Source organism: Miniopterus natalensis, chromosome 7 (assembly GCF_054644295.1).
Source record: "Miniopterus natalensis isolate mMinNat1 chromosome 7, mMinNat1.hap1, whole genome shotgun sequence".
Lineage (NCBI taxonomy): Eukaryota > Metazoa > Chordata > Mammalia > Chiroptera > Miniopteridae > Miniopterus > Miniopterus natalensis.
The window spans coordinates 12173592-12242936 of record NC_142087.1 but is presented as its reverse complement, the minus strand read 5'-3'; the positions used below and the strand labels follow the sequence as shown (position 1 = coordinate 12242936).

At 50.9% G+C, this 69345-nt stretch overlaps 4 protein-coding genes across 5 annotated transcripts; 1 reads left to right on the top strand and 3 right to left on the bottom strand.

Annotated features, from left to right (window-relative positions):
- The first annotated feature begins 19755 nt into the window (after positions 1–19755).
- Positions 19756–43338, top strand: MMP24 (matrix metallopeptidase 24). The gene is made up of 8 exons (XM_016213180.2): positions 19756–19886; positions 24068–24184; positions 25340–25644; positions 32759–32920; positions 35219–35433; positions 37418–37556; positions 38865–39131; positions 41011–43338. The coding sequence occupies exons 1-8, from the start codon at positions 19831–19833 to the stop codon at positions 41346–41348; spliced, it is 1599 nt and encodes a 532-aa protein (XP_016068666.1). The 5' UTR covers positions 19756–19830; the 3' UTR covers positions 41349–43338.
- On the bottom strand, positions 37798–44607 carry MMP24OS (MMP24 opposite strand). Of its 2 annotated transcripts, XR_001603212.2 has the most exons (3): positions 44071–44607; positions 39275–39399; positions 37798–37913 (listed from the first exon to the last, which is right to left on the bottom strand). XR_001603212.2 is itself a non-coding variant. In XM_087818768.1 (1 exon), exon 1 carries the CDS (start codon positions 44605–44607, stop codon positions 44431–44433), a length of 177 nt encoding a protein of 58 aa, XP_087674894.1. In that variant the 3' UTR covers positions 43043–44430. The 2 variants fall into 2 exon arrangements, 1 of the variants encoding a protein (XP_087674894.1); XM_087818768.1 differs by lacking the exons at positions 37798–37913; positions 39275–39399 and having other exon boundaries at positions 43043–44607.
- Positions 44608–45652: 1045 nt separating this feature from the next.
- EIF6 (eukaryotic translation initiation factor 6) lies at positions 45653–52633 on the bottom strand. The gene is made up of 7 exons (XM_016213193.2): positions 52527–52633; positions 52196–52307; positions 51986–52071; positions 49632–49807; positions 48933–49109; positions 48567–48748; positions 45653–45905 (listed from the first exon to the last, which is right to left on the bottom strand). Exons 2-7 carry the CDS (start codon positions 52300–52302, stop codon positions 45896–45898), a joined length of 738 nt encoding a protein of 245 aa, XP_016068679.1. The 5' UTR covers positions 52303–52307; positions 52527–52633; the 3' UTR covers positions 45653–45895.
- Positions 52634–54839: 2206 nt separating this feature from the next.
- SACK1C (scaffolding CK1 anchoring protein C) lies at positions 54840–59974 on the bottom strand. The gene is made up of 4 exons (XM_016213135.2): positions 59444–59974; positions 57245–57412; positions 56918–57042; positions 54840–56418 (listed from the first exon to the last, which is right to left on the bottom strand). The coding sequence occupies exons 1-4, from the start codon at positions 59954–59956 to the stop codon at positions 54993–54995; spliced, it is 2232 nt and encodes a 743-aa protein (XP_016068621.1). The 5' UTR covers positions 59957–59974; the 3' UTR covers positions 54840–54992.
- Between the last annotated feature and the right edge of the window lie 9371 nt (positions 59975–69345).

Sequence of the window (69345 nt, the reverse complement as noted above, 5' to 3'; positions counted from 1 at the left end):
AGGGGTTATGAGTTTTATTTTACAAATGGGAAAACCAAAGCTCAAAGAGATGAAACAACTTGCCCGAAGGTGCACTATGAAGCAGTGACAGTGAATACCTGAACCCAGGTATCTGAGTCTAAGTCCAGTGCTTTTCCATGAAGAAAAGGGGAAGGAGAAGTCAGAGTTCTGGTGATTCCATCTTAGGGTGTTGCTCCGAGGCCTTAGAGCCCCTCTTCGGCTGGTTTCACAACGGACACTGAACCTTCCTGACTAGGAATTTTCCTTTTCCTAGGGGTACATTTTATAAGCATTCATTTGCCTTATACCAACCTCTTTCTTCTTGGTCATGTATTACCTACTGCCACTTATGTCCACCATCCTTGGCAGTCAGCTCATGGGCCACTTTAGCCCTACCCCATCATTAGCAGTTCAAAGGGCACTTGGCATTGGGAGTAAGGACATGAGTAAGACAGATCATGTCCTTAAGAAGCTCAGCCCAGCCTGTTCCCTTCCACTCCTTGAATGTACCATTTCTTCCTCCTGGAATATACCCTCTCCGAAATCTCGCAACTTTGGGCAGTTCATTGCTCTTTCCTCAGTGTTTCCAGAATACTTTGTTCCCATCTCTGTCATAATTTACCATGTAACCACAATGGCTTGTGTATGCCTCTATCTCCTGAGCAGAATGCGAGTTGTTCAATTCAATGGTGTGCACGCGGCCTTCAGTCTCTGAGCTCCCTGGCACTGCCAACCCTCCGTGGGCTTTGAAGTGCTCCTCCCCTCTCCCATGATGCACCATAACCGATTGCTCAACATTCTGACCGTTCTTTAGACTCAGTTTTGGCTCAACTTCTTTCAGGCTCTGAGTATATAGGTGTCTTAAGATGGGGCTCTTAGCCTACATCGCTCTTTTCTGCTCTGGTCTTTCAGTTTCAACTATCACATTGACTGGAGGGTTCCAAAATATTCATTCTCCACCTTCTTCTGAACTCATTTCTACATGCATCTCAGGTATCTTGTGGTCATTTCAATCTCAGAAAATCTGAAATCAAACTCCTGTCACCTCCCTCAAGCCAGTTCCACCTATGATGGCTCCATTTCTGTGAAGATGCCACCATCCATCTTCCTGGACTTGCCGCTACTCCAAACTCCTTTCTCTCTTCTTCTTTGCCCAGTGTCCCTTAAATCTGCCACACACACTCACACTCACACACACACTCACACACACACACACTCTCACACACACTCACACACACTCTCACACTCACACTCACACACACTCACACACACACGCACCATTCTAGAGAAAGAAAGTGTTCTGAGATGAGATTGCTCCAGCTCATCTATTTCACAGGGTTTATCTATATGAATTAAATGAGCTATAACACAGTGAAAGGCTTAGTCCTGATACACAGCAGGCATCCAACAAATGTTAATTATTTTGTTATCATTAGTTCTTATACCTAGACTATTGCAGTCGTCTCCCAACTAATCCGTCTGCCTCCTCTGGTCATTGTTCTGTACACTGGGAGGGGAATTAATGTGGAACATCTATTAACTGCTAAGCACTTCATCCTTACAGCTACCTTATGCAGTAATATCAGTATCATTTTATAAAAACGGAACAAAGAGCCCAGCTGGCGCAGCTCAGCAGTTGAGCATCAACCTATGAACCAGGAGGTCAGGGTTTCATCCTGGTCAGGGCACATGCCCGGATTGCGGGCTGGATCCCAGCAGGGAGTGTGCAGCAGGCAGCCGATCAATGACTCTTATCATTGATGTTTCTCTCGATCTCCTTGTCCCTTCCTCTCTCTGAAATCAATAAAAACATTAAAAAAAAATAAATTTTAAGAAAAGGAACAGAGCCGAGATCTGAACATAGGTCTGTCCTAAAGCGCATTCCCTTTCTACACTTCCAAATTACCAGGTAACCATAAACCACCATTTCCCACACTTCATCCTGCTCAAAACCAAAAATCAGAAAAGCCTCCAATCGCCACCACTCCCGTTTCCCTTCAGAGCATAACCCAAATTCATTCCTAGGAAGTAAGGTCTTAGTCTCCCTCACTTCCAGCGCTTTCCCACAGAAACCCTGAGCTCCAGACACCGGCCTGGGCCCGGGGACAGCCCGCGCGCCCCGCGCCGCCCGACACGCCCTCTCCGCCGCGCCGTCCGAGCCCGCCCTCCGCGGGGCCCAGCTGGAGTCCGGCCGGCGGCACAGCCCTTCGCGGACTCCCCCGGCCCCTCCAGCCGCCCCTGACCCCCAGGCACCCGCCAGCGCCCGTCCTGACGCCTGGTGTTTGCGTGGACACGTTCTCCCCAGGCTGAACCCCCCGCCCCCGCAGCCCCCGCTCGCGCCCAAGGCCCGGCCTCGCGCAGGCAGAGCGCGCTCGGTGCTCGGGGTGTCTCGGACGCAGACGGTCCGGGCCGGCGGTCTCCGTCCCTCTAAGGGTGAGGGCATGAGCTTCGCCTTCGTCCCACCTCCAGCCGCGGGCTCTGTCCCCGAAGCCCCCTCCGCTCCTTCCCGGGGTCTCGGCCTCGCAGCGCCGGGCAGACCCTCGCCCTCTCCCTGGGGCCAGTCCTTCGGCTCCGGACCCGCCCCCCGGGGCCGCCACGCGGTCCCACCTCTGGGACGGTTTGCGTAGCCTCCGCCCCCCGCTCCGCGCTGCCCTCAGGCCCCCTCCTCCAGCCCCACCCCTTGGGCCCGGCCTCCCGAGCCGTTCTCTGCCCCTGCGACCCCCTCCCCAGCCCCCCCGGACCAGGGCCCCAGGGCTGGCCCCGAGCCGCCGCCCCGCGCTCCCGCGGGTGCTGCCCCCGCGCCCCGGCCGCGCCCCAGCCGCCCCCCAGCCGGGGCGGGGCGCGCGGAGGCGGGGGCGCGCCGGCGGCCGAGGCGGCGGTGGCGGCGGAGACGGGCGGGCCGGGCGCGTGTCCGCAGCGCCGTGACTCGGCGGCTCCGCAGCGGCTGCAGCGGGAGGACCCGGCCGGAGCCGCCGCCGCCGCCATCGCAGCCGGGCGGCCGGGCCCCGCCGCGGGGATGCCGAGGAGCCGGGGCGGCCGCGCCGCGCCGGGGCCGCCGCCGGGCCGGGCCCCGCGCTGGAGCCGCTGGAGCCGCTGGCGGGCCCCCGGGAGGCTGCTGCTGCTGCTGCCCGCGCTCTGCTGCCTCCCGGGCGCCGCGCGGGCGGCGGGGGCGGCGGGGGCCGGGGCCCGGGCGGCCGAGGCGGAGGCGCCCTTCGCCGGGCAGGTGGGGCTGGCGCGCGGGGCCGGGCGCGGGCTCGGGGCCTCCGGGCAGGGCGGGGGGCGGCGCCGGGGCCGGGCCGCGCCGGGGGCGTAGCGGTGGCTCCGGGCTCGGGGTCGGCGCCTGGGGTCCGGGCGGGGTCCCGGGCGGGGCCGGAAGGGCCGTGCGGAGGCCGCGCCCCGGGCCGCTTCAGCACCGCGGACAGGGGCGCGGGCGCGGGCGCCCGGGAGGGTCGCGCGGCGGGCGCGTGGCTGCGCGGCTGTGCGCGGGGGACCCGCGCGGCGCTCGGAGGAAGCCGTCGGCGCAGCCCGGCCGCTGCGCGCTGGAGGAGCCCGAGGTCGGCCGGGCTGGAGGAGAGGCGGCGGGGCGAGGGGCCCGGGAAGGGCGCGATCGCCGACCTCGGAGCCCAGGGCCGTCTGCGGGAGCCGGGCAGCCTTGGCCGCTCGCCCCGAGGGGCAGACCTGGGGCCGTCCGGGGGGGGGCAGGCGTTGCGAGAAGGCACATCTCGGCCGCACGAGGAAGAAGTTTGCGGGCAGCGGGGCCGCTCGGCCGGCTCAGCAGGCGGTGGCGGCTGCCCCTGGCCTGTGCGAGCCCGCGCCCGGGAGGGACTCGCGGGCCGCCTGAGCCCCGCACAGAGGCTGCATCGCTGCAGCCACGCAGCGGGCACACGCCAGGCCCGGCGCAGCGCTCTACAGAAGGGGCATTTTATTCAGTCCCTCTAACTACTCCGGGAACTAGCTGCGATTATCACCCCCATTTCACAGGCCCACCTGTCCTTCCTTCAGGGGAAGCAGAACTTCAGTAACTTGCCCAAGGTCATATGGCTGGTGAGCGATGGAGCGGGGATTCCCACCCAGTCTCCGCGTATGGAACCCTGACTTTACTCTGTCCCATGGGGGCCAGGGCACGGACTAGGTCATTTGTTTGGTCTCTTCCAGCCTGGAGGCCTGCAATTCTAGTCAGCGACGTTGGTTGGGACAGTGGTTTTCTGGCTGAGGAAACTCAGAGCGATCGCCTTGGTAAATCCTGAGAGGGAGTGTGCGTGTTGAACGCAGTTTATTTGTTCAGAAGAATTTGCCAGAATGGGGATTGGGCATGGAGCTCAGGGGGTCATAAACTGAAATTTTGTGCAAAATTGTGTTTGTATGTGCAAATGTGTTTTTCTAGGAGAGAACCCACAGCTTTCTGCAGACTCTCAACAGGGTACATGATCCAAAAAATTAGGGTGGGTAGCCCATAGACCAGCCAGATGGCTCAGTTGGCTGAGCATACACCAAAAACAAACAAACAAAAAAAAGGGTGGCGGGTTCGATTCCCAGTCAGGGCACATGCCTAGGCTGTGGGTTCAGTCCTCTGTTGGAGCACATACGGGAGGCAACCAATCTGTTTCGGAGGCTATGTGCTTGACTATATCAGGATTTGGAGAGACGGTTATGTGCATCCATTCCTTATCCTTAGTTTTATAGGCGTTGGTTGCTCCACCTCTCTGAGCCTTTGTCTTTGCACACTTAAGTTTCCCCCTAGGACAGTCCATTCCTAGACTAGCCTCCTTCATTCTCCGGGGCATTTTTGTTGCCTTTCCTAGTTATCCTTGGGCCCTAACTTTCTTTTTTATTTAATCTTGCATGGGGGCCATGCTAATCTCTGTATCGTTCCGATTTAGTGTACGTGCTGCCGACGAAAGCACCCTTTCAGTAGAGGTAAACCCAACCACTGTCCCCAGCTGTGGGACCCTGCAGTCTTGCACAAAAGAAGGATGATTTCCTCTTTGGTTTCCAGGTCCCTTCCGGCTTCGGCCTATCCCTTTGTCAGCCTTCCTGATCCAGCGCGTTAGGCCACTGCCACTGCCTTTAGGAGACAATCTAGCTCTGGGTCAAAACTGATAGCCTGGAACCCAGCACCGGTACGTGGGTTATTTTTATCGGAGTGCATTACCTTACGCTTCCCCACACTGACGTGTCTCTGCCATTTTGCATCCCACTCAATACCTTCCCTTCAGCTCTTACTTTCTCCTTCGGCAAAGCATTTTCCTGCCCGAAAGGGCTTAATATGATCTGCAGTCCTGAAGTTTTCACTTTGCTCTACTTCTTCTGGATCACTTATAAAAAATTTAAATCAGACAAGTCCTAGCATAGTCTCTTGGGGCCCCCTGCACTCTTAACCTCCTTTCAGTCAGTGAAGTGACCGTTTATTTCCATGTGTTATTGTCTTTAAGTGAGTTCCGAGGGCCCTGATAAAAAACACCACCCTTAATTCCATGATGTCTCCATTTTTAATGCCTAATATATTGTCCAAAACTTTCTGATAGGTGAATTATATCCACTCCTTCTCTCAACATTTTGCGCCTAATTATCTCTTTATTGAGTTCTAGTAGATCACACGATTGAAACCTTATAGAGATATTATTGTTTTTCAGCCAGCAGATAATGTCGCTACTCCTCTTTCTGTCTTTTGGTGCCTCTGGAGTCTGACCCCACCCTACCTCCTTATTAGAAAGCTGCCTTTCCCACCACTCATTGGTACACATTCCTACTCCAGGAAGGCTTGTCTCTCTACCTTAAGAAAAGTTACCCGGTTTCTCTGGACATCTACACATGCCGTTTATGTCTGCACCTCCACTCATCCATCTGCAACCTTTCCTTAAAGTTCCAGCCCAAGCTTTGCTTCTCCAGGAAACTTTCCTTGACTTCTAGTCATTTCTTTATTTCTTCTCAGGGGAACAATTTGAAGCAGCCTTAGCCAGTGTGCCATTGAAATTTTCTAAATACTTAAACAGTATTTGGGGGAGGGGGCTTGTGGTTCTTAGGCAGGGCCTTCCCCAACCAAAACGCTTTATGTTTTTAGATCTAACAGAGTCCCCAAGTCTCAGTGCTCATCATTAAGTACTCAAGCATTCAGTGATTCTACACTTAATCCTTGATGCCAAAAGATTACATGGATCTGAAATAGATGCTCATGGGCACATGTATCTCCAGGTCCTTTCTAAAACCCTTCTTAAGGATGGGACTTACTGCCCACCTGTCCTTCCTTCAGTGGAAATAGAGGTTATTCCTTTTAGCAGTGGTTCTGCAATTTCACCCTTGAGTTCTTTCATAACCCATTAGGTTGGTTGTGATCTGGTGGCAGTGATATACATAGAGAGGAATTGAGAGAGAGGTGGCCATGATCTTAGAGACCACCAAGTAAGCTCACAGGAGTACTTAGTAGATATTTCTTGAATTGCATTAGTGAATTGCCCCAAGTACATGAAACCTGACAGTAGGTGATCAGAACTAGAACTTTACCCTGGTCTCCTGCCTTCTTAGTTGAAAGCACTTTCACTACTTTTGGCTTTTGGTCCCATATCTCTCATCTTTCATGACTAGAAAACAAAGCTAAAAAAAAATTTCACTTTGTTTTCTCCTTTGCTTTTGTGAGTCTTTCTTTTGTATTTCGCACATCAGGGAGGGGGGTTCCCACCGATTCTGTAATTGGCTTCCTGTGTTTGGTTTATTTTAAGCATTTCTTTCTCTTATTAGCTGAGTAAAATGCCCCATGAATATTTTTTTGGCCCTCCAGTTTTCCCTTTTGATTCTGAGGATGATCAGTACAGGCAGAAAGACCCAGGCTAATCAAAACAGGCCATATAAGTAACAGTATGATGCCTGGTCCAAGGGCATAATGGATTCCTGCCCTCTAGACCAGTTTGAGGGATCTGCTCTGGACAGATGGAGAATGTTCTTCGGTTTGTATCTGTTTTGTTTTTTCTTATTTTTTCCCCCCTTGTTTGTTTGTTTGTTTTTTTCAATCCTCACCTGAGGATATTTTTTCCATTGCCTTTTAGAGAGAGTGGAAGGGGGAGAGAGAAACATCAAGGTGAGAGAGACACATCGATTGGTTGCCTCCCACATGTGCCCCGATGGGCCCGGGATCGATCCTGCAACCGAGGTACATGCCCTTGGCTGCAATTGAACCCAGGACCCTTCAGTCCACAGACCGATGCTCTAACCACCGAGCCAAACTGGCCAGGGCCGGTTTGTATCTTAAGTCAAGCAAAGTTAGAGCCCTGAATCAGTCTAGGGGTGGAGTAGGCCTATTAAGAAGCACTATCTGATTCCCAAGCCAAAAATTTATTTCAATGTTATCATGGCCTCCAGCATATCTTCACTGTTGTCCAAAAAAAAGAAATTCTCACACTTAGGAAGTTCTTCCTTGTACCTAACCTGAATATAGTCACTGTGTTTTTAATTCATTTTATCTTACTATTACTGTGGTTTTCTTACTATTACAGGGTGCCTTGTATTTCCACATGCATGGCCCCTCCTGATCCTGGCAACAGTGCCATGAGGTAGATAGGGAAGGTATTGTCCTCATTTGATAGAAGAGTGAACAGAGATACAGAAAGATGATGTGACTAGTCTATATCTTGTCCAAGGACCCATGTGTAGCTAATAAACAGTAAAGAGAGGATCAGAATTAGATTTTCTGTCCTTGGTCTGAGTGCTTTTCCCTCCACACCAAACTGTCCTGTTCTCGATTCCTGTGATAGTCTTTTAGCCAATGTTTTCCATTTTCAGGTATGTCCCACTCCAGTCCTTGAAGAAGTTTTAGAGCAAATAGAAGTAAATTATAATTGTATCAAAGAAATTAATCTTAGGAAATGCTTAGCCTTATGATATGCTATAGTTTGAACTCAAAATGAGAGGAACTGAATTCTTAATAGACTGCAGCCAATGTCTCCTCAGTACCTAGCATGTGCCTGGCACATTCTAGACAGTTGATAAACACTTTTCATTTCATTGTCTGTGTCCCCCACCTACTCCTTTGAATAATGCTTGGTACATTAAAAAACCAGCGCCTTTTTAGAAGAGTAAGTGAATGCACGCTAGAGGTATAGACAAGGTCTGGAGAAATACTGAAAGGGGAGGAGACGAGGCTCCCAGCTGAGGTTGGGGAAGTCAGGGAATGTTTTAGGAAGAGGCTGATATTGAAGATGAGCCTGTGAGGGAACAGAAAGTCAGAGAATGGAGAGGGGACAGTCCAGACAGAAGGAAAGCCGTGAACCAAGGCTCCACGAAAGTGTGTGGCATGTTTAGTTAACAGTAAACAATTTGCTGCGCCTGAAGCGTCGAGTTACTTGCTATTTCCAGTAAGAGTGTATGAGAAGACACTGGAAAGGGAGGCTGGGAGCAGATTGTGAAACTGGCTTTCTTCCAAAGGCTGAGGGGAGTCATTAAAGGTTTCTGAGCACAGAAGCAGCCTGTTCAGAGCCGCACTGAGGAGGTGGAGGGACGTGGGCCTGTTCCGAAGCTGCTCTGGGTGCTGGCCCCTGCCCTGGATACATTCAACTTTCTTAGCACAACTTAGGACTGTGTATCTGTTTTAGGGATACAACTGTGGATTAGAGCAGTGAATGCCAGCTCTGGCCCTCTCCAGCTGAGAGATTTAGGAACAAATCATCTGGGTCCTCCGGACTTCAGTACTGATTCTCTTCAAGTCCTTCACTAGTTCTGCATCATTACTCCATGCATTCATTTTAAAAGCCAACTTTCAACTAGGCCTTGATAATTAGAACAACAGCAAAGCCATCTATAAAAAAGATAATAGTTTCTCAAAGATCATACCACGTTGTTATAACAAAGTAGGTGAAAAAGAAAACGTTGTTATTAACAACTTCTGTTAGCAACAATCATTAAAAAACTCAGTTCTATGCCATAAACGCTCCTGTGCACGGTTCTCTGTGTCCCGGAAACGTGAGGCCAGAAGGATGGAAGTCATCCTCACCTCTTGCTCTCCTCACCTGCTTCAACAGAATCAGTGGCCAAGCCCCAGCAACCACACCTCCTGCGTGGATCTTCCCTGTGTCCATTCTCTCCACCTCCGCTGCCTCCACCCTGGTCTCAGCCTCTAGCATGTCTCACCTGGACTTCAGAAACTTCCCATCTGGTCAGCCTCTTTTTCCCACCTCCAATCTTTCAAACAGCAGCCAGAGCGACCTTTTAAAAATAAATCTACAAGGGGTCAGTTATATCTGAAGCAAATATGGCAAAAGCTAAAATTTAACAAAGCTGGTTGGTGGTTATCCAACATTTGTTTTATCATTTTGTATGCTTTTGGATGCTTGAAATATTTAATTAAATTAAAAATAGCCCTGGCTAGTGTGGCTCAGTAGCTAGAGCATTGGTCTGTGCACTAAAAGGGTTGTGAGTTCAATTCCTGACCAAGGGCACATACCTCGGTTGCAGGTTTAATCCCCAGCCCCAGTCAGGGTGCATGCGGGAGGCAGCCAATCAATGTGTCTCTCTCACATTGATGTTTCTATCTCTCCCTCTTTCCCTCCCTCCCTTCCACTCTCTCTAAAAATCAATGGAGAAAATGTCCTGAAGTAAGGATAAATAAATAATTACAAACAAAAAATCTGATCATGTGGCTCCCACCCTCACCTTGCTTAAAATTGCGTTTACGATAAAGGCTAAAACTACTGTTACTGAACTACTACTTCTCCCTTTTAGTTCTTCTTATGGAAAAATTTCAGAGACACACGAAAGTAGAGTGAGTACTACAACCCCCCTGTGGCGCCCGCACCAGGCTGCCTGACGGCCTGAGCCCTGCCCCGCAGCTGCCTTTCAGCGCCTTCTCCGTGAGCGCCAGCCGCCCGGGCCTGCCCCCTCCGCTGCCAGTCCACAGGCGCCTGCCCATCTCGGGAATTCGGCAAGATGGTCTTTTTCCTGGGAGGCTCATCACCCACCTTCACCTCCTTCACCCACATCCAAGGCTCAGCTGAGATGTCACACCCCCAGGGAGGCCACCCCTGACATCACAGCCGCATCTCCTGTCCTCACGCCACTTTCCACACCTGTGAGGAAGCAGCCAGTCTTCCCACGCCCACCTCCCCCGCCAGGCTGTAAGCTGGGTGTGGAAGGGCTCGGTGGGGGCGGCAGGCACGGAAACCGCTATTTGTAATGTACCGCGACATGCCGTTAGTGGGGGTGCATGTAACGCCATTGGGAGCACAGATGAGGTGCATGTGACCGCGGAGAGTCCTCCCAGGTGAAGTGGCATTTGGGTTGCATTCTGTAGGATATTTAATCGTTTATCAGGGAAAGGCCGGGATACATGTGGGAAGACATTTGAGGGGAGGGAATGAAAAGGGTACAAAGGAAGGAAACTGCGGGATGTGTTCGGGCAACACAAGAAGGTCTGTAGCTAGAATAGGGGGTCCTTGGGGTGGCAATAAAAGGGTCGAACATAAAGACAGAATTTAAGGCTCAGATTGTGAAGCCTGTTGAGTGCCATGCTAAGGAGCTGGGACTTTCAGACTGGCAGTGAGGAACCAGAAGGTCGGCCCCACACTGAATCCAATTAAACTAAAATAATAGAACTTTATGTAATTACTTAGAGGTTATCTAGTTCAGCCATCTGCCTGTTAGAGTTGAGAAATAAGGCCTGACCACGGTCTTTGTCTTTCCTCTTCTAACTCATCAATAAGTCAAGCCCCAGGGGACAGAAAACTGGCAGGTTTGCAGGAAGGCACTGGGAAGGGCAAGGAAGACTACGGCTCCTCGCTTCTCAGAGAGTAAATGAGGGCACTGCCACACTCCTGGCCTTGGGAGGAGGCTGCCCCAGAACTGGAAAACTCGGACATCCAGAACTGACACAAAATCCCAAATGTGCCACCTCCCTGATGGTGGATGTCTGGCTCGTGGCAGCCGCCTGGGAGTGGGCCAAGGACGTGTGCAGAACGCCGGGGAATTCCCGCCAGTGCACTTACCACCCACTCAAGAGCTGGTGGCAGCCAAGAGGCAACACCGCGCCATTAAGGTGTTTGTCAAGAAGCTAAGTTGGGTGTTGTGGGCGATCCTGAGGGCCCTTTTTAGATTGGCTGTAACTGGAAGAAAAAAAAAAATACACAGCCTTTGGAGCAAAGCAGAGCTAGTATGGAGGGTGTAGCATGGCAGAGAACCCTCCCTAGGAGGCAGGACGCGAGGCTCCATTTTCAGTCCCTCTACCAACTTCCTCTGTGATTTTGGAGACATCTCCCTCTCTTAGTTTTTTTTTCTCTTCTCCAAAACGAGCATGTTGAATTAGATGCTCTCTAAGTATTGTTGACCAGTGCATTTTCTAGATACCTGAATGGTTAAGCCTTCAAGTTTGAAGTATCCAAAAATTAGTTACAGCTCAGGTGGGCTCAGTGTCAAGGCCGGGACCTCAGTGATATGGGTAGAGGAGGAAGCAGGGTTTTGGTGGGACAGGAGCTGGAGGGTAATGACACAGTGATAGGGCTGATCTCTGAGTAGTCACCAAGGAGACGCAGTGACTTGTTCTGGCAGCAGTGGCCTAAGGTGGTCCATCTATTGCTGGAGAGGGCGGGAGCAGGAACATAGATGATACCGTTGTAAGAATGTCCACTGTGTGCCAAGGTCTGCTCAGTGCTTTATGTGCATCTTACTTCCCTATTGCTGCTGACACGAATGACCACACACAAATGTATTATTTTACAGTCTGGACTTCGGAAATTCAAAATGGGACTTAGGCAAAAACCCAGTTGTAAGGACTGAGCTAATGTGGCAGTGGAGGGGAAGGATGATCATGGGCCACTCTTGATGCTAGCACGCAATGACACAATGGAAGCCCGAGGTTGGGGTACTGATGAGCTGTTTGCTGAAGTTAGGACTGACCAAGGAGATGGGCAGGTGAGAGAAGAGCCGAGGCACAGAGGGCAGGTGCTGGCTTTTCTAAGTGGGTAACATACTTTCTGCCTTGGTAGCTTAGAGGTGATACATTCATGGCACAGGGTCATCACTCCCAAAGGCCCTTACTGCAGTGTTTCTTCATGGCACAGGGTCATCACTCCCAAAGGCCCTTACTGCAGTGTTTCTCAGACTTTAGTAGGCAACCAAGTCACCTTGGGTTCGGATTCCCAGTTCCCAACCTCAGAGAGTCTGATTTAGTAGGTCTAGGCTCAGGTTTGGGAATATGCATCTCGTTTTTAAAATATTTTTTTATTGATTTCAGAGAGAGGAAGGGAGAGGGAGAGATAGAAACATCAATAACGAGAGAATCATTGATCGGCTGCCTCCTGCACCCCCCTACTGGGGATTGAGCCTGCAACCTGGGCATGTGCCCTGACCGGGAATTGAACCGAGACCTCCTGGTTCATGGGTCGATGCCCAACTGCTGAGACACACCGGCTGGATGGGCATATGCACTTTAACAAGCTCCCCAGGTGATGCAATGCTGACAACCCATGATGCACAGGATTGCACTCTGAGGAACACGTCCTTAGTGTTTGGGGCTACAGTACAGTGAGGTGTTTAGAGTTGTTTATCACCTCTCAGGAAAATGAGAGTCATTATTATTGCTATCTTTTGCTGAGTACTTAATACCACATATTATGATATTTAATTTCACAACCACTCCATGAAGCACATGCTAATGACATGGTGTGGGTGAGGGAAGTGAGCAGTAGAGAGGCTGGGTAATTTGCCTAAGGTCAAGTAACAAGTAAATGGAAGAATCAGGATTTGAACTCAGCACAGCTTGTCTCCAGAGTGTAAACTCTTAACCCCGCTCCTCACTGCTCTCCACACCCCACATCAAGCCTGCTCAGGGCCGCTTGCCCAAATAAGAAAACCAGCTCTCACTCTTAGCCTCACCACAGGAGGCTATTGACTGAATGCCTAGTGCTTTCCCTAAAACAGAATTTAGGGTGGAAAGAACTCTTAGAGAATATTCAAGGCAGCCCTATTTGGGAATCCCTTTATAGTAGTGGTTCTCAACTGGGGGCAATTTTGCCCACCTCAGGGGAACTTTCAGCAATGTCTGGAGACATCTGGCACCTAGTGGGTAGAGGCCAAGGGCGCTGCTAAACATCCTACAGTGCACAGGACGCCCCTCCCCCCCACTGTAACACAGAATTATCTGGCCCAAAATATCAACAGTGCTGAGGTTGAGAAACCCTGCTCTATAGCAAGTTCTGACCAGCCATCACTCACCTTGAGCATGCCAACTCACCTTCATTCAGTATCTGTGACAGCCCTGGGCTGGGTGTGTGGGCACAGTGGTGAAGACAGACCGCGGCCCTGCCGTCAGGCGCTGTGCAGTCGAGAAGAGACCCGAGACTCCACACACGGTTACGGTAGAGTGATGAGAATTGTGCTAGGAAGGAAGGAATGCCTGGTTTCAGATGTATCTCGGTTTGAATCCTGCTGCTTATTAGCTTTGTGGCTCTGGGTGATTACTTAACCTCTCTGAACCTCGGTTTCCTCATCTGAAATTTGGGGATCATAATTCCTGCCTCATGGGGTTGTCACATTCCAGAGAGCCTAGCACAATGCCAGGTATATCGCAGGTGTTCTAAGAATAGTAGCTATTATCATCGTTGTTATAATTAGGACCTCTCGGTTAAAAAGCTGTTTCTTATCATGAGTCAAGATCTATATCCTGTAGTCTCCATGCTGGTCTTGGTTTTGTGCTCTGTGCCAACCAGAATATAAACCTCCTTCATCCATAGCCATTTGGCTTTTTAAAGACTGTCATGTCCCCTGTAGCCCTCCCTTCTCCAGCCTACCAACCCCACATCTTTCCTCACAGGACATGGTTCCCGGTTCCCTGTGCCTTCCTGGCCACTCTCCCTTAGTCATGCTCTAGTGTGTCACTGTCCCTATAACAGCAGAGGCTACATATACAGCCTCTAGAACTGGACATGGATGTCCTGTGCGAGTCGAGACCAACGCCTTGTTCCTGTCCTTCACGTAATCACCCTAGGCTAGGACCTTGGTTGCCCAAACTCTTTGATCAAGTTCCTTTATTTTTTCTCCCTTGTTCTAGCCCATGCTTTCAAGTTGGACACCTTCCTGCCTGGTCCTTCTTAACAGACTTCGCCGCTGGCCTTTTTGATAACACCTACACCACTGCACTTGTGATCAAACACCTGGTCCCGACCCTCCTTCCGCTCCTCCAAGCCCTATAGGCTGGCCTGGGCTCACACCCAGCCGGTGCGATGCTCCTGCACACCTCCAGGAGCTCACGCAATTTTAACGGACCCATCTTTCTCCCCCGCCCATGGCCATGTCTGCTTTCCAAGAGCAAACAGCAGCACCGCCGGTCCATCTGCTTCTTGCTGCCTCCATCTCCACTTCTAACACTGCCACCATCTCTGCTGTCTGCCGCTTTCTCCCCTCTTGGGGCCACATTTGTTCTCCTCGTTAGTCTCTGCTCTCCCTTTGCCCACCACTAATCCTGAATGTCTCAGCTTTGGTGCCTCAGGAACCAAAATCCTGCCTCCTGGCCAGAAGACCAGTCACACCGTGTCTGTGACCGCTACATCTGTGGCTCAGCCCAGCTATTCTGGTCCCTGCTCTGCAGTCTGAGATTCTTCTCGCTTTCCTCTGGGTTAACACCTCTTTCAGCAACTAAAGAGTGACAGACATCTTAGACTTGGTTAACTGAGCTGTAAAGGTCAGACTTCTGACGTGGCTGGTGATTGATTAATGGATCCAGGTGTAAAAAGATGAAAGGTCATTTTGTCTAAAACTGAATGGGGATTTTTCCTTCAGTGGATTTTTTTTTTCCAGCTGGGACAATGGAGCCTATTGCTTCATTAAGCAAAGAAGTCAAACCACAATAGATTGAATTTCAACAAATGTTTTTTTCAACCTCTAATAAGTACCAAACATTGTGCCTAGTGCTTTCATGTGTATTACTCATTGAACCTTCCCAAGATGGAATCCTTCCTTGGTACCCAGACGGAGCCTCCTGGACGAACCATTCATTCATTCATTCATTCATTCATTCATTCATTCATTCATTCATTCATTCAGTGATTATTCATTGTGCCAGGCACTGTGCTAAGTACTATAGCAAATACAAAAATAAATATGAGCCTCTGCTCCTCAGGAACTCAGTCTAGTAAGGAAAACATATCAACCAAGAGTGTGACGCACGGTGGTAGTTGTGTTTAGAGTGGTAGAGAGGTAACGCCCTGCAGGAGTCAATAGGACCACCCACTAGCTCTGCCAGGGAGTGACATTTCAGCTAGACTTGAGGATGAGTTTGCTAACATGAATGAAGATAATGGGCTTTGTGGGCAGCAGGAACAGCCTGGAAGTGTGAGAGGCCAGGGGATGTTTTGGAATTGGTATGACTGGAGTTTAGAAGACCTGCTCCAACATCAGGGGCTTCTGCCCAGAGCAGTCGGAGAATTGCCTGGGTCTCAGAACAAGTGAGTGGCAGAGACAGAGCTAAGCTGCAGAAGTTGGAGCTGTCTGGTAACCCATAGTCCTTGGCCTCCTACCCTTTAACACATACATGCACACACGCACATACGTACACACGCACCAGCTCCAACCTCAGTGCCCTGTTCCCTGGTATAGAGCAGTCATTTGACCAGCCCCTCCTGTTCCCACTTCCCTTTGTAGGTGTCTGCCCCTGAGCTATGAGGATTGTCCCCAGTGAACCTGGGAGGGAAGCAGAACCCAGAGAAGGCTGATCTGTTCCAATGTTTGGTCCCGACCCAGACATTTGCCTGGGACCTGAGTACTTAGATCCTAACTCCTGTTGCTGAGATAGACTCTGTGACCTTCATAATGGACCTGATTGGCTTTGAGATGCTCCTTGCTGGAGTGTCCCAGAAAAGGAGCTGGGTAAGTCAGGCTGTCCTTTACTGAAGAGGAGCTACTTTTAATTTCCTGAAGCCCTAGAAGGCTGGAGTGGGTTTTTGCTAAAAGTTCCCTGTTCCCTATCTCCTACCATAAGTAGCAATAAGGGCAAGAGGGGAAAAGATTCTTTTACATTCCATGCTAGTTTAGAGGTAGGCGCTCAAAAAATACTCAGTTGGCTGACTGGTTAGTCAGTGGTATCTGTCCAAAGAGGCCCAGTCATTTCCCAAATACTATTCATCCTAGTTGGATTTTTAGAGAGGAATTGGATGTATTTTAGATTTGTACTACACCTCTTTTTGGAAGGGCTTGCGGCAGCTTACAGATTGAAACAATGTTTTTAAGTAAGACTTTTAAGGATGAAACATAAGTTGGTGGTCAGAAAGATGGAAAAAGTAATAGATACTTCCAAGCATCCCCGTGGCTGAAAGATTGCTGGCAGGCCAAAAAAGGAACCCATTGGGTTACCCAATGCTCATTTTCTGAAACCAAAAGCCATACAGAATCTCCTGCAGAGAAAACATTTTCCTCAAGCTAACATTTGATAGACAATGATTCTGTTTGGTCCTAAGGAAGTGAGAGACAGGGTGAAGAGTGCACAATTCGTCAGCTGTCGTTTCTCCATGTGCAGTGCGCCCAGCACTGTGTGAGAGAAGGTCATGTCCATAGGTCACTGGTAGCAAGTAGACTTCACTGTGACAATGTACTAACCTCCAAATGACCCATGAGGACTGGCTCTGGGTCCAGGGAGAATGTGGGAGGGCGAGATGACTAGATTTCAGAATGCATGTTATCCGAAGAGATAACAAGCACCTTTTGAGTGATTATGTCAGGTGCATTTGTCATTTCATCTTAATAACCATCCTGTGGAGGAGGAATTATTGTTTGCATTTTACAAATAAGGAAACGAAGGCTCAATTTGCCCAGGGCCACACAGCGGGCAAGTGATAGTCAGGATTCGATCTCAGGACTATGCTTTTCTTTAGCATTATATCCCCTGTTTACATGACCCAACAATTCTTAGTTAAAGTTTCCATAAAGAAAGAGACATATTGTGACATTCTGGCTGAGAGGGGCTGAGGGAATAGAGTGGGGGGACTTAATGCTTTGATGATAACAAGGAAAGAGAAGTTGGAGAGCCTGGATAGGTAACTTGTCAGTCGCCCTGTCATGTCCATGTGCGGATGTCTTACTGGAGCTTTTTGGCTGATCCTAAGCCAAAAAATAGCCAAGTCACAAATGATTCTCTGTAATTTGTCCACTCTGTGAACAGATAATTATACAGGATGGGGCAGACGTGGGTTTACAGTTGTGAGTACTGGAAACAGAGCTTATTATTGTATTATTTATTCTTATATTATTTTCCATACAAACAACTGTAAACCTACTTTTGCCACATGCTGTGTATCATCTCTCTCCACTTCCTTCCTTTCCAACCCTCTCCTCTCAACACCACACAGCCCTCCCCCAAGTTCTAGCCATTTTAAATACTGCTCAGAACGGGCCATGCTCCCCACAGCTCCAGACATGCTACATCCATCAAGACAGCTCAGGTCCCATCTTCACCTGGCGGCCTCCCCTGAGGTCCCCTTTCTTGCTCTCCCTGCCCCATGTGTCTAAGACACCCCACTTTTGTTCTCCCATAGGACCTGCACACCCCAGATTTTTAGTGCCATATTTTCACGGTGGGTCTGCTGGTGGGTCTGTGAGCTCCCTGATCGTCTTTGCACCCCAGAGCCTTGCACAGTGCCTAGCACGGAGTGACGCCGATGTTTGTTGAGCAGACATAATGAACAGCGGCTGCTTGCCGGGCACTTCCTGAGCCCTGGATATATAGAGATGAGAAAACACAGACTCTTCCCTTGAGGGGCTCACAGTCTGATACGGAATGATTAGAGCGCAATGGTGAAAGATCAATACGACCTATAATAGGGGATTTAGGGAGCACAGAGAGGGAAAGAATAACTTGGTCTGGGGACCAAGGGAGGTCTTCTAGGAGCATAATGTATGGGCCGAACCTTAAAATAATTAACGATTTTTGCCAAACTAAAAAGTATATCAGGCAGAAGGGGAAATGAATAAAGGCATGGAAGAGAGTCGAAGTTTGGAGAAGTGCAAGAAGTACTGACGTCTTGTGCCATAATTTGGAATGAAAACATGTTTAGACATCACATATGAAGGAGGTAGTGTTGCTGCTCTGTTGTGGGTGTTTTAAGACTTTATTATTCCGACTATTTTGTTTTCAATCCGTCCAATGGATTTTATCACAAGGCAGTAAAGATGTGATAGTCTCCTTTGGCGAAGTAAATAATAAATTATTTATAGCTTCTGGTTTTGCCTCCTTCCAAAAATGGTTTCATTAGACTTGTAACAACAGGCACACCCACAATAAGACTGTGCCGACAGAAACAAGAAACAAAAACTGTAGGTAGGAGGGAATCATAGGGTTTCCTGTGTTTTTCCCTTCATGAGCTCACTTGGTGTTCGGGACAGGCCTCTGTGGATGGGCACAGGTTCTGTCTGGCTCAGACACCAGCACATAGGCGGCTCCTGGAAATGCTTATGGATTCAGTAACTACACGGATGTTGTTCTCTTTTTCCAGTCAATGCCGCGGATATCTCCTGGTGCTCCGTTTCTTCAGGTTTCCCTCCCCACATGCTCGTCTCTACTTTGCTACCTATCAGATTCTTTGCCTGTTTGAGCTTCATCACCCAAAGCTACTTTCCGATTCTCTTGCCCTTTTAAAGTTTTTCTCCTTTGTATTTTTAATGACTCCATGCATAAAACTTAGACAAAATTAAAAAGCAAAAAAAGAGAAGTCCCCCATGATACTAAAACAAAGGATATTTATTAATTCCTTTTTATGTAAAAAAACTTTTTTTGATATTATTTCAGACTTTCAGAAAAGTTTTCAAGGATAGGACAAAGAATTCCTGAATACCCTTCACCTGATTCCCCAATATGAACAATTTACTACATCTGTTTCCTCTGTGTTTTTTTCCTGAGCCCATTTAAGAAAAAGTTGCAGACATCATACACCCTTATGTAAACCTAAATACGTCAGTGTTTATTTATTAAAAAAAGAAATTCTGTTATATAATCATACTATTATTTTTCATATGTGCCCTTATAGGCTTTTCTATTTATATATTTATGTATTGATATTTAAATTAAGTAATACATTGTTTTGCATATTTATACTTATTTATTTATTTTTAAACATATCTCCATTGATTTCAGAAAGAGGAAGGGAGAGGGAGAGAGAGATGAAACATCAATGATGAGAAAGTCACTGATTGGCTGCCTCCTGCACGCCCCCGACTGGGGATCGACCGCAACCCGGGCATGCGCCCTGACCAGGAATCAAGCCCCGATCTCCTGGGTCCTAGGTCAACGCCCAACTGTGGAGCCACGCTTGCTTTTTAGGAGGAGTTAGCAACAAAGAACACATACAATCTCATGCCACTAAATATTCTACAGTATGATTCTTCATCTGGCTTTAGACACATAGCTCTGGAAAGCACAACATTTAACAGGCCACTCTGTTTCAGAGAATGGACTGTTCTTGTGCTCTTGCATGTCCAGACGTCTGTCACATCTGTCAGTGGAAACCTCTGAACAGATGAGCAGAGAAAGCCTTGAATGCAAATTTACTCTTTATTCTGTAGCCAGTGAAAGGTTCATAGCAGGAGAGTAAGCCAACAAGAGCTGTGTTTTCTGGAGATAAATGTGACATGGCTGCAGGGGGAGTGAAGGAAAGAGAAATCAGAGCATGAGTCCGCAAGTCCCTGGGCACCCCTAGTGTCAAGGGCAGATCCCTGCCCAGGGAGAGCACAGCCTTCTCTGGCATAAAGTGTCCTTTTCTCTCACGTGTCTTTCAGAACTGGTTAAAGTCCTATGGCTACCTGCTTTCCTATGACCCGTGGGCACCTGCGCTGCACTCAGGGAAGGCCTTACAGTCAGCAGTCTCCACTATGCAGCAGTTTTATGGGATCCCAGTCACCGGTGTGTTGGATCAGACAACAATCGAGTAAGATTTGTGTAGGACATTGTGCCTCTGAAATTTCCAGACTTAAGTTTGGGTTCACGTTTGTCATGGCCTCTCGTATACACCATGCCTGTCCTACCTTCCTACCTTTTACTAGGGTGTCACCCAGTAGGCAATACCCCAAGATGCCCTCTCTCATGTGAGCCGGGGATGTGCTCTGCCACAAACTTGCTGTGCGACCTTGGACAAGTCACTTAACCCTTTGGGGCCTCAGTTTCCTTATCAGTACAGTGAGGAGTTTGGCCATAGATGATCCTAAATTTCCTCTAAACTGGTGGTTCTCTGAGTCACCCCTCTGGCATCCCTGAGAGGTACACCTGATGCACAGAATCCTTGTTCCACTCTTTCCATTTATCAGACGTTTGCTGAGGGGCTGCGTGGACCAGGCGCTGTGCTTGATCTTATGATCCCTGCCCTCTGGGGCTCACCATGTAGTGGAAAATACAGTCTGGGACCCAGAGGAAACACTGAGTTTCAGGGAGACACTTAGGAGGTAATAACAAATAAGCCACGAGGATGGTCGAGATCCCTTAGGGAGAGTACAAAGAGGAGGGTGAGAAGAGTGGGATGGAGCCCCCAGAGCCAGCTGAGAAGGAGCCCACAGAGAGGCCTAAGGAGCCTGGGGCTGTGAAGTCATGGCAGTGAAGGTAGGAATGGCAGATGGGCTCAGTCCTGCATGGTGGTCAGATCGGAGACTGAGAAGTGTCTGCTGAGTTTAGAAACGAAGAGGCCGCTGTGAGCTGGGAGGAAAGGTGGAGACAAAGTTAGATTGCAGTGGGGAGAAGGGGGAGGAGTGGAGATGGCAAATGTGGCAGAAACTTTCAAAGCTTAGCAGTGAACAGAAGGAAGAGATGGCAGCTAGAGGAACGGATTTTGTTTGTTTCACTTTAGGTTTGGAGAGTGTTAAGCATGCTTAAATTTGCTTAAGAAATTGCCACGAAAGTTATTAAAGCTGTTTAAGAAAAGCCGATATGACCATGAAGTCCTGAGAAAGACCTGGAGTGAGTTTCCTAAGGAGGTGGTGAGGGGCGGAATCCTGGGCTCAGGGGGAGGCCAGAGCTGGGCTTGGTGAGGAGCTCGGAAGTTGGTGGGCGAAAGAACAGGAAACCCACCCCACTGTGAAGCCAGGATCAGTCCACCCCTGGGAGAGTCACTCGGTGAGAAAATCATCTCTCTGGACCTCAGCTTGCTTATTTACAAAGGGGAGTGTTGAATTATCTCTCGAATTCTAGATTCCATTATTCTGAGCGTCTAAGCTTTTAAAATTGGGTGAGTGTGGGGTTTTATGATTGTAAAATTCTGTCCAAATGTTTTCTATTCCTGGAAACTTCTGATTGTGAGACTGAAATTCTAAAATACTACATTAGACTGCTCCCGGGATGCTGAGAGTACAGTGGACTCCTTGGCCTGTGGCCTCAGTAGTGAGCTGGTTAGAGGGCGTCACCGCTTTTCAAAGCGGAGGTTATTTTGAGGGCTCTGTGCAGGCCGCGTGGCAGTGCATCCTGGGGCAGAGGAGCTGGTGTCTCTGCTGAGGCACCACCTGGCCTTGGGTTTACTCTGTTCCAGAAAGCCCCAGGCCTGTTGGACAGGGTTCAGAGTGTGGCAGGTGGACACGAGAAGAGGAGGCAGAGGGAACGATCTGAGGAAGGAGGGTGGCACTTCCCACTTGCAGTTCTGCCCCCGCCTCTTTGCACGAAGGCTGGGAACGCTGATTTGGAGGCATGGAGAAGAAGAGGCCAGTCACACTTAATACAAGATCAGAGTGGGGAGGGCATTGGGGTAAAATTTAGAGACCTTCATTCCGCTCCAGCTCCATGACCTTGGGCAGGCCACTGCCTCCTCTGGGCCTGTTTCCCCCCTGGGGAACCTTCCAGGCCTTGCTCAGCCTTGCCATTGCAGAGATAGCTCCTAGTTTTTCCCCCAGGGACTGTCAGTGAAAGGAAGCAAGGTTAGCGATTCAAAGTACTATTTAAAAAATATATATATATATATATATATATATATATATATATATATATATATATATATATATAATTGATTTCAGAGAGAGGAAGGGAGAGGGAGAGACAGAAACATCAATGATGAGAGAGAATCATCAATCGATCGGCTGCCTCCTTCACACCCCTTACTGGGGATCAAGCCCACAACCCTGGGCATGTGCCCTGACTGGAATCTAACCGTGACCTCCTGGTTCATAAGTCGATGCTCAACCACTGAGCCACACTGGCCAGAGGAAAGTACTATTTTTGAGTGCCTACCTTGGGAAATGTCACAGATTATTCATTCACCTAGTCACTCATTCATTCAACAAACAGTTCCTCTAGCCCAACCTTATGCTAAGCATGAAAATTAATAGTTCATTTATTCATTCAACTAGTTCCAGCCCCACCTCACTGTATGTTGTATTTTGCAAGTTACTCAATTTATGTGTGTCTCCTTTCCCTCACCTATAAAGTAGAGAATAAATAATTTCTGGCTACCTCACAAAGTTGTTTTGAGAGTCAGAAAAACAATTTTAAATGTGAAAATTATCAATGTTTATTCCAGTGCAGGGTGTTGTTCTTATTGTTTTCCACTGTTGGTTTCAGAGTGTAGGACACTATAGGTGACACGAGGCATGCAGACATGAGTCAGATCTGGTTAAGCCCCTCAGGGGCTTTTAATATTTGGTTAAAATATTCTGTCTATTCTCTATATTGCCAATGGCAACTGCTTTCAACAACTGCAAATGAGGTCAGACTGTTTTCCCTTCCAGCAATCCCTAGTCATAGCTTAGTGAGTTAGTCATTAGGCCAGCAGGGACTTAAAATTCAAGGATGGCCTGGGCCCCAATCAGCCATGAGCTTTTAAATCTCCTACCCTGGCCCCAGAGCCGTCCCAGGCTTACTACTGTTCCCTGATACAACTGTACCTGATAACAAACAGTTATCAGAATTTCCTTCAGTTCCAGACACTGGGTTAACTTCTGGGGACACAGTGGTGATTACTGTACCGCTCCTGTCCTCAAAGAATTTCCCATTTATTACAGGCAACGGACGAATATATTTAAAACACAGTAGAATGTAATAAGTTACATTCTATGTCTTACAGTTGTTTAGCCACTTTTTGAACAGGGCATTTGCTGTCTTCCAAGCTACGTCATTCTACTGTTGGATGGTTCTCATTCATTCAACAAGTCACTACTGAGCACCTTCCGTATCAGGCACTGCTCCAGCACTGGAGCGTGAAAATTAATAGTTCATTTATTCATCCGACGCAGGCCAGGCTCCTGTCCTCACGGGGCTTAGGACCTGGTGGCAGAGACAAAGAATGAGCAGGAATATATAATTCCCGCGAATGATAAGTGCTACGGAGGAAAGTTAAGCAGATAAACAGATAGTGGTGGAATGAGAGGGGGAGGCTGTATTAGAGAAGGCAGCAGGGAGGTTAGGGAGGTTCCCTCCGAAGGGGTGACATTTGTGCAGATACCTTAACGAAGGGAGCAAACGTGTGAAGAAGAAACAGAATTGCGAGCGGAGGGAATAGCAATAGCAAAGACCCTGCGATGGGAATAATCTTAGCAAGTTCAAGGTACAACAAGAAGGTCACTGTGGCCGGAGCAGAGAACGTGAGGAGGAAGACGGGGAAGGTGCCGCCAGACAGTTGGGCAGGGACTAGACCACATGGGGCCTTGTGGGCCAAGGTGAGGAGTTTCGACTTTATTCTAGGTGTTTGAGGGAATCCTTGGAGGGTTTTAAACCAGAAAGTGATGCTATCTAATAACATTTACAGAGTGTTTTCACATGCACACCCTCCTTTGAGGCTCACTACAAATACCTACTAGCAAGAACTTGAATTCTCAAGTTGCAGATGAGGAAACTGAGGCTCACGCTGATTCAGTCACTTGCCTGGGCTCCTATGATTAGTGGTAGAGCTGGAACTATCAAGCCCGTGTCTTCTGACTCCCAGTCTCGTATGCAGCAATGTTTCCTCATGTTCAATTGTGAGTGAATGAATGAATGAATGAATGAATGAGTCAGTCGTGTTCCTATTGGGGAATCCCTCAGAGCCAGGATTCCAATGGTGCACACTGCCATTCAGACTGGGACTGGAGATTGTGCACTGTCTTCCCGGAGTGTTCAGTGGCCACAGTGTATGTGCGGATGTGTCCTCTCTCTGCCCAGGTGGATGAAGAAGCCCCGGTGTGGTGTTCCTGATCACCCGCATTTGAGCCGTAGGCGGAGGAACAAGCGCTATGCCCTGACAGGACAGAAGTGGAGGCAGAAACACATCACCTACAGGTGCTTTGACTTCCTTTCTTCCTCCCTGGTTTTGGCTCCACTCTCACTCTGTTTTTTTCTGGCTTGAGCTCAGAGGCTCACACTGTAGGTGGGTCTGTGATCAAGGTGTGGGCCCGGTGCTGAGAACCTATGACTATCCTTGTGGCTTCCAGAGGATGCTGTCTCCAACTTCAGGTTTATTTGGTCTGTTAGGGATTCTTAGTTGTGTCCTGTTTAGAATTTGATTGTTTTTTCAGTTACGGAAAGTGGGGTAACGTTCAGTTGTGATAAAGTACCACAGCTGAATCCGTTCCCCTATCATCACTTGACAAACACCACTCTTCCTGATCTGTATCCCTTTACCACTTAGTCTGATAGACTTCATGCAAGATTCCCAGCACAGATTTCCACTTGTTCCTTAAGGAGGAACTGGGACCTGAATCACAACAGTGTCATTCATTGACTGTCTGACTCTAGGGAAACCAAGGGCAGGCCAGGATCAGTCTCCAAGTCAGACCAGCGACCAAGAGCAGGCATCAAGAAAAAGAACTGGATTCTAATCCAACCTTGACCTTAACGTCTACCACCTCTCCAGGCATGTTTCCTTGCCTATGGAATGGAATAATCCTTGTTCCAGGTGTCCATGGGGCAGAGCATCCAGAAGTAGTGATGCTTCATTGTGGAGAACCATGTAATATGGATACAGTAACCTTAAATAGCTAAATCTATAACTGATTAAATCAGATACTGCCCTATACCAGCTTTCCGGCAGACAAGCAGTAGTTGGTACTAAATGATTTTTAGAGATGTTTCACTTAAACTCTCCACTGTTTAAATATTTTTATAACTTTTATAAATGTACATATTGTATATATTGGGAGAAGTACGTAAATTTTAGAAAATGCTATCCACCAACTTATGTTTTTTCTACAAATTGGAGTGAAATCCCATATTCAACACAACTTTGTCAGAGATTAAGTACAAAACACTGATTAAAGCAAAGACACTCTGACTGAGGCTTGCCTACTCGGCCTCTCCTTCAACCCCTAGGGCAATTCTAGGTGTCAAAACTTGAAGGTCATTGGGCCATATGGTCTCTGATGTTCCTTTTAGCTCTGCTAGTCTCTGACTCTCTGTCTGTTCTCCCTAATCTAATTCCTTCCCCTCTCTCACCAGCATTCACAACTACACCCCAAAGGTGGGGGAGCTAGACACACGGAAAGCTATTCGCCAGGCTTTCGATGTGTGGCAGAAAGTGACTCCATTGACTTTTGAAGAGGTGCCATACCATGAGATCAAAAGTGACCGGAAGGAGGCAGACATCATGATCTTCTTTGCTTCTGGCTTCCATGGTGACAGTTCCCCATTTGATGGGGAAGGAGGATTCCTGGCCCATGCCTACTTCCCTGGCCCTGGAATTGGAGGAGACACTCACTTTGACTCAGATGAGCCATGGACACTAGGAAATGCCAACCATGATGGTAAGGCAACGAGGGGACAGGGGTTTCTCAGAAGCCCCCAGAAAGAACCTGGAGGGTACCATAGATGAGTTCCTAGTCTCTAGAGCTTCTTGTCCAAGACCTAAGAACCTAAGAGGGTGGGAACTGTGGCCCCTGATGATATTTTACATGTGATCTACCAGGGTCAAGGCCACGGAGATGTGTCAGATCACTTAGTAAATTATCTAACTGGGCTGAGTCAGGAGGGAAAAGTTAGGCCATGAATAAGATGGGGTAATGAATCAGAGGCTGGAGAAAAAGGCCAAACAAGCAGTACAGCTGCAAGCGGGGTCTGAAAGTGCAGGCTCTGGCCTGACTGATGACAGCCTCAAAGGCCATCTGATGGTATGATATGACTGTCTCTCTCCCTTACGTCAGCCTCACAGGTAGATAATTCTAGCACCCTTGGATAACTTGCTCTTCACCACTATGATTTAATGAATATCATATGGATGCAGAGTCAGGACTGTGCAGTAACAGTAACAATACTCTTCAGGTTGCAAAATAGTCCCTCATCTGTATTTACTCATAAGGCGCATGTTTAGTAAGTAGGCAAGTGTATATCATGTTTAAGATGAAAAATTTGGGGTTCAAGTGGCATAGTTAATAGGTGGCAGTGCCAGGGCTCAAGCCATAGTTCAACCACCTAGCTATGTCAGTAGGGGCAAGTACTTCACCCCCAGGCTCCTCATCTGTAAAATGAGGGGCTGGATTAGGTGATCTCTGAGGTCCCTCCTGACTTTAATGAAATATGATACACAACCCAGGGGATTCAAACATTTTTTTTGAAAAAAGACATGGTCTCTGACCTCTGGAAGTCAAGTCAAGTTGGGGAGACAGATGTGTACATAAGTCACCCTGTCACAGGCAGACTATACTGAGGGATGTAGCAGAAATGCCAAGAAAATGCAGTAGGAGTCTGGAGGAGAAAGGGATTATAATAGACAATTAGTATGTTACTATTCTAAGGCCCATGCCAGGTGCTTTCCACATAACTGTATATATTGTTATCCCCATTTTACAGATAGGTAAGCTACATAGAGAAACATTAAGTAACCTACCCAAGGTCCCATGGTTGGTGAATGATGAAATAAGGCTTTGGACCTGAGCATATGACTCAGAGCCTGTACTCTTTGCCACCATGCTAAGCTTCCATGGCTCTCATACCGCAAGGCACAGCAGAAGCACCTAGAAACCTTTGTAAAGAACACAGATTCCAGGCTCCAGGGCCCTAACCTTTTGCTATTCTGATTCTCTGACTCTGGGGCTGGGGCTGGGAAGCTGCACTTAGTCTACTAAAATCCCCCGGTGTTTCTGATGCAGGGGTTCCATCACTTCAGGAAACACTGTCTCCATCCCCAGAGTGTCCCTAACTTGTCTGATCATAAGACTCAACCAGGGTTCTTGTAATAAACGTGGATTCCCAGGCCCTGTCCCTGGAGATTCTCATTCATAAGCCCAGGCAAGTTTGGGAAACACTGGGCATTCTTTTTCCTTGGTGAAGCTCAGGCTGAGAGCAGACTACAAAGCCCATTCCTCAGAGGCTGTGACTAGTGTCTGTAGGTGCGGAGGCCTCCTTGAGAAAAGTGTGTACCTGTGTTTGCATGGATCGGGGATCATCACCTCCTGGCTTGTCCTTCAAAGGGTGGTTCAGGAGGTGGTTTGGCCAAGGCTCGGCCTAGGCAAAGTTATAAACCTGTTCAGTTTCTGCCTGCCTGCCCTCTCGGAGTTTGTGTCCTCCCTCCTATCCCGCTCCATTTCCTCTGCCCCGTGTCCCTTCCCTTCTGTCTGGACGTGTTTCCTGGCTTTCAGAACTCCCGTTCTCTTCTCATTATTCTTGGATCAGTGTCAAGGAATGGAGGTCTGTGCTAACTGATAAGGTGTGAGGAGAGGAGAGCTAACATTTTTTAGCTCCAGTTATACGCCAGACACTGTCAGCTGATGAGATTTTAAGTTATAGCCCTGATAGAGATAAATGAAATCCTAAAGGTTGTTGTCCAGAGAAGCACACAGAAGACACTCATCCTCCTCTGCCCTCCCCCTCCCAGCTCCGGGGTTTGCATTTCCCACATCCACTCCTTGCTGCTGGAGACCTTGGACCCAGTCTCAAAAGCCCAAGCACTGCTGGTGCTGTGGGTGGGAAGGAGTTGGGACCATCCCAGCACCCTCCTATCTGCCCCACCCCCCCCAACAGAAATTCAAGGATGGCCAATGTCTTCTCTGAACAAGAGTGGGGACTGTTCTGTGCTCTGGAAAACCCAGCACGAACTATCCCGATGCAGCTCATAGCCACAGCAGTGGGGCCTGGCTGGGAAGCTGGAATGCACCGATTGCCCCAGGACGGCTTGGGAAAGGAAAGGGAAGGAAAGGAACCAAGATATATTGAGCACCTGTATATTATCTTGTTTAATTTCCACATAAACTCAGGGGGGAGTGAGCAGAGCCTCCTGGGAACTTTTTGTTTACTGGCTTTCTTCTCTATTCTAAATTTCCAGTATGAAAAATTTCAAACACAACAAAAGTAGAGAGAATGACAGTATGTACCCCCAGGCACCCATTACCCTGCAACAATTATCAACATTATGTCATTCTTATTTCACCCACCCTCCCCCTCACATGCTTATTTTTTGGCTGAGGTATGTTAAAGAAAATCCCAGGCATAATCATTTCACCTGTAAATACTTTGGTATATAACTCTAACAGATTATTATTATTATTTTAAATATGTTTTTCTGATTTCAGACAGAGAAAGGGAGAGGGAGAGAGAGATAGAAACATTGATGAAGAGAGAGTCATTGATCAGCTGCCTCCTGCACGCCCCCCACTAGGGATCAAGCCCGCAACCTGGGCATGTGCCCTGACTGGGCATCGAACCTCGATGCTCAACCACTGAGCCATGCTGGCCAGGCTAACATTATTTTTTATACAACCACAAAATCAATATCAAACCCAACAGAATGAACAATAATTTCTTAAAATCAAATACCCAGTTTGTGTTCATTTTTCCAAATTACCTCAAAAATGTCTTTTATAGTTGTTTGCTTGCATCAGAATCCAAACAACAGCCACAATTCATACAAGGCTGACATGTCTCTTAAGGCCCTTCTAATTTAAAACAGTCTCCTTGCTTTCCTTTTCCCGGTCCCCCCTGCCCCCATATATTTTGAAGAAACTGGGTCACTTGTCCTGAGTATAGTCATTGGGCTTGACGAGATTCAGGTTCACTTTTAACTTATCTCTCTTCCCCATGTTTCCTGAACATGGGTAATTGGATCAACAGGACTGACCAGATTCAGGCTCACTTTTTGGCAAGAACGCTTCCTAGGTGGTGCTGTCCTCCCTAGTCCACCACACTGGGAAGCACCTGTGATGCAGGTTTTCCCACTTTTAGTGATGTTAAGGTTGACCGGTTGGCTCAGGTGTGTCAGCCTGACCCAACCTGTATAAAGTTTGCCTGGGGAACGTTAAAAAAAAAGGTTGCCTAAACCCTAACCCCAAACTTCTGAATCATAATCTTCCACCTGTGTGTTTAAAAGGCTCTCTGGAGAACCACTCGGTAGCAAGGGGATTCTGATTCTCCAGCCTGTTGGAGCCTGGGTGAAAGGCAGTCCGCCCACCACGCCTTTAAGCTGGGCTGGGGCCTGCTTCCAGGTACTTTCTGTCCTCAGCTCTTTCCAGTGAGTCAAGCAGTGAAGTCAGCAGAATTCACTAAGCTCTGCTGGGGAGGGAGCCCAGCCCCAGGGACGGTGACAAGACAAGAAGAGTCATCCGGTCCAGCAATTCACAGGGTAGAGCCCTTCTGTAATTACTTCAGTGACTCTTCCCCACCTTGGGAGCTAGACTGGGCAGGGATCGGAATCTCCATTTTGCAGATGAGGAAAGTGAAGTTCCAAGTGGTTAAGAAATTCACACAATGGGTAAGTGGCAGAGCCAGGTGTGAACCCAGGACTCTGAATTTTTAACAATCGCCCCAGGTGGTTCTGCTGCAGGTGGTCCAAGAACCACGCCTGGGAAAATACTGAGCTTCTGGCACTGTCATGCCCTGATTGCTGTCACCCAGCCCCCTCAAGCACAAAGCTTGCCCTCAAGGAGCTCAGTCCTAGGAGGAGTGAGAGTGTAATGTAGGGTGGAAAGTGGTCAGTACCACGAGATAATTCAAATAAATTGCTAGGAAAGTGCAGAAGAAGACACATTCACTGCCCGTGGGAGAAATCAAGAGGGCTTCCTGAAGACATGGCACTCAACTGAATTGTGAAGGAATAAGGCTGTGCCAGGTGGAGGGGCAGCACTGGCAAAAGAACAGAGGCAAAGGGAAATTCTATAAAGTTTGGGGGGTAGAGGAGTCCATCAGATGGGACTTGCGAAATATGGGGGTCCTAAGAGAAGGAAATGAGGCAGAAACAAGGTATATACTTGCTAAGAGGCCCAAGGCTTTGAGCTGCCAGCCCACAGGCACACGCCCTGCTGGGGATGCGGTCCTCACACAGCTCATCGACAGTGAGTTATGCGCTAGGAGCCTGGATGAGCACCCTACGAACTTTGCCTCGTTAATCTTCACCGCAGTCCCTATGAAGGTAGCACTGTTCCCTTCATTTCACAGAGGAGACTTAAACTGTCGCCCTGCTAGGACGTGGCAGCGCTGGATTCATGGCAGTCTGGCTCCCAGAGACTGTAATTCTGACCACTGGGGTCTTCTCCATCCCTCTGCTTTTCTACCTCACAAGCTTCAGCAAGTTCTCTGGCCCTTGTCCTATCTCCTTGCATTTCCTCAGAGCAGCCCGCACGTCACAGGTCTCTTGGGTTTCTGTGCAGTAAGACCTCAGCTCCCCAGTTCTCTGCCTTTTGGTCCCTGGAACAAACCCACAGGCCCTTTCCTTCAAGGACTTACTCCTGTTCTCTGCAGAGACCCAGGCACAGAGGCTCACAGAGTAACAGACACAGGCTGGGGTCAAAGGCTTAGTCTGGCCAGGAGCTTGGAGCCCTGCTCCCTGGTTTCCAGCTGAGATCCTTGTGGATGCCCCCGAGGAAGAGCCTGGTCAGGAGACAGTGGCCCAAACAGCTTGTCCCAGGTGGCAGAACAAGCCAGGAGCAGAGCCAAGACTGGACCCCAGGAAGCAGAGCTGCCTTCCGCTGGCTCTAGCAGCAGCCTTTGTTTGGGACGGAGCTCAGAGATGAGCTCACCCTTCCCTGCTGCCAGAGGGACCAGGACCTGAGGAAGGAACAGGGGGCGGCCTGGCCTCCTCATGCCAGCTTGCCCTTCCCCAGCAGAAGGCAGCTCCAGGCTCTTGGCCAACCTTGCACTGATCTTGCGCGTGCTCCTTTGCTGAAAACACTGGGGGTGTCTGCAGACAGTGTCAGCAGAGCGGCAGCCATGCACGTGTCTGGATCCGCCCATGGGGCTCTTTTCTTTTCCCAAGACTTTAGCCAGAAAGGCCAGAGACAATCCCCAACCCCATCTGACCTGCACAGGGCCCTTGCCTGGGCTGGGGTAGGGCAACTTTGCCAGTGACACTTGGGCCAGAGTGGACACCATGACTCCTGACAACCTCCTGGGCTCCTGGCAGCCTCCCCTGTACTTCAAGGTGGCAGAAGTAGGCTGCAACATGCCTTATAGCTGGGCAGTAAGAGGCAGGGCTCAAGGGTATTCAAATGCCGGAGATCAAGGGGAGCAGAGGTCTGTAACCGGACAGACAGGAGTCAGGGCTGTTGAAACAACAGCCTGCTCAGCTCCCAGCCCCTTGCATTTCTTTTGCAAACCTGGGGTGATTTAATCCCTCCAAAATCAGGCTTTGCCCCATTCCAGGCCTGATCCAGAGCTCAGGGGAGTCGGCTTTAAGAAGACCTGGTTGCTGGAACCCCACTGGCCTTGTGCTTCTCTTCTGGTCAATGGGCTTGTTCCAGGCACCAGCCTTCCCTGTCTTATGTATGGTAACAAGAGCTACCCGCAGCCATGCCCTCTACTCATATCATCTTACCCAATCCTCACACAACCCTATGAGGTGGGATATTTCCCCATTTACAGGTGAATGAGGCTCAGGGGATAGACCTTCTGGCCAAGTTCCCACAGCTAGTGAGGGGAGAGCTGGACATGAATGAGGCCTGTTCCACTCAGAGGCACGTGCTCACGACCACATGCATGTTGCTGCCTCAGCTTCATCCTTGGGACCCCAAGCACCACTTTCGGCACCTGGACCCTGTTTTTCACTCAAACTTGAATCCCTGCCTTGATCTTGCCATAGCTCAGTTCTTTTAGAACTGAGGTCTTGCAGGACTGAGAGCTGCCACACGACCAGAGCTCTGCCTGCCCCTAGTCTCCTGAAGCTATCCTCCAGCCTGCCGTCCCAGGACTCCCCTCTGCTTGGCCCACTACCTCTGTCTTGGCTCAGGCCCTTTTCATCTCTCACCTGGACCCTTGTACAGTTTCCGAACTGACCCCCCTGGTCCCCCTGCCTCTAGTCTCACAGCCCTCTAAACTGTCCTCCAACCAGAGCCAGAGTGATGTCATCGTGTCACCACCCTCACTCCTGCTTGAACCCCCCACTGGCCAGGAAGCCAACCCAAATTCCTTTGCATAGCATCGTGGAGCCCTGCTTGCCAGCCTGGCTGACCTCATCGCTCTCTGGCCCTCCCCTTGTGCTTTGTTCCAGAGCCAAGTGGAATGAAACTGCTTGTCCCTGGATCTGGTTTATAGCTTTTCCTCTGCCAGGAATGCCATCCCTACCCACCTTCCTCTCCTGCCCCCTGAATCCATTCTCCTGACTAACTTCTTATCTTTCAAAACCCAGCTTCACCTTTATGAAGCTTTCAGGGAACGTCTCCCTTCAAGTGTAAGTGACTCCTCCCTTCTTGGTATCCTCACTCGGCCCTGCAGGCATCTATTAAAGTACCCAGAACACTAGTTTCACTTATTCTGTTTCTCTCTCCCTACCCCCCACTATATGGAGAGCTCTGGAAGGCAGCGATGTGTCTGATTTCTCTGTGTCCCAGTGCCCGGCACAGGGCCTAGCACAGAGTCTATGGGTGTTTGCTGACATAATGGATTGGCTGACTGATACTACGTGGGTGCCTTGGGCACCTCCCCACCCCCTCTCCACAGGGAATGACCTCTTCCTGGTGGCTGTGCACGAGCTGGGCCACGCACTGGGGCTGGAGCACTCCAACGACCCCAGCGCCATCATGGCACCCTTCTACCAGTACATGGAGACACACAACTTCAAGCTGCCTCAGGATGATCTCCAGGGCATCCAGAAGATCTACGGTGTGTGGCAGGGGAGTGGGGCTACCATGTCTACTGCGGGGTTGGGCTGTGACTACCTGCCTGTCACAGAGGAGGGGGTCAGGGGTGGGGGGAGCATTGCCATCTATCCCCATAGCTGCTGTCTCTGACAGCTGTCTGACCTTTAGAGACTTTTGATGTCATTGCTTAACCAGAGTGGGCAAGGCGACCTCCCACCCTCATCATCCCCCCTGGCCCTCACCCTGGGAAACCTAGGGGAGGGTCTGACCTGCTATTGGGAGGGACAAAAGTGAGTAGAGGCCCACCTATGTCCTCTTCTCTCCTGCCTTGCCCCTCCACTCACCTCCCTCTAGCCTCCTGTGGCTCACTCTTAAGGGGTCTCACCTCTAGCCAGGAGATGCACACATCTGCCCAAGTAATAGTGATACAATGTGGTGAGTATTATAACCAGAGCTTTTTCTTAAACAAGAAAAAATAAGAAGCTAGGCTGATATCTTGATAAAAAATGAAAAGCCTGCTGCCATGCCTCCCTCCCAGCTCCCTGGTCACGCTGGTATGTGAAGCTCTTGTTCATGTCAAATAGGTGGAGAGGGCAAAACCAGTTCACTTGAGCAAATGCATGTCCACATAGCACAGCCCCCCCCCCCCCCCCCCCGGCTATGGTGCATAGAAGGGTTCCTTCTGGAGGTCCTGAGGAACTCACAGAGGAGGTGGCGCCACCCAGAGCCCCAGACATCAGGCAGGATCTCTGTAGGTCAAGCTATAGAGGACTGGACAGGGCTGGGGGTAACTGGAAGTTATTTTGAAAACAGAACAAACTAGATCAGGCATGGGGTAAGGAAGATGGCAAGGTTTCTGGCTTTTGTAATTGTGGGGCAATAGGACTGACAAGTCTAGCTCAGAGATCTGGACTGGGGTGTTGATTGGGGAATCTTTGGTGTCCAGTATAGTAGCCACTAGCCACATGTGGCTATTGAAATTGAAATTTATACTCATTAGACTTAAATAAAATTAAAATTTCAGTTTCTCTGTGACACTAACAACTAGTTACTCATTTCTGTATTGGACAGTGAGGATATAGAACATTTGTCATCACAGAACATCCTATTGGGCAACTCTAACAGAAAGTCTGTAAAGCCGTGAACCTGGATGAGATCAGTTAGGGTGGTGATTCTCAACCAGGCTGCCCACTGGAATCGCCTTCAGATTTCAATGAAAAATGCAGATACCAGGCCCTCACCCCAGAGACTTGGTTTTAATTGGTCTGGGTGCCTTCTGAGCATCAGTTTTTAAAGTTCCCCAGGTGATCCTATTATGCAGCCCAAGTTGAGAAGTTCTGCCCTAGGGACCAGACCCAGGGCTACCCCCATCTTTAGAGTAGGGTGGGTGAGGAAAGGCTGACAGTAAAGGAGGCTGAGAAGGAACAGTCCATGAGGTAAGAGAACCAGGAGAGTGCAGGGTTCCAGAAGAGAGAGGAGACTTTCAAGGAAGGTGTTTCTATGATCTTGCTACTCAAAGTGTGGGCCTCAGAGAGCATGAGCATCACCCAAGGGCCTGAAGAAATGCAGAATCCCAAGCCCCACCCAGATCCTCTGAGTCATAATCTCCATTTTATCAAGATCCCTGGAGAATTCTTATGCACATCAAAGTCTGAGCCAAGTAACCATTGGATTTGGTAACATTCAGGCTATTGGTGATCTTGACAGAGCAGTGTCAGTGGGTGATGAGGCAGAAGTCAATGTTGGAGCAGGATAAAGAGTGAAGGGGGCCGCAGCTGGCATGGCTCAGTGGTTAAAGCGTCAGCCCGTGGACTGAAAGGTCCCGGGTTCGATTCTGGCCAAGGGGACCTCAGTTGCAGGCTCACCCCGGCCCTAGTCGGGGAGCACGCGGGAGGCAACTAATCGATGTGTCTCTCTCACATCGATGTTTCTCTCTCTGCCTTCCCCTCTCTCTGAAAAGCAATGGGAAAAAGATCCTCCAGTGAGGATTAAAAAGAAAAAGGAGTGAAGGAGGAGTGAGGAAGTGGGGCCAGGGTGTGTGGAGAGGGTATGGGACATTGAGCCTCAGAAGGGACATGTTCCCACAACAGGGGAGAAGAAAGAGAAGACACCACGTTTGAGGGCGGACAGATGAGAGTCCCAATTAATGGTTCTTTTTCACCTATTTTCTCAAAGATTGGGGGAGTAAAAATGGGGAGCGAGGCCAGGAGGCTGGAATATGACAGACTTGTCTCAGGGCTGCCTGGGTGATGACAAGTCAAGGGCAGTGGGGAGGTGGGGAGTGGCTGGCTCCTTTCTAAGATGCAGCCCCTCTCTCCAGGACCCCCAGCCGAGCCCCTGGAGCCCACAAGGCCCCTCCCCACGCTCCCCGTCCGCAGGATCCATTCACCGTCTGAGAGGAAGCATGAGCGCCAGCCCAGGCCCCCTCGGCCACCCCTCGGGGACAGGCCATCCACACCCGGCGCCAAACCCAACATCTGTGATGGCAACTTCAACACAGTGGCCCTCTTCCGGGGCGAGATGTTTGTGTTTAAGGTAGGGCCAGTTAACTGGCACCTTCCAGGGGTCCCCTGCCATTTCTTTCCCACCATGGAGCCAGAGAAGGCTGCTGCTCTGGGATTCTGGATGGGAGCTGGCCCAGTGGCCAGGACATGGGGTCTCTTCCTGGTGCTGCTGAGTGAGTCAAGAGGGAGGGGGGAAGATGGGTGACCCTGTACCTTCCTGGGGTTAACACCAGGGAAAAATGTTGGAGACTGGCTTCGGGTCTGTGACTAAGCAAGTCACCTCTTCTCTGGACCTCAATTTCTCCATTTGAAAACTAGGGGAGTCAATCCCCTACCCAAGGGTGTATGCAGATCTAATAGTGCATGGTCATGGAGTAGGGGTTGGCGCAGTGGGGGCTGCGTCTGTGTCCAGATCCTGCCAGGGCTGAGAGGCTGGTACTGAGGCGTGCCTCACAGAAAGCAAGGCAGGATACATCTTGTTACCTGTCTGGTCCTGTCACGTTAGCCATGGGCTGACTGGGAGGAGGGCGGGGGGCAGCCTGCTTGGTGTATTGCAGTTGGGCCTAAGGGGAGCAGATTGTGAGATGGTGCGTGGAATGCAGGACTTTAATGAGGGAGTCCCTTTGGGATCAGCATCTGTGGGAAGGAAGCAGGATTGGGCCCATTGCAGACTCATCCACCCTTACAGGGGGCTTTGGAGCTAGGTTGGCTGCTCAGAATTTTTCCATGTTGGGCCCCAAATGGCTATAACTTTATACCCCCTGCCTCATTCAGTCATTGGATAAGGAAGGGTGTGACCTTAGGGGAACTCTCTGAAGCTGAGGCATCCCAAGAGGCTCACAGTTGAAAGCTCCCTGCTGACCATACTCCCAGGGGTGGAGGCAGTAAGCCCTCCAGTGGAAGGGATGTGGGCAACATGTCTCCATTGCACTGGGAGGGTGGAGGACTGTCGTCCCCCCCCCCCCCCGTGGAGCTCTCCCAGCGAGATCTGAGCACTGAGCAGGAATCAGGAACCCTGGGTCGGCCCAGTCCTGCCTCTCACTAAGTGGCTCTAGGAAAACCACTTGGCCTTCCTTAAGACTGTATATCTCAGATCGACTTAACAAGAGTTGCAAAATAAGGTTTAAAAAACTGGATGTGAAAGTGCTTTGGAAAACACCCTTGAAAAACCTTTTCTAGCCTTTGTACCATCTTTTACGAATCCCATCCATTCTTCTGTCCTCTTGAACGGCTCCTAGGCAAGTCTGGGTTTTATCACCCTCATTTACACATAAGGCAACTGAGGTCCTGGAAGGTTATGGGCCTTGCCCAGTGTGCCTGCCAGCCAGGGGCTACAGTGAGGCAAGGCATCAGTTTGAAAAGGAGGGTTTTTATCACACTCTTGGCCTACGGATCTGCCATTTACTCAACATCAACTATGTGCCCACACTGTTCTAGGCACTTTGCCGATAATCTCTTATCTGATCCCCCATTAGTACCCCCATTTGCAGGTGGGGCTCTTTAAGTACTATGCCCAAGGTCACACAGCTGTAAGTGGAGGAACCTGAATTCACACCCAGGTCTTGGGGGAATTCCCACGGTTTGCTCCCCATGGTCCTTGCCCTGCTGGATGGAGCCAGCCATGTATGAGGAGGGCACTCTGCCCAGGTTCAGTGACCACTGGAGCTTCCCACCAGCCTGTGGAGTGGCCCTGCTGACGTCAGCGACTCTCTGCTGCCCTCACGTGGCTACTCCAGGCCCCGACATCACCCTTTCTGGCTCCTCCACACCTCCTCTCCCCCATCAGACCTGTCTGCTCTGTCTCCTGGCTCCTCAGGAGCAAGAGCCATCAGGAGGCTTATGTGAAGAGTTAATGAGCATCCTATCTTCCTCATAGGGCTTTAAAAGGCAGAAGCAGTAAGTGGACAGACTTCATGAAGGGTTTCCAGGCTAGGCCCAGGGGAAGGTATTGGGCTGTGGGGCTGAGCACTGAGTTCAGAGGCTGTGCCTCTTCCTCTCCCCTCCTTAATCCCCAGGATCGCTGGTTCTGGCGCCTGCGCAATAACCGGGTGCAGGAGGGTTACCCCATGCAGATTGAGCAGTTCTGGAAGGGCCTACCCGCCCGCATAGACGCAGCCTATGAAAGGGCTGATGGGAGATTCGTCTTCTTCAAAGGTAACGTGCCCTGGGCGAGGGACTTGGGATGATTCCTTACCCTCGTGACCCCCTTTTTTCACCTGTGACATGGGAGAAGTGGGGTGGGAGACAGATGCACTCCAAGGGTCCTTCTAGCCCTAATAGAGACACTGACATCAGACAGAGAAGATCCCTTCAGGCAGGCAATGCACAATCTGGGGACATCAAGTCAGGGAGTGATTGTTGAGGGTCTGTATGTGCCAAAGTTGGTGAGGTGACAAGCCTCAGCCACACGAAGTAGAGGGTTGTACAGGCCATTGAAGATCATCGGTGCTCCATGGAAAGCCACCCTGTCAGTTCTATGAGTCTGGAGGGAGCAGGTCACACAGCCAGGAGCTGGAGAGGGAAGAGGGAGGGGAGCTAACGTGTGCAGCATGCCTTCCCTGGGCCTGCCCTGGGCCCATCCTGTGCTAGGTGGTTTCACTTCAATTATCTTGACCTGGGCCAGGTCCCAGGAGGTAAGATACAGACAGCATTCCAAGGGGGAAGGAACAGCATGGGGAAGGGAGGAGTGTGGGAACGTGCACGAGCCTGGAGCCCCACGTTAGAAAGCTGTCAGAAGTGGCCTGGAATGGTAGTTTGAGGGAGAGGCCTGAGGAGCCTTGTTTTCCAGGCCAGAATTTAATATTGATCCATTACGGCAACGCTGGAAATTCACTGAATGTTTGTGAGCAGCAGAGAGCAATGTTTGTGAGGCCCATAGCAGGGAGGAGCAGGGAGTCCAGAGACAGCTAGAGGAGGAAAGGGGGTCAAAGGTGATGTGGGGACTTGGGGGACTCTGGGGGGCTGTAAGGTGATGAGGAAGGGAGCCCCCTGTGGTGGAAATGAGGAACTCCAGGAAGCCGACTTGGAAATGCCCCGAGGCTGGGGGGCCATCCAGGTACCTGGGGCTGGTGTCCAGGTCCACTGAGAGTGGCTGTGGGCTACAGCCTCGGAGTTGGGTGTCATTGTGGGGGAGGGGGACAAGTGTGTATGAGTGGCTGAGGTCATCCAGAGGGGAGAAGGGGCAAGTCACATGAACAGAAAGGGTGAAACATGGAGCTTGGGCGGCATGGAGCGAGGTGTCCAGGATCTGTGACTGGCTTCTGGCCTCTTATCCCTATGCTTTGCCTGGGCCAACAGGCCTCAGTCTCCCACTGAGGGGATCAAGCAGGCCTAGGCTGTTTCCCCTCACACTCTGGCTCTATGAATGACCAATCCCAGAGGAAGATGGGCAAATGGCACTAACCGCAATCTCCGGCATTGAGTAACTGGGGAAGGCTGATCCTGGGCTCCTCTTGGCCACAGGTGACAAGTACTGGGTGTTTAAGGAGGTGACGGTGGAGCCTGGGTACCCTCACAGCCTGGGGGAGCTGGGCAGCTGTCTGCCCCGAGAAGGCATTGACACGGCTCTGCGCTGGGAACCCGTGGGCAAGACCTACTTTTTCAAAGGCGAGCAGTACTGGCGCTACAGCGAGGAGCGGCGGGCCACAGACCCTGGCTACCCCAAGCCAATCACCGTGTGGAAGGGCATCCCACAGGCTCCCCAGGGGGCCTTCATCAGCAAGGAAGGATGTACGTAAGGGCCGGCTGGGTGGGAGGGGTCTCAGCAAGGCCCTTGGGCACACTCTTAGGGTATCCAGGTTTGAGAAACACCACCTGGGACCAAAGACAACTGCCTCATATCCATCCATGTTCACACAGTAAAATTGTCTTACCAGCTGTCAAGTCACAGCTTCTCATCTTCAGGGATGATTCTTAATTGAGAGATGTTTTCATAGACTGACTTCATTCCTTCAAACAGCATTCCTCCAGTGTACTCCAGGAGTTCAAGTTATCAAATCTGAAAAGTAGTGATGGATATGGTGGTTCAAAGGTGCTTTTTCACAGGGCTTGAGGGCAGGAAGGTGGAGAGAGAAGTCTTTTTTATTTACAAGACATTTTCTAAGCTCCTCCTGGAGGCCAGGCTAGGAGCTTTGCAAGAGAAGGGGCTGGGTCTTGCCAGGCACAGAGTAGGTATCATAAATGTCTGTTGAATACATCTCCACTGATATAGTCAAAAGCACAGCCTGGATGGTTTTACATCCCATCTCCACCACTTACTATGAGTTTGGGCAAATCACTTTTTTCTCAGTCTCCTCATCTATAAAAAGGAGACAATAATGATACCTACCTCATAGGGTTTTGTAAGGATTAAATAAGATAAATTATGTAGAGCGCTCAGACTAATGCCTGGCACATGGCCCATGTTATATGCTTTAGCTGCTGTCATTATCATGATCATCATCTTGTTGGTGTGTTTATATGGAATGACAGATTCATTCATTCCACAATAATTACTTAGAGCCAGGTTTGGGGGGGGGGGGCTGGAGATGGAGCAGAGAACAAGGCTTGCATTGCATCCTGTCTCCCAGGCTAGAGGCAGAAAAATAAGGTAGCAACAAATGCTATAAGGGAAAGAAAGGCTATGAGAGCAGCTATGCAGAGCGCCACATCAGAGAAGGTAGTTGGGAAGGGCTCTGAGAAGACATCATGAGTAAGAAAGCCAGCAGCCCCAGGGACAGAGTAGCTATTTGGCGGCTCTCTTGTGTACCTAATGCTTTACGTGGTCTCGCTTTCTGGGGAGCCTCAGAGACAGATGACATCAAGACTTTGGCCAATGAACATCCCAGCCAGGGTGGGAAACCAGCCAATGAGAGTCTGAGTGTGTTGCTTTGAGTCTATGGACTGGCTGGCTGCTAAGGCTGTTGCTGGGGGCTTTAGGTGGCCCCCCAGTTCTACTGCCTTCTTTCCTTCCAACCCCTCCCCTAGAAGGGTCCCAGAGACCCTGCAATCAGTGTTGCGAAGTGATGTGTGCCAAGCCAAAAAACAAACACTTGATAATTGCTAAGAGGTGGTATCTGCTGTCAACAGGAGAAATCTTGCTCCCTGCCTCCCTTGGCTCAGGCGGGAGCTGGACTGAGGCCCTAGAACTATACAGACAGTGCTGTCCAAGCCCTAAGTTGGGGCTTGATCTAACCCACATGGGGGTGCCTACGGCACAGTGTGACAGAGCTGTGGCCCCAGGCTGAGAAGGGTTTAGTCTGAGAGTCACAAATTGAATATACCAACTCTGCTTAAAGCTCTTCTATGGCTCCCAGCACTTTTGAGAATACGGGGTGGGCTGCTCCAGGTTCTGGGTGCCTGTCTGCAGCCATGCAGGTGATACTCGATGACCCAGACACACTAATTTGCAGGATGTGCCAAGCACTGCACTCCTCCCACCTCCAAGTGTCCAACACTCTGCTCCCACCACCTCATAAGCCCACCCCCCTTTTAGAGCTCCTCTGGGGCTCCCACAGGGTGGGAGAGGTGCCCCTCCTCCACGCTGCCCCAGCACCTTACACCCTCACACACTGACCCAGAGCAGGTCAGTGTCTGGGAGTGGTGGTGATGCTCGGCTATGTTTCTGCAGATTACACCTACTTCTACAAGGGCCGGGACTACTGGAAGTTTGACAACCAGAAACTGAGTGTGGAGCCTGGCTACCCACGCAACATCCTGCGTGACTGGATGGGCTGCAACCAGAAGGAGGTGGAACGGCGCAAGGAGCGGCGGCTGCCCCAGGATGATGTGGACATCATGGTGACCATCAACGACATGCCAGGCTCTGTGAACGCGGTGGCTGTGGTCATCCCCTGCATCCTGTCCCTCTGCATCCTGGTGCTGGTCTACACCATCTTCCAGTTCAAGAACAAGGCAGGCCCTCAGCCTGTCACCTACTATAAGCGGCCAGTCCAGGAGTGGGTGTGAGCAGCCCAGAGCCCTCTCTGTCCACTCAGTCTGGCCAACCAGGCCCTTCCTCACCAGGATCTGAGGGGCAGCTGTGGCCACTGCCCACCGGAGCCAGCAGGGCCCTAGGCCAGGGGTCATGTAGTTGAAGTGGTGGGTGCATTGGCCTAGGCTGAATGTGGGGCAGGGAGTGATGGCAGCTGTGCCCCAGGGTGGGTGTCTGGCACCCAGACACCAGCCTTCTGTCCTGGGTAAACTGCTCCCTACTCAAGGAAATAGGCCAGGCCCCATGCCAGGAGGAGGCCCTGTGGTCACTGCATCCTGTGGTGTCCATGAGACCCCACAGCTTGATTCCTGGCTGGACCCAGCACCTTCTGTGGGAAGCCAGCACTAGAGCTCTCAGTCCCATCTGGGGGAAGCCACCAGTCCTGTCCCCCTTTGCCAACACCTGCTGGTCAGATGTCCCCTCACCCCCACCCCACTGTTCTCCAAGGCTACGGGACCCCTGCTGCCAATATGGTGGGCAACAAGATGGGTTTCCCCTGCTGGCATGCAGCAGATCCCTCAGGAAACCTGCTCCGTACATCAGGGTCTCCTCTGAGACCCAGGATTTAGGGTCACATGCTGCAGGCAGGGCTGTGGCCCAGCTGGGTCTCACAAGGACCCAGCTGTCACATCTTGAATATTTAAATGTCCTGTCTCTACTGTTTAGAGTCCCATTCTGCAAAGGCTGCTTGAGGCTTTAGGTGAATTAGAGGTGACTGTCTTGGTGATGAGGCCAGCGTGGCAGGCCCTCCCCTAGGTGATAAGGACCAAGGTGCTGCTAAGGCCACTCTAACGCCCAGACACCCCAGGAGCCAGGCCCTGCTCATGAGGCTAAACCAGTGGGGTGGGGGCTGACCCCAGTTCCGGAGGCTGATCTGAGTTTGTGACCACCCACTTCCCTCTCCCTCCATTCCTCAGTCTCCAGCCCCACTCCAGCGTGTAGCTTGTAGCCTGGGGGATCAGTCTGACTAGTTGGGTGAGGCAGAAATGGGTCCAGGCCAACATTCTCATGGCCTTGGGGTAAGGGACTCAGGGCAGCCTTCTGAAGTGCTCAGAGTCCATATCCCCCAGCTACCCTGAGGCTCAATCTCTCAGCCCAGAACCAGTGTTCATATCATGAGCTTGGCCCTTGCTAACCCAGCTCACTAGGCCCATCTTCCTGCATTGCTCTTTAGAAAAGGGCACCCCCAATGGGTAGTGGCCCCAAGCCTAGGGGCCTACCCTACACTGTCTCTGGCAGGAATTCCTAGGGCTTAGCTTGCCTCACTCCAACCCAGTGGAGGCAACCCTGCTTGTCACTGAGGAGCCCTAGGCAAGACTAATGGGCTCAGTGATGCTCACTGGCTCTCTGCCAAATCCAAGAAGTAGCATCAGCCTGCAGGGTACTGGCAGGGCCTCAGATGCCACCCTGGCCCTCTGAGCCTACTTGGACCTTGCCCCCACACTGTGGTCTCTGGTCTTTGGGTCTGCTTAACCTGTAGGAGACAGAGACTTCTGCTGCCCTGGGAGCTGTCTCAAGCAAAATCTCTTGTCCCAGAGGCACCTATCTGGGTCCACTGTGTTTCCCATCACTATCCTTCTGTTTCTTCTCATTTTGGCCAAGGGCGGGCTCCCTGGGGCGGGTGGGGAACAACTGCAGAGATATTAGTGATTCATAGGTTTGTACAGTGTTTTATACTTTGCAAAGCACTTTATTAGCTCACATGTTCACTCACATGAAACTAGTGTAGGCCCTGGGAGGCCAAGGGTAATTCTCACTGTGCCCTCAAATGAAGCACAGAGAGGTTGTTACATGCCCAGACCATCCAGTGGGCTGGCTGGGCCCTGGGTCTCCACCCATGGACCCCTCCAGGGTCCAAGATGAGATCAGAAGTGTCTCTTTTATCCATCTTTTCCTGGCCTCCCTTCTCCCCTTCCTAGTCCCTCTCTACTCCTCAGGTTGGTGCTCTCACTTCTTGAAAGTTCTAGGCCCTCAGGCTCCCCGTTGGCTCCTGGTACTACTGAGGTCAGCTGAGAAAGAGCAGGAGATGGAGGCAGGCAGCCCAGGCTGCAGATGTGAGGGATGCAAGGCCAGGCCCAGAGAGGGCTCAGCCTGGAGGCTTCCAATCTCGGATTCTCCTGCCTTGTGGTCATCTGTTTGTCCATCACCCCAGGACAGAGCAGAGAGAGGGGCAAAGCACCAGGGCCCCAGAGCCCAGCTTCCCCTCGGCCTGGGGAACATCACAGCATTTCAGTGTCGGTCACATTTTAAACTGATCAGCCTTTGTATAATGTTTTTTAAATCATTTCTAAATAAAACAAAAATACAGAGTGTGTCACTTCCCTTAGAAGTGGGAAAGAGGATCAGGTTCTGAGGGTAGCCTAAGAAGCTTCTGGAGAAGAGAAACAGAGTACTTTGGGGTGTCCACAAACTGCCTCTTTCATCTCATCTGCCAGCCAAGCAATCAGATGTCCCCTTTCTCCAAATGGCTGACTCGAAAGGCCCAGTGTTACTGGGGTCCCAGGAATACAGCCTGATGATGCCTCACTGGAATCCAGGCTGGAGGAGCACCTCCTCTAGGACTACAGGAAGGGTCGCCGGGCGAGGTCGTCTTTGAAGTCGAGGTACAGGGTGCAATGACCGGGAACAAAAGCAGCCCAGTTCTCAGCAATTAGGGACAGATGAACTGTGGTGAGGCCCGCAGCCTTAAGGTCTTACCAAGAGCCCCAGCCTGGTTCTAGAAGTCCGCGCAGGGCAGGCTGAACTAGGACCCAGACGGCTGGAGCTGCGGGCGGGGCGAGCACGGAGGCCTGAGGTGTCTGGGTGCAGCGCGGGAAGCCCAAGAGTCTCCGGTGGCAGAGGGGGCAGAGGCGAGACAGGGCCTCACGGCCCTGCAGTGCAGCAGCTCAGCGCAGACCTCCTTCCTGTCCCCCTCGACCTCCTCGACTCTGCACGTCTCTGGGCGCCGGTGGGGATGGGGCGTTGGTAGGTTAAGGGAGGCACCGGGCCGTGGGGACCGACGACGGCCGGACCAGGCGAGGCGAACAGGGCAGTGAGCGGTGAACTGAGGGCGAAGAGTCAGTACCAGGAGGTGCAGGCGATGAGGAAACGAACGTCGTCCAGCGGCCCCCAGGGCCCCGGCTCGGGCCGGGGCCGCTCAGGGCCCCCGGGCGCCGCGGGCTGGGGCGGCGGCGGCGGCGGCTGGGGCTGCGCCGGCTGTGCGGCGCCTTCGCGGCCGCTCAGCAGAGCGCCCATGGCCTGCAGAAGCCCGTCAGGTGTGGGGCGTGCCCTGCGCCACCCTGGCCCCGCCCCCTCTGGCCCTCACCTCGGGCTGCGGGAGCGGCGGGTCTGGAAAATCGCAACACCGGCCTCGGCGTCCCCTCGGCGTCCCCTTCACCTGTGCAGCGGCTCTGGGAGGGGCTGGCACCCTGACGTCACCTTCCCCCGCAGCCAGAGCCATTTCCGGCCCCGGGGGCGGAACCCTACAAGCTTGACCCCACCGGCAACCGACCAATCCTGTCCCGACGTCCCGTCCCGCCCACAGCCAAGAGACCAATAGGAGGCCCCTCCACGCTCCTAAGGTGGGTCCTGCTGAGGTCCAGAGGCTGGGCCGTCCAGGGCACCCGGCTGCCACGCCAGTAACCTGCAGCCGCATTGGGTCAAGGAAGTCAAGGCTGCCCTATAGCCAGGTACCCCAGAGCCCTTACACAGGGCTCTGCCCCAGGGTCCTCACACCAGCCCAGGGAAGAATTAAACACTCTCATCCTTTGAAGCCCGAAGTATGAGGCTGAAGTTGTGTGGAAAATGTGCGAACTACAGTGTGGAGTGGGAGACTGTGGACCTGGGGGGAGAGAGAGGGAGAGAGAGAGAGAGACAGAGAGAGACAGAGAGAGACAGAGAGACAGAGAGAGAGAGAGACAGAGAGAGAGCGAGAGACAGAGACAGAGACAGAGAGACAGAGACAGAGAGACAGAGAGAGACAGAGAGAGAGAGAGACAGAGAAACAGAGAGACAGAGAGAGAGACAGAGAGACAAAGAGAGAGACAGAGAGACAGAGAGACAGACAGAGAGACAGAGAGAGAGAGACAGAGAGAGAGAAACAGAGACGGAGAGAGACAGAGAGAGACAGAGAGAGAGAGAAAGAGAGAGAGACAGAGAGAGTGTGTGTGTGTGTGTCTGTGTCTGTGTGTGTCTGTGTCTGTGTGTGTCTGTGTGTGTGGGCATGCTACCCCACCTTCCCCCTGCAACCATGGTGAGGGCTGAGTGCAGGCCGAAGTCGCCAACAACACATTCAGAATGGTCAGAAGCAGCTGCCTTTAATTGGCTGGCACAGGACAGCAGAGCTCTCAGCTGGGAAACATAGGGCCTGACAGCTAATACATGGCAGACTTTTACAGTAACATTCCGAAGATGGGCATCCAGCCACTTGATACCAATGAGCTCTCTGCCACCTCCCTGCCAGCATCTGGGACAGACTGGGTGGGACATTGAGAAGGAGCCAAAGTTCAGAGCCAGGAGCCAACAAAACAGCATGGAAGGTGATTCAGGCAAGGCTAGAGAGAGAGCAAGGTGCATTGTCAGTAGGTTCTTCACAAACGGACGACTCACCCTCCATTCTCCAGGTGGTTGCCCCCACCCTTACCCCAGGCCCTTTCTTCCAGCTCAGCCCTGAAGAGCCATACTCAAAGCCCCTTCTAGGTTCTACTGATCTCATGAGTTACAATCTAATCTAGAACTCTCAATGCTTAAAAACCAAAAGTAACTCCTTCTTTATTCAGGTGGGTCAACTCAACAATTTATTCAAACTGTTATTGGTCTTAGATTGGACCCTCAGAGGTCAAGTCTAACAGACATGAGAAAGGAACAAGGGGGCCCAGACAGGGGGAGGGACGTGCCTAGACCACAAATCCCCCAGTGACGGTGCTCGGGCCAGAACTTTCTTCCTGCAAGTGATGATTATAAAACTGAAATACAGCCAAGGCGGCATGGTTCAGTGGTTGAACATCGACCAATGATCCAGGAGATCATGGTTCAATTCCAGGGTTGCAGGCTCAATCCCTGGTGGGAGGCATGCAGGAGGCAGCTGATCAATGACTCATCATTGATGTTTCTATCTCTCTCTCCCTTCCTCTTTCTGAAATCAATACATATTTAAAAGAAAAAAAATGAAGTACAAATTTCTAACGGCCTGACATCTTCATTTTAAGGGCTCACAGGCACTTCAATTTCAATGGGTTCAAAACCAAATGAGGCTAATGAATTTTGTCTCTTCTTTCTAATACCCATTTCTTTATCTTATTAAACTGCAATGCTGACCAGTGCTGCCGACTACATGACTTTAATGTCAATATCTAAAGTTTCACCATTAAATGCAACATTTTCTATAGTTTTTCAGTAGATACCAATTATCAGGTTACAGAAATTTCTGTTCTTAGGTTGCTAAGAGGTTTTTCTGTTTTGTTCTTTATAAGTACTGTCTTTTTCTTATGAGAGTCTATGTTACAAAAGGACAGGGCGGGTATATTTTATTCACCACTACATCACTGTTGTCTAGCACAGAATAGGTACTCGCCCCAGTCCAGATTAAGGGAGTCAGTAGCTGAGGGATGATGCGAGGAATCTACGTCAACAAGCATCTGACATAGATCCACGATCAAAATCACAGGTCTATAGTCAAAACTTCTTGATGTGGGGGAGGAAGGTTGGGGGGGCTGGGTAAAAAAGGTGAAGGAATTAAAAACCACAAATTGGCAGCTACAAAATAGTCATGGGGATGTAAAGTACAACATAGGGGATGTAGCTAGTAATATTGTGATAACTATGTATGGTGTTAGGTGGGTACTGGGGGAATCACTTTGTTAAGTTATATAAATATCTAACCACTATGCTATAAACCTGAAACTAACATAATATTGAATGTCAACTTTAATTGAAAACAAAACATGCCCGGCCCGGTGTGGCTCAGCGGTTGAGCATCGACCTAGGATCTAGGCGATTGGGGTTCGATTCCCGGTCAGGGCACATGCCTGGGTTGCAGGCTCGATCAATGACTCTCTCATCATTGATGTTTCTCTCTCTCTCTCCCCCTCTCCTTTCCTCTCTCTGAAATCAATAAAGATATATTTAAAAAAAGAAAAGAAAAGAAAACAAAAACCTTGACACAGGCATTCAGAGTCCCCAACACTCTGGGAATAATACTTTTCCCCTTCACACCCACCACACTTCTCCATCTGTGTGTCTGATGTGCTTCCCCACTCTATCTATGCATATTTAATTACGTACTCTCATTCCTTGAAGCCCAGACTAAATGAACTGTCCTCCAAGAAACCTTTCTGGATCCCAGAAATTCTCACCAGAGTTCCCAAACCACGTAAGGCACCTTTTATTTCTCCTATGAAGGTAGCTAAGAGTTATGTGTGGCCACTACAACTTTTCCCACCTGTTACACTGTGAGCCCCTCAGAGGTAGAAATAGCACTAAGTTACCTGACTATCCCACATGGAGCCTTGTCTGTAGGGCTCAATGAACATCAGGCAAATGAAAGAATAAATGAAGAAGGGAGAATGAAGGGAAATATTGCTTTGGTCAGTAGAAGTCTGTTACTGGGTACTTGCTCCACCTTATGGTTTCTATCCTCATAAAGACACCTGTACTAGCTGGGGATCACCTGCCTTGGGAAGAATCCTCAATGGGGAATGAGAGGAGGAGGCCTCTTCCAAAGGACGAAGAGTTTCTAGAGCCTCACAACCCCGAATCTCCAGGGTTAGGGCGCAAGAACCCATTTAAAAAAAACACCCCACAAAATCCAGATGATTGTGATTTTGATGCAATCCCCATCCCCCAAGTCCATTAGGCACCCAAGGTCTCCTCAGTTCCTAAGAGCAGCCTCCCCTCCTCTCAGTAAACAGCTCTTTTCTGTCTCAGTCTGCTGTTTGGGACACTGGCACATAGGGCAGATACAAACTGTAAAACCATGTGGTAAGTCATAAAATAAGACAGACCAGAGAGGAGATACACTGAACCAAGTCTTCAAAGACAGGGATAAGCAGGTACTCAGGCAATGCTTACCAGCTGTACCCTGTGACAGCACGGCATTGTGCAGGAGTGCACTCGCACGCAATGAGAACCCTATTGGTATGAATATAGTGTGGTTCCCATTATAGGTGGCATCTCCTTCCCCCCACCCTCAAAAGGCAGGAGAGAGGCTCAGATACCTGTCAATGAGTGAATCCCGCATGCTGGTAGCAATGGTGCTAGGCTGGGCTTCGTTCAGCTTGAAGACACTCTCCACCACTGAAAGCTCTGTGCTGGTTGTGTCCAGGCCACAGAAGGCACACCAGTCGTTCACCACCATCCCAGCAGCAATTACCTCACTGCCTCGGTTCACAGTGCCCGCCTGCCAAGTGATAGCTCAATATGGATCATGGCATCAACAATCAAAGTTTCTCCTATCCCTGATGAGAACACTCCCCAAACCCTGCAGCCCCAATCCCAAACTGTGATGGGTAATAACCCCAGTAACCTAGCATAAAGGGATCTGCTTCAGCAGGAGACAGAGGTGAGAGAACAAGAATGCTTACCACAAGGGGGACCTGAAGGAGAGAGGACAGCTCATCCTGGTCTTCAATTGAAGTCTTGGGATGTACCAGCCCTCCCTGATTGCTGAAGACACAGTAGCTTCCTACTAACACCTGGTCAGCCACTGTCTGTCTGAAGACTTCCACCTTGAGCACATCAGCCAGGATTTCTTCTGTCTCCTGTCAGTCAAAGGTACTGTACTCAGTGCCCAGGGCCCTCCATGCCAAGAACCACCCAGGGCTTGATGCCCTAAGCCCCTCATTCCTCTCCTACATAGCTGCGTATGGAAGCTTCACCCAGAAAAAGGAGGGGATACAGCTTGGAGCAGAGTCAAGGCCAGCTACGGAGCCCCTAATATCCATGTGTGCCCTGAACAGCCAGGGGATGGTCTCCACACCACCCTTTAACACACACTCAAGAGTTCAACTGTCAATCATCTCTCCTGGCCCTGGCTGTAGGACTAGATGGGTCAATCTCCCTGATTCTGAAGGATTAATACCCTTCCTAGCTTCTTTCTGACACTGACCACACCATGAAAGGCCTCTATTATCACTATTTCAATGAGTGCCTGAAATGCAAGACCACAGGTATAAAAAGAAACCACAAAAGATACCCCTGATTCCTGCCTGATAAGCAAGAACAGTGGCTAACCATTTACTAGGCTAGTCCTGTCACTCTTGGGCCAAGCTAGGTTGCCTTACCCTGTCCAGGTCTGGGTGGACCAAGGCCACATAGTCATTGCAGGTGGTGACATTGCCCAGGGCTGAGAGCCGCTCCTCTACCCGCCGGATCTGCACTGAGTCTGGGAGGCAGTTTCGAATATGTTGCAGCTCCTGGTCGGTGGTGTTGCTGGGCACCAGGAGACCATGCCTGTTCCCTGGAGAGACCCAAATCGGGAGGTGGAACAAGGAAGGACCATGAATACACAAGAGGCCTGCTGAGCCCTGGGGGCTGAGGATACAACCCAGCCCTATTAGCTTTCCCAGAAAAGCTTTAGGCCGACTCCAGCCCTCTAACCCATTGATTCATACAACACTAAGGAGTAGGAGTCCCACTGAGCAGGACAGATAGCCTAGGAGTCTGTCCCAAAACACCCTACCCACTTTGAAATTATCAACCAGGGTGACCAGGAATAGCAGTAAGGGCTCTTGACATTAGTTGTGTATTTTACTACTTAAAAGATAACACTATACACACACCAGAATGGCTAAAATTTTAAAAAGAACATCAATACCAAGTGTTGGCAAATATATGGAGCAACCAACAGTGGTATAAATTGGTAACCACTTCAGGTAATTATCTGGCATCACCTACTACACTGAATATTCACATACCCTGTGATCCAGCCATTTTCTCCTAAGTATTATTTATCCAACAGATATACATACGTGCATTCACTAAAAGATACAGCAGCACTATATAAAAGATCAAACTGAAAACCACCCAAATGCCCACTATCAATAGAATGGGTAAATACATTGTGGTATACTTACATGAAATGCACTATACAGAAACAGGAATGAACAAACTACAATTATGTTGTGACAACAATGACTAAACCTCTGCCTCCCTCTACATGGACACAATTCTGTGAACTTTTGAACTCTGTTACTCCCATCATAAAAAACAAACAAACAAACAAACAAACAAACAAACACACCAGAGGTCAGGCTAAATTCTCCTGAGTTACATCAGAACTTACTTCAAGTCCTTAAGTCATGTTAAGAATAAGAGTGTTGCCCAGCCGGGCGTGGCTCAGTGGTTGAACATCGACCTAGGATCCAGGCGATCAGGGTTCTTCGATTCCCGGTCAGGGCACATGCCCGGGTTGTGGGCTGCAGCCGATCAATGACTCTCTCATCATTGATGTTTCTATCTCTCTCTCTCCCTCTCCCTTCCTCTCTCTGAAATCAATAAAGATATATTTAAAAAAAAAAGAAAAAAGAATAAGAGTGTTTTGCCTTAAGGAAATACAGTCTGGCAAGTGTGGCTCAGTTCGTTGGAGAGGTCTGCTGTAAAACCAAAAGGTCGAGGGATCGATTCCGGATCAGGGCACATGCCCAGGCTGCAGGTTTGATCCCCAATCAGGGTTCGTTTGGGAGGCAACCAACTGATGTTTCTCTCACATCAATGTTTCTCTCTCTCTCCCCCCTTCTAAAAAAAAAAAAAATCAATGAAAAATACTCAGAGGCTAGTATTATAAGGATTATGGTAAAAAAAAATAAAGGAACAAACTCCTATATGAGCAGAACTAGAAATAAGGGGTGGCAGTAAAGGTAGACAGATCCGGCTCAAAGAAAGAACCAAAGGCAAGAGTCAATGGTGCTGAGAGGTAGGATAGGGATGCCACTCAAAGACATGAGAATTTAAGATTTTTAAAAAATATATGTTTTTACTTATTTCAGAGAGGAAGGGAGAGGGAGAGAGAGAGATATCAATGATGAGAGCCATCCCCCACCCTCACTGGGGATAGAGCCCACAACCCCAGCACATGCCCCAACCAGGAATTAAACAGTGACCTCCAGGTTCCTGGATCGATGCTCAACCACAGAGCCACACCAGCCGGGTGGGAATTTAAGATTTAAGTGAATAACTGAACAGGCTGATCTAGAATCTTAGCTTGTCATTTTAGAGAGACAGAAATGGACACCCAGAAAGAAAATGCAACTGGCCCAGAGTCGGTAACAGGGGAGAGAGCATTCTAATCTTGCCTCACACTAGGTGTGGCACCTGGTGAGTCACTTAGGTTCTATAAGTCTCAGCTTTCTCATCAGTCAAATTAAGCCAATAATTCTTACCTCCCAGGGTCTCCGTGGAGAAGGAGCACAAACGAGTGTAAGTGAAAGCATTTAATGTTATTTGTAGTGACTATGATCGGAAGCCTTCCCCAGAGGTTGTCCCAGACCTGCTGACACTTTGCCTTAGGCCCAGGCCTCAGAGATTCTATGATAGATGAATGCCTGGAAATCCCTGGGTCACCGGGGTCCCTTCCTGGGGTATAATTAAAGGTGCTGGGAGGCTCCACTCCCTCCCTCCCGTCTTCCTCCCGACTTACCCACACACATACGCCCGATGATGCGGCAGCCAGCAATGGACGCGTGCACCACGGGGATGGTCTCGGCGAGCTCACCCTCGAACACGCTGTAGGAACATGGTCTCGGGGTCACGGGGCCTGAGCCCTCACTCTGCCGGTGTCCCCGACAACCAGCACCCCTTCCCGCCACCCATCCACACACTGCCAGGGGCTCAGGGGCTCCCGCCGCACCTGTAGAAGTTCTCTGACCCTCCGATGGCCACCAGACAATAGGTGTTGGTGAGTTTGGCAAAGCAACCGATCTCACAGTTGTTCTCGAACGACGCTCGAACCGCCATGAGGCCTGGGGGCGGTAGGGCCGGGAGTTCAGGGCCGGGTGATCCTCTGCGGCCAGGGTCCTGGTTCCCCCGCCTTGGCCCTGCAGGCCCCAACCGCCACCCCACCCCCTAGGCCCCACTGCGACCCCACCCCTCGCGGCCCCTCAGGCCTCCGGTCCAGCCCTCTGGGCCCCTCCGAATCCTCCAGCCGCCGCCCCCTCATGACCCCCGGCGCCCGAACTGACCCTTCCGATCGCCCTTCCCTCAGACTCAGCAGGTAATCACAAACTCCACACGCAACCTCTGGGCCTTCTTCGCCCCAAGCAGGTTTCCACTTCCGCCTCCGCCTAGGAGACTTCCGGGAGAGCCAAGCGCACCAAGCCTCGCGTCAGCCGCTCGAGCTCCACCCTCTGGGAGGACTTCATGTTTGCAACCCCTCATGTTGTGGCGCCGCCTGGCTCCGCCCCCAGAGTGCTCACATCTGTCCATCCGTCCGTCCGTCCGTTCATTCATTCATTCATTCATTCATTCATTCATTCGTCCACCCATCCATCTATTCATTCATTCATTCATTCATTCATTCATTCATCCACCCATCCATCCATTCATTCGTCCGTCCATTCATCCATCCGTCCGTCTATCCACCCACCCATCCATCCATTCATTCTTTCGTCCATCCATTCATTCATTCCTTCAGGAACTTTCAGGAGGTACAATCGACGGAGACTTGAGGCTGGTAGGCTGTGAGGTATAGGAGAGGGGGAGCCAGGGGTGTCTCACAGGTGGGTTGATGGAGGAATTTACTGAAATAAAGCCTGAAGAGGAAGAGCAGGTGTGGGGGAGGTGACATGTCGAATGTGAGGTGTGAGACAGACCTCCAGGCCGGATCTGGAGCCCAGGGGAGAGTGAAGAGCGAGATTTGGGGCTGAAGCCTGGGGTGCATGAAGTCACCCATGAGGGTGAGACCAAGTGAGAAGTGAGACCAGGTCAGAGGCTGGAGAAGGAGGCGCAGCCAGAGAAGGAGAGGAAACAGGCTGAAGAAGGTATAGAGAGGGGAGGATGGATGAAGCAGGGCCTTAGGGAGGGACCAGAGTGGGCAAGGGAGTGTGGCTGACTGGCTTCCACTATGTGCCCCTTGCATGTGCTTGATCACTCACTCAGCAGCCACTTTCTGTCCCTGGGATAGATGGTGCCAGCCAAGGGACAAGCACTTCTGAATGGGACATATTTGGTGCACATTTTGTAGGATCTACAAAAGCCACAAGAGCTCTCAGAATGTCACAGTGAGGGCACCCACACTCCTCCTGTGGCCACCCACACTCCTCCAGGGAGCCCTGCATAATTGCCCTAAATGGTGCCCTTCCCCTGCCCCCAAGGCGCAGCTCCATAACACCGCCTTCCTGGGGATACACCAAGCTGCTGTTGGGGCAGTTATAACATGTCTGCTTTTATTGATTTGTACCATGTGTAACACTGTCCCAGGCAGGTGGTGAGCTCAGGAAAAGGCCCCTAAACTTGCCTCAGAGCTTGTGCTTCTAGGAACACTCAGCAAAATGTGTGTGTATGTGTGCATGTGTGTGTGTGCGCACGCGTGCGCAAGTCAGAGTCTGGGTATGCACATCTTCCTCATCCTCTCCAGGTCACCTCACACCCACCTCCTCAGTCCCCTCCCTAGTATCTCTTCACCTGGTCCACTCTGCCAGGAATTCCTCCAACACTCTCCACCCATCCAAATCCTCCCCATCTTTTGAGGCCTGGCTCAAAGGGTGCCTCCTCTAAAAAATGTTCTTCCACGCTCTACTGTCACTATAACTCTCTGCCCTTCATTCTCTACCAACCTCTTTCATTGGTTTGCCTTTAATTAGATACAACCTTGTCTTGCTGGCCAGTGATTTAGGCATTTAATCCAGGGACTGTGTCTGATTCATTTGTCAGCCCTATAGCATGCCCAGCTGGGCTGGGTACACAGCTTAGGTACAAGAAAAGTTGGCACATGTCCTGTTGTGTGTGTGTGTTTATGTGCATATTTTCAGTCTGTGGGTCCTGAGGGGTCTACAATGTTTCTGAATGCATATATTTGGTGTAGTCATTCACTCAGCCAAATGACATTTATTGTGTTTATGGGTGTGCCACTTGTGGGTGTGCACCCTGTTAGTATGTTATGTATATTGTGCAGGCATTTGGGGTATCTCTGTGATGTGTGCATTTTGTGTACATGGGGACATATGAATTGTTGATAATGTGGGTTGTGTCTATGCAAAAACACAATCTTAGGAGTAAGAGACACGGGTTTGAGCCCCTACTCTGCCACTTACTTAGACCTGATTCCAAGCAAGTCATCAAACTCAGCTACCACATGTATAAAATAGGGAAGATAACACCTCTGATCCTAGGATTACCTACCAGAGGTTCCGTCTTGTAGGATGTAAGGATGAAGGATGAGATATAACTGGTGTGAAGTGCCCAGCACAGTAACAAATGACATTAACTGTGGGTTCTATTTCCCCGTGTGTGTGTGTGTGTGTGTGTGTGTGTGTGTGTGTGTGTGTGTAAGCAAGAATCCTGAGCCCAGAGAGTATCTGACCTTGGCTTTTAGACACCCTCTCCTCCCCATGCAGCCTCTGCCCTAGCTTCCACCCCAGAGTCTGGGACCTGAGCAAATCTAGAGTCTCAGCAGATGAAGGAGGGACATGTCCCTGCTGGGAGCAAGGCTAGGACTCAAAGCGGCTTCGGAGAAGCTTGAACTTGGACTTGTTGCACTTAGTGATGAGGTCCAGTTTGCTGTGGCCCAGGGTCAGCCGTTTCTCATTCCCAAATGGGCCATTGCTACTGCCATTGCGATGGCCACCTGTGGGGCCCCCAGGGAGGCCATGCTCAGGTCCCTGCCTGGCACCCTGTAACTGATGGTACTTGGTGATGAGGTCCAGCTTGCTGTGGCCCAGAGTCAGCCGCTTCTCATCCCCAGAGCCCATTCCAGGCTTGCAAGCATGGCTCGGTCCCGGGAGACTATTGGGCCCAGGCCCCTCGCCCCGGAATGGGCCAAACTTTGTGATGAGATCCAGCTGGCTGTGGCCCAGGGTCTGCCGTCGCTCATCTGGACCCTGCTTGCCAGCCCTGGCTGAGTTGGCTTCAGGGGGCGCTCTGGAGCCCCCAGCCTTGGGGGACTGTACCAGGAGACCCAGTTGGCCATGGCTGTGGTTTGGAGGCAGCCTCTTATCCTCTGGGTTTCCATTGCCAATTCTGGGGGAACCTGACTCAGGGGCACCCCCAGCACCTTGGGCCCGGGGCAGGAGATCTGCCTGGTTGTATCTCTGGTTTGGAGATAACCTCCTGTCCTTTCGGGCCTGCTCACCAGGCCAAAGGGAGTCTGAGTTGGCAGTAACACCAGAATCAGGGCCTCTTGCTTCTCGGGCCCTGGAAAAGGGGACAAGGCGATCCAGCTGGCCATGGCTCTGGCTCAGAGACACCTTCTCCTCCACTGTCTCCAGGGCTGCGCCAGGTATCCAGCGACCTCGTGGGGGGGTAGGCTCCTGGCTTCCTGGGAGCCCATTCTCTGGGAGCCTAGACAGGGCTGGGACACCCCGGGAGAAGGGGAGGAGGGAGCGTGGGCAGGTAAGCAGAGGTGACCCCACTGCCAGGGTCAAGGGGCTGGTGCTATTGTGATTGAGGGCAGGGGAGGACTGGGACCATGGGGACGCCCCCATCTTGCCCAGGTTGGCCCTGTAGGGCCCTGACTGGGAGCCATGGTCAGGATCTGACAGCTGGCGTTGTAGGGAGGGCTGGCCACTGGCTTTGCGACTAGCAGGGCCTGGGGATGAGGACCCAATACCCTTATCACTGCAGCCACCGCCCCCTGGTAGAGCCAGGTAGGAGGAACGGCCCATGAGTGGGGAGTGCTTGATGCTGCTGAGGCTGGCACTGGAAGGCGATGAGGACATGGGGCTTGGGACGCTGGGCCCAAAGGCCAGGGCCACCGGAGGAGGGCATGGTGCCCTGGGATCCTCGCCGCCACAGAAGCCCTCCACGGGCCGGGACTCGGCATACAGACAGCGGAACTCCCGGTCAAAGTCTTCCACGATGCGGCCCCTCAGCTGCAGCACCATGCTGGTGTGTGCCTGGCTGCAAAGCCAGGTGAAGCTGGGGGCAGAGCGTCAGGGTCAGGAGGCAAAAGTTAGGACCCTGGGCCTAGGCCAGAGTCACAACCAGAACATACCAAGACAACTCCACCACCTCGAGGGCCCAAGCAAGGGGCAGAGCTCTGACTCCAGAGTCTGTACCAGTCCTAGCCCAGCTCCGTGTACTTGGGCACGTGGTTTCCCATCTCAGGGCCCAAACTTCCCCATCTGTAAAATGGACCAAGGGCAAGGTTCCCTGAAGTCCCACCAGTTCCAAGGTAAAATACTTATTTTCTATGCCAATGGCATTAAAGTAATCCTTCTACATAGCAACCACCGCCAGGGCCCAGCCTGGGATGTCTCACTCCCCACACTATCCCCTGAGCCCTGCACAGTGCCTAGCACGGGGCAGCTGCTCAGCTCATGTTGGAAGAGGTGGATGAGTGAAGAGAGGTTCAACGCTGCCAGATCCCAGCCAGCGGCCCACCCCCAGGCCCCTCTCCTCAGGTCCACTTGCTCACCTGTAGCTGCCTGCAACCACCTGCTCACAGTCAATGATGACAAACTTCTCCAAGGCCTGTCCCGTGAAGCGGCGGCCTCCCTTGCTGCAGTATGTGTCCCCACATGTGCTCCGTACACGCATGTTCTGAGCCAAGGAGGAATGAAGATTGGGGGGGTGAGAGAATGGGACTCAGGACACGTCTAAATCCCATGGGGTCTCTGACCTTAAAAAGCTTAAACAGCTAAACCCTGTCCCCCACTCCCAGTGCTCATTGACCACCCAACTGACTCTTCAGCCCTCCCTGACTCCCCACCCCACCCTGATTACTGCCCCGTCCCTTGCTCACTGGCAGGTGCCCTCCATTGAGGTCCATCTTGTAGCACATCTCCAGAAAGTGGCTCAGGTGCTCCTGAGCCAGGAGCAGGTAGATGGGGACGCCACGCCGGCTAGAGGCCTCCATGAGGTCACATAGGAGCTCCATGTCGGTGAATACATCCATCACCACAGCCACCACCTGTGGGAGGGAAGGGAAGCTCAGTCTTGCCAGGGACAAGGCCTGGGGTCCCAGGAAAACAGCGCTGGATTGAAAAGCAGGAAGCCAGACCCTGCAAGAAAACCTGAACTGAAAGGCTCTTAGCCATGACCTAGCCCAGTGGTTCTTAACTTAGACACAGGAAGGTGTCACTGTCTTAAACCTCCAGAAGTTGTATGAATGTTTTTGTGTGCATTTTTTTTCTGAGGGCAGAATGTGTATCTGTCATCAGATTCTCAAAGATGCCTGTGGATCAGCTGCACCAGTCTAAAACTTCACTCTACATATGGGGAAACTAAGGCCTAGAGGGGGGAAGGAGTCAGAAGCAGAACCCAGTCTGGGTCCTCACACTACCCACTAGCTCCAGCCCTAGCTCTGGCCCAGGGACTGTGTCTCTGGGATTCCCTTCTCAAGGATCACAGCTGCAAGCCACGCACTGGGTCTTCAATGTCCCTTGTCAGACCTGCCTCAGTTTCCCTGTGAAGCTATAGAGGTCTGGATGACATCTTATACCCATGGACTTCCTCACTTCCACCCATGCCAAGTGGGACCAGGTTTTCTCCTCAGTTGAGGGGCTGGGGCTGTGGCCTCCCTCATAATGGGCTGTGTCAGAGAAACCCTGAAAAACCCCTGGAGCCACCAAGCCCCCACTGTCCCTTCCTACCCTTCCCATTTCATGCATCTGCTGTGAGAACCTCCCCTCCTAATCCAGGCTGAGAGGCAGGAGGTGCCGAGCAAAGCACTCCAGCTCCAGCCACGCAGAACTAGGTCTAAACCTGTGCTCTGCTGCCTGCTAGTGATAAGGCCTCGGGCCAATTGCTTCTCCTCTGGAATCCTCAGCTTCCTCACCTGCTAAATGGAGGCAGTGATAGCTACATCTCAGAGTTATGGGCAATTAAGTGGGAAAATACTCAACGCACAACAGAAGCCCAGTACGTGCTCCTTTCCTGCTGCCTCTTTAACAAATAGGGACACTGGGCATTGGGAGGCAGGGAGGGGAAGTCACTCCAGAGTCAGTGACAACCCAGAGCAGAAGCCTGGTTTCTGGCCCAGAGGTGGAGGGTCTGGATGGGGGGCAAGGAGGTAAGGCGCTGGAGGATGCCCTAATACATGGCACAGGCCTGGCCAGGGGTAGGGGGAACAAGGACAGGCAAGAAAGATCAAAGGGAAAGGGGTGACCACAGCAGCCACCTCACTAATAACCCCACTCTCAGTGCCAATTAGGCCTGGCCCACCCCTGCTCCAGGCAAAGGCAGGCCTGTCAGGGAGGCTCAGAAGGTACAGGTAAGATCCCAGCATCCTGGCTTCTGCTATCAGCAACAGGCGCCCTCCGGGCTGCTCTCCCAGACAAGGGCACTGAAGTCAAGCTAACTCAAATCCTGCCTGGGATCAAGTGATTCATTCCCGTGCCTCCTGAGTCAGGGGTCCTGTGCCTCAGGCCCAGCTGGAGGTACAGTGCACAGGAGCAAGGGTTGGATGGGGACAGGCGCCAGGAGGCAGGGCTGTATCTGAGTCAGGACACTTTCCTCTCCTTCCTGAGCCCTGGGCTCTATTTCACCAACTGACTGGACAATCCTGAGCATGTCCCTGACCTCAGCTTCCTCCTCTGCAAGTCAAAGGGTGGCTCAGATTTCACCAAGGTTGGGGTTCTTAGTTTGGGGGTCATTAACCTTTTTGAGAATCTGATGAAGGCCATACACCCTCTCCCAAGAGAGATGCCGGAAGGATCCCTCTCTGGAACATGCACTACTTTGCATGCATTTTCAGGGTGTTTGTGGAGTCCCTGAGGGCCATTCCATTCTCTTCTTATCCATAATGTCCCCGAGGGCCAAGGGGTTACCAAGGTAAATAAAATACAGCTCATGCTCTAAGGGCTTGTGGTCTGATAGAGGGCAGGAGTTCTAGTCCCAGAGCTGCACCTAAACTGAGGCATGTCCTTGGGCTCATCCCTTCCCTCCCAGGCCTCAGTTTTCACATCTGTGAAATTCATATCTGAAGAGATGAGGTCCTTACCGTGCGAGCCTGGCTGAAGAGGAAACGCAGAAGGTCTTTGATGTTCTTGGTCTTCTCCCGCTGAAAGTGGACCACAGCCTGGGTGGGGCTGAAGCCTGTGGCCTGTGGAATCTCAGGCCAGCCCAGGTCCAGGTCTGGGGGATCGATGTCAGAGGCCATGGGAAAGTAAGTGCCCGAAGTGACTTCTGAGAGCAGGCTGAGGCGGTCGGGCACTGAGGCCTCCGGTCCCTGGGTCTCACCAAGCTCAGGACCCCCACGCACGTGGCTGGTCATGTAGTCCACATCCAGGGCGCTCAAGAAGGGCAGTTCCCGCTCCTCGGAGATGACCCGCAGGTAGGCGGCCTCACCCCGCTCCAGGAGGGCGTCAGCCGCCAGACGAGCTGCCTCGCTGTGCTGCAGCACCAGGGGTGAGCTCTCCCGCCACCAGGGCCGCTTCAGTTCCTCCACCCTGCCCCGCAGGGGTCCTGCCATGCCCTGGGCTCCCAGGCCCCCAGGCCCCAGGCCTCCAAGCATGCCTGCCCACCAGGCTGCGGTCACCCTCCAGTGGGCTCCATGGCCCGTACCCCAGCTGGCTGCAGCAGGAAGATAGCAGCAAACCCAGCTCCTGTCTGCCTGCCCCGTGTGTGGCAGGGCCCCCAACCCGTTGCCGCCCTAAGTCAGAGAACTATGCTCCGCCCCATTGCCCCTGGCTTCTGGAACCTGTTGGGTCAGCCTCACCTGTCGGCCTGCTGTCGGGACTTGCCCTCCCAGGAGAATGTCAGTGGTAGGCCCTTACATACTCCTGCCCCCACCCCCACCCCAGCACTGCCTGCCCCATCCACACCAGCTCCTAGCAAGTCTCCTTTAAACCCTGACCTTCCAGAGCCCTCCGGAGGTTGTATCATGTCCCTGCTCAGGGACACACACACACACACACACACACACGCACGCACGCACGCACGCACACGCATAGCCCAGGGTGGATGAATGACTCAAGACACCAAGAGAAAGATGTGAATGAACACACAAGCATGTAGGTTGACTGACATACTTAGAGTAGACAGACATACAGACAGACTACAGGCTGACATGTGCAGACCACACATTTTGATCACATGTAAACAGACCCAAACACTAGTTCAGAGACTGGCCATAACTCTGAACACACCACGATGGCTACTACAAGCCCAGCACACCTGCACACAGCCCGAATAAGAGCTGAGGAGAGTGTCACAGAACTGCCAAGGACGGACGTGACTTGTCTGTCCCCATCTGGGCCTTTCTTTGTTCCCGTTTGGACCTGCCACTCTCCACTTCCATAGCTGTGGCACTCACAGCCACCTGTCCCACCTTCACCCCAGCTCCAGGCCCAGTCTCCAAGGGTCTAGAATAGTGGCTGTCTCTACAGTTCCCAAAAATAGCCAGATGTGTTAAAATGCAGATTCCCCAGGCTCCACCCACCTGGGATTCTGATCCAGGTCTGAGGAGGCTTCTGGAGCCTGTCTTTTTAACAGGTGACAGACACGGTGCATCTGGGGCAGCAGGCTGAGGCCCACCCTGAGAAATGCTATTCCAGGTGGCTGCACTTCCAACACCCTCCACCCCCTGGGGGGAAACCAGACCACAGCCTTCCTCTCCGCCTCAGGAGCTGAGTATTAAATAGTGAGAAAGATTGTTCCAGACAATGTGAGAGGTGGAGGGGAGGGAAGCACACTGCAAAGTCAGGAGACAAACAGGGCTGGTAGGTTTCTTATCTCTGCTCCTAACATGGGCCAAAGTCCCAGAGTCTTCAGGATCATGGGTGGGAGGCTTTGCTCAGATGGCAGCTAGTTGGGGAGCAGGCCAGGCAGAAGGGATCACAATGGTGCTGTGCCAGCTTGGGGGACCACTTTCTATGGAGGGACAAGCTCCAATGAGGATGGCCAGGAAACCTCACGACCCTGTTAGTACTGATGGCAATTGGTTTATCTGGTCTGTGGTCATGTCCAGAGCACAGGCTCTTTTATGTCCAGTTTCACACATAGCCCAACATGTGCACAGGGGTTAGGGAGTAGGCCCCCAACCCCCTGCATCAAGCTGGGCCCTGTGATCAAAGATAAATGGGGTTGGGTTTTGTGTTTAAGCAGTCTAGAAGGTGGGGAGGGACAAGGGGGCGGGAATGGAGGGGGGGGGAGGCCAAGAGCTGAAATGCCCAAACGCTGCATCCCATCTCAGGGGCAGGAGCAGAAACTGGAGCACCAGCAGCTTGAAGGAGACCCTTCCCTGGAGGTGGGGAGGCTGTGTGAGGGGCCGGAGGTTGAGCAAGAGAGGTCAGGCTGTGGGAAGGTAATGAGCTGTGGGGGTAGCCGAGGAGGCAGGGCCTCCATTAGGGCCTTATTTGGGCTGAAGAAGTGCTCCTGGGATGGGAGGCAGCCACATTTCTATGTTACTGAGTTCTTGTGTTTATCCCTCAGCATGCATACGGCTACCTGATGGTACATATTTTTGGCTCTGTCTTTTTAAAAATTATTTTTAATTGTGGTAAAATGTATATAACGAAGTTTACATCTTAACCATTTACAGTTCAGTGGCATTAAGTATATTCGCATCACCATCATGAGTCTCCAGAGCTCTTTTAATTTTCCCAAACTGAGACTCTGTGCCCATTAATAACTCCCCCTTTCTCCCTCTCCCCAGACCCTGATAGCCACCATTCTACTTTCTAACTCTATGAATTTGGCCATTCTAAGTACTTCATGTAAGTGGAATCATACAGTATTTATCCTCTTGTGGCTGGCTTATTTCATTCTGCATAATGAGCCTCAATAAGGTTCATCCATATTGTAGCCTGGGTCAGAATGTCCTTCCTTTTTAAGGCCAAATACTATTCCTCTGTGTGTATATGCCACATTGTTTATCCAGTCACCCACCGACAGACATGCGGGTTATTTCTACCCTTTACTATTGTGAATAAAGCTGCCTGAACATGGGTGTACAGACTTGGCTCTGTATTTTTGTATATTTCCCTCTATGTCCACGTTTGTATTATATTCCATTTGTGTAAGTAAAAAAACCCAGACTATTGGCAATTTTGTATGGTTCAATTCAACATATATACTTATCCTATGCAGAACTGTACCTGTACATGTAGGTACATGTACGTACTGTGATGTTTGTGCATCTGCTTGGCTGTCTTTAAGGATCTAGCTGCATGTCAGTGTATATTTACCTGTGTGCATCTGTGTATACGTACTCATGTGTGCAAGTCTGGGCACAGATCTATCAATTTGTTGCATGAGTGCCTGGGCAATGGTGGTCTTTGACCCTAACTATGGTATAAGGGAGCTCAACTGAGAAGGGCATGGATGGGAAGACTCAGTCAAAGGGATTCCCGACATCTTGATAACGAAAAGCATGTAAATCAAATCAAATCCCCCAGGGCTGCAGGACTGGAGGCCCCTCCCTATGGGCTGAGTGGGTGAAGGGCAACAAGAGGGTAGATAAATGGATCCTGGCCATGGGGTGGGGGCCCACGGTGATGGGAACCATACAGATAGCTAAGCCAGACCCTGGCTACAGTGTGTTGGGCACAAGCCCCTTAATAACTGTTATTAAGAGGAAGAAAAATATTTTCCTGTCCAGGAGGTGTGTCAGGCGCCTGCTTGGCATCCTTCTGCCATCCTGGGGGACATTTAGCCTTATCTCTAACCAGCCAAGTGGCGCCTGGACAGGTGACTGTCTTAAGGCTGGCCTGCAGCCCTCCAGGTGCAGGCCACTCTGATTCCAACACTGCCACATACCTTTAATGTGGCACCTCTAGGTAAGGGAGATAAAATTCCTGGGGAGAAGCTGCCAGGGTGAGTAGGGGAGCCAGTGTGCCCAACTCCGTTGAATCAAGGCAAAGCAATCCTAGGATCTAGAGATACAGGGCCAAGTGGCAAGGATTCCCAGAGGCTGGTTTGAGCTGGTTGTGAGGATGAAAAGACTTCCCGATGTTCAGAATGGCACGCAGGCTGCTCCAGGCTGGAGGACTAGAGGGGCAAGGGTAGGCTAGTGAAAGAAGGTGCGGGCGGGGCAGCGAAGGGACTGTCAGAAAGGCCATCCGGGCCACACTCTGAAAAGGGCCTTGCTAAAGTAAGACCTCTCTGCCCTACCGGGCATGGCTCAGCGGTTGAGCATCCACCTGGGATCTGGGCGATTGGGGTTCGATTCCCGGTCAGGGCACAGGCCCGGGTTGCGGGCTGCAGCCAATCAATGACTCTCTCATCATTGATGTTTCTATCTCTCTCTCTCCCTCTCCTTTCCTCTCTCTGAGATCAATAAAGATATATTAAAAAAAAGGAAAAAAAAGTACGACCTCTCCTCCCAAAGATGACAGCACAGAGTGGTATTGTAGGTTAGCCCAGGAAGCAGCTCCCTAGGGGCAGAGTAGCCCAAAGCACCAGACTCCCAGAAACACCCCAGATGGGTGTGGCTCACTGTCCCTGAGCACCAGAGGCCTCCGGGAGGTCACACTGGCTCTAGCACTTAATGAGTTGAACAATCCTCTGAGTCAGTGGCTGAATCTGTGAAATGGGACTGACACCACCTCCTTCTCCAGGCTGTTGTGAGGAATAAGGGGGTTGCTCTGACACGTGGCTGACTGAGGGGAGTATCAGCCCAGCACCTGCTGATTCCAGAGCTTTCTGGCCGTGAAAGGGCAGGGGCTCAGTGAAGGCCTGAAGACAAATGAAGCAGTGACCAGGGGCACCTCCTGGTCAGTCTCTGGCCCCTCCTGGACCAAAGGCTGGCCCTGAAGATGAACATGGCTCCCGGCCTCTCATCCCAGAGATGTGGCCTCTCATCCCAGTTCAGGAGGCAAGGTCCTCTCTCTCCACTTTGCACACAGACGAGTATTCACACCTTTCTTGGGCACTCAGGCACAAGGAACAAGAATGTTGGCATTCTATTTCAGAAAGGTGGCTGTGTCTGCGTCTAGGCTGTAGACACTGTGACAATGGGGTCTCATCCTTTCCCTCACACCTTTCCCTCCACCTCTCTCCATTTCTCTCATTCAATGGTGGGTGATCCAGTCACCGCTCCCTCCCCTGCCCTGCTGTCCATCCAATCCACCCTGCATGTATATACATATGTATTTATTCGTATTGATTTGAGAGAGGAGCATCGACTCATTGCACCCACTAGTTGTTTCTTGTGTGTGCCCTGATCGCACGTCAAACCCACAACCTTGGCACATCAGGACAATGCTCTAACCATCTGAGCTCCCCAGCCAGGGCCCACCCTGCCTGTACTTAATGCCTACTTTAGGCCAGCACTGTGGTTCCAAAGATGAGTAAGACTTGGTTTTCACCCTGAAGGAACTCAGTTTAGTGGGGAAGGCAGATTCATAAATAATTATAAGCCACAGGTTAAGCTGAGGTATAAACCAAATGCTTGGGGCGTAGAGCTCATGACCCATTCTGGAACCTTAGAGGAACCATGTCCTCACCCCCTTCTCCCAACTAGGGTACAGCCCTGTGGCAGGCTCTTTCCCAGATGGTGACTAGGAGCTGAAGGAGCTGTTTCTGGCCACAGGGAGAAAGAGAGGGAAGGAGCAAGCCAGCACAGGCCCATGAGTTCTGGTTCCTGACTGAAACCTCAAGTGAGCTCTCAGGGCCTCAGCTCCTTCTGTAAAGCGAGTGGCTGTGTGGAAGGTCTCCAAGTCCCTTACGGCGCTCACATTGTACTCCATCGCTTTTGACATCACAGACTCCCTTCCTGGAAATTCCCTAGTCAGGATCACCAGGACCTTTTCTTCCCTCAGTAGAGGGACAGGCCCTTGACTGCGCAGGGTCTGGGTCCTAGGCTCACCAGCATGGCTCAAGGGAAGCCCCAGAAAATGTGCGATGGGTTAATACCTGGGCAGGGGTATGTGGGTAGAGGATTATGGCCAGGGCCCTGACATCTGGCCAAACCCAGTGGAGGGGGTGGGCAAGGCATGGTGGGGTGCAGTGGGGAGAAAGCCAGTTAGACGTAGGCAGAACCAGGGCAACAAGCATAGGAGGGCTGCTCCCGGTACTCTGCCCACAAGCCTGCCAGGTTCCTTTCCTTCCGACTTCACCCAAACAGTGGGTAAATTCTAGATTCCCGGGCATCTAGACCAGCATGAGCCCCCCCTTCCCTCTCAGCCCTCACCTCTGAAATCTCTTGTCCCCCATCTGTTCAATTTCTGGTCTCAGGAAAAGGTTTCCTCCTCCCCTCCAAAGCCCAGCCCTTGTTCTCAAGTCCTGGCTTCCACTTCCAGAGGGAAATAATAATAATAATAATAATAATAATAATAATAATACCACCTAACGTTTGAGAAATTTCCTTCACTAAGTAGTTTACATTCAATTAGACTTTTCCCCACCCCTACGCACCTTCAGCATTTATCCTGTGCTGAGAAGGCCTTCATTTTTTCCCTGCTCTCCAAACTCCTGTCCAATATTTCTCCATTTCTTCTCAGCTAGGCACCTCCAAAGACACCACAGCTGCTGCCTTAACCCTTTTAATCTGTATTCTCTCAAAATCCTGTCCCTGAAATAGTCTAACACCCTTCTGCCTCACCACTTCCAACCCTGGCCCTACCTCCTGCTCCTAAAGCACACAGCACGAAGAGCCTCCTTTCTGGAAGTTCTCCTCTCCCCTGGCCTCTGCTCGGGGTTCTATGTCCTATGCCAGGTCCTGCTCTTCCTACCACCCCCTGTGAAGGCTTCCCCCATGCTCCTCCCCTCCCCCCAGTGCCTGGTCTACACTCTGCAAGTCACCTCTGGGAGCTCATCCAGCTCCGTGATTTCAAGTGTCCCTTCTACACCTGACAAGGCAGTCCTTGGCCCCTGTCCTGGTCATGTCGAGGTCCACTTCTGCCCTAGCCCTTGCCCTCCCTGGGGATCTCTATTGTCTATAAAGTCTTCCACCAGATTGGCTCTCCCTGCAGACACAACAAGGTAAACCAAAAGCAATGGGGTCGGGCTCAGAAGACATGAAACTTTCAGCTTTGCTACAGGGTCACCTCGCACCAGGAAGTGGTTCCTTCTCAGTGGCCCTGTTTCCCTGTTGCAGGGTGCCCTATCTCATAGGGCACTGTAATTAACAGTTGGAGAAAAAAACGCCACCACAACAAAAAGAGGATTCTTCTTTTCACACTCCCCTCATCTGCCAGACATCGCCATCTCCCAGCTCCCAGGACTCTGTGACTTCTCCTCTGGGGTTTGAACTTCTCTTTGAATCCCTAGTCACTCCCCAGGCCAAGCCTAGACGCCTAGAATCCCAGTGTGACTGAGGCCATCCACCCCGTGCTCCGCTCTGCTGTCAGGTCCGTCCTTTCCAAGAACACAGCATGCGCAGCATAACCCAGGTCACCCCATCCATGGCCCGGCTGGGATCTTTGTAACCTTTTCTTCCCTTAGCAACCAACTCAGCTGGTTCACCTGAGTTACATGCCTGCACCCTGGGCAGTCCTCACGTCATTTTCTTCCCACTTACCTAGACCTTGCCCATCCTTGTCCCCCAATTCCCTTCAAGGCATTTCTGATTCCAATCCCCTTGTTCTATCTTCCTGCTAGTATGCGCATGTGCCCACAGAAGCCCATGTGGCTGGAGTGCTGCCTTAGGTTTCCTTTTCCTTTTTTTTTAAAAAAAATATCTTTATTGATTTCAGAGAAAGGGAGAGGAAGAGAGAGATAGAAACATCAATGATGAGATAGTTGTCATTGATCAGCTGCCTCCTGCATACCCCTGACTAGGGATCGAGCCCGCAACCCAGGCATGTGCCCTGACCGGGAATCGAACCCCAATCGCCTGGATCCTAGGTCGACGCTCAACCGCTGAGCCATGCCCAGCCGGGCAGTCCTTTTACTTTTTAACTGTAGCATAACTGACTCGTCCTCCACCTAGCACTCCTTTTCTAACTATAGCGCAGGACACGGGTGTCAGAACCCCCTGGGGAGTCTGCACACAGGGTAAACTGGGGCCTGCCTGGGCTTCAGTTTCTCTCACTGGCAGCATGAGCTTAATGACACTTACCTCACAGAACCATCTGAGCATTAAAGGAGATAACAAGTGAAAATACCAAGGAGTGTCTGGCACTGGACAGAAATGCAAAATATATTGGCTAAATTGTGGCTCAGGCTTTAACCTTCGCTTAATATAAGAAACAGCAATTATTTATTTATTTTTTTGAGTTTCAGACAAAATTAAATCTTAGGGGTACCATTTACTCCACTGTTCAGTATTTTTCATTCAAAACCCCCTAAATACATTCTTCTCTAAAGAGTAAGGGAACATTTGTTTCCTCTGAAAAGTAAGTATACTTCCTTTCCTGTGACATGGGAACTTCTAACCTAAGGCTTTCCAGTTTCTGCCTTTGGCTGCCAGGAAGCTCAGAGCAGTTTTACACTCAACTGCAGGTTTCCTCGCTGACCTGCAGGAGGCAGTGTGAGATGGGGAGAGAGCAAGGGCCCTGAGGTTGGAAGATGCAGGCTAGGATGCTCTGGGCCCCTGCTTACTCTGGATGACCCTCCAGGCCTCTCTGAGCCTTAGTCCCCTCATTTGTGTCAAGGGGATAAGAACCATGAGGACAATACCTATTTATAGGACTGCTGTGAGATAACGCATTAAGAACACTTCACAAATTACCCAAAGAGTCGAATGAAAGTTGGTTACCAGCAGCCGAGGTTTTCTAACATGATTTTCCTTCAATTCCCTCCCAATACTTGCATCTTATCTTTTAAACTTTGTTTTCATTGTTTTGCAGTTTTACTATAACTCTTAATTTGCTGTGATCCTGTCTGAAAGTATACAGAGTACAAATAAATGACAAAACTATTCCTAGAGGTTGATTACCCTAAGGACAAGAAATCATGTCCTTCCCTTGTTTTGTGTAATAACAATGTACAATAGAAAAACATTTAGCTATACGAAGAACATTCCAGTTCTCTGTACTAAATTGTTAAAATAAGCTGAACTGTAGGTCAGACTGAGAGAATGGTCCAGAAAAGGGCTTTGGGGGGCTTGTACTGATGATGACTGATGACTTAGTCATTCATTCCTTCTTTCACTTGTCAAAGCTTACACTGATGCCTGCTGTGAGGCAGGCACTCTGCTGGGACTGGAAAAACAAGGGACTGACCCTAACACAGTGCCCACTCTGAAGGAACTCACAGTGCAGGATGGAGGGGCTATGTAAAAGGTAGCTTCATGGGAGGATACCACCTGGGGTGGACAGGAGAAGGGGGTATTTGATGACATGGGGGATTTCTTTAGTCAGAAGAGGGAGGGAGAGGATCCAGGTAGAAGAAATACACTGGATGGTCTCTTCCAGTACCCCAAGTGGATGAGTGTTTTCAGGGAAGAAATGGGTTAGAGACTCACAAAAACAAGCAAGGGTCAAAGTGAGAAGAGCCTTGCAGCCTCCAAGGAGCCTGGAATTCATCCTGAAGGGGAGGGTGTGTAGTCAGTGAAAGATGCTGACGGCCAGAAAGTGAGGGCTTCGGGACATGACAGATATGACAGGCCAACTTGGCCCCTTGAAACTCAGCTTTGTATACAAGCTGCATGCAGTGTTTGATGATACTCATGAAGACAGGACCTGACTCGGAGATGGGACCATCTGCTGCTGGAGGTCTTCATACAGGGCCTGTGTGAACATGGGCCAACTGGGATGTTGAGAAAGGGAGCCAAGTTCTGGACCAGGGCTGGACTAAAGGACCTTTAAAGTTCCTTCCAAATCATCAGAGACTCCGTGATTCTAAAGCAAACCCGGTAGCTGAACTGGGATCTGTGACTGCGGAGCTGCCATGGGCAGCAAATGGGTTAAGGCTCAAATAACTTTTATATATGAATTAATGTGTAGAGTTGTGAGCCAAAATCTGTTCCATTAATTTTTCCATCCATTCCAGGAGCAGTTAGGTACACACAGTAAAGTT

Excerpts from the sequence above, each read along its gene's own strand:
- MMP24 (XM_016213180.2), top strand. The coding sequence starts at position 19,831 with ATGCAGCAGTTTTATGGGATCCCAGTCACCGGTGTGTTGGATCAGACA. Across the intron at positions 32,921-35,218 it reads GGGCATCCAGAAGATCTACG|GACCCCCAGCCGAGCCCCTG; the intron begins GTGTGTGGCAGG and ends CCCTCTCTCCAG. Across the intron at positions 39,132-41,010 it reads CTTCATCAGCAAGGAAGGAT|ATTACACCTACTTCTACAAG; the intron begins GTACGTAAGGGC and ends ATGTTTCTGCAG.
- MMP24OS (XM_087818768.1), bottom strand. The coding sequence starts at position 44,607 with ATGGGCGCTCTGCTGAGCGGCCGCGAAGGCGCCGCACAGCCGGCGCAG.
- EIF6 (XM_016213193.2), bottom strand. The coding sequence starts at position 52,302 with ATGGCGGTTCGAGCGTCGTTCGAGAACAACTGTGAGATCGGTTGCTTT. Across the intron at positions 49,808-51,985 it reads CATCGGGCGTATGTGTGTGG|GGAACAGGCATGGTCTCCTG; the intron begins GTAAGTCGGGAG and ends GGGTCTCTCCAG. Across the intron at positions 48,749-48,932 it reads TCCTTCAGGTCCCCCTTGTG|GCGGGCACTGTGAACCGAGG; the intron begins GTAAGCATTCTT and ends ATCACTTGGCAG.
- SACK1C (XM_016213135.2), bottom strand. The coding sequence starts at position 59,956 with ATGCTTGGAGGCCTGGGGCCTGGGGGCCTGGGAGCCCAGGGCATGGCA. Across the intron at positions 57,043-57,244 it reads TCAATGGAGGGCACCTGCCA|AACATGCGTGTACGGAGCAC; the intron begins GTGAGCAAGGGA and ends TCCTTGGCTCAG. Across the intron at positions 56,419-56,917 it reads GTGGTTGCAGGCAGCTACAG|CTTCACCTGGCTTTGCAGCC; the intron begins GTGAGCAAGTGG and ends CTCTGCCCCCAG.